We start from the raw sequence: 72,089 nt of genomic DNA, 5'->3' as shown, positions 1-72,089 counted from the left end.
GAAGAGGGAGAGGAGGAAGGAGGAGAAGAGCTTAAGGCCCTGGGGAGCCAGGGGTTAAAGGATGCCCAGGAGCCCTGCCCTTCTTCCCTGCCCATCGGTGCCCTGCTCCTACCTGAACCTCTCCTGTCCGGCGGTGTCCCAGAGCTGGAGGCGGATGGTGGTCCCGGGCTGGAGCTGGAGGCTGCGGACGAAGGAGTCCGGGCTGAGGGTGGAGGGGGGCTGGGGCTGGCTCTCCTCCGGGAGGAAGCGTCCCTGGGCGAAGCGGCGCAGAAGGCAGGACTTGCCCACCGCCGGGTCCCCCAGCACCAGCAGCCCGAACTGGTAGCGCCAGCCCTCCTCCTCCTCCTCCTCCTTCCCCCGGAGGAGCCTCCTCGGACGGTGGTGGTGGCAGCGGGCCCCGATGGCCCCGACCCCGGGCATCAGGAGGGAGGGATGGGGGGCCCAAGGCAGCAGGGCAAGGAAGGAGGGAAGGGTATGTGGATATAGGGATGGAAGCAGGGAAGGAAAAAAGGAAGGAAGAAGGGAAGGAGGATGGATGGATGGAAAGAAGGAGGGAGGGAGGGACAGATGGAGAACGGAAGGGAGGAAGGAAATAAGGGAGAAGGGAGGGAGAGGGAAGACAGGAAGAAAGGGGGGAAGGAGGGATGCAGGCAGGGAAGGATGGAGGGAGGGAAGGAAAGGAAGGGAGGGGGCAAAGAAGAAGAAAAGGAAGAGCGGGAGGAAGGCAGGCAGGGAAGGAGGAGGAAGGAGGAAGAGAGGGAGGAAGAGAGAATGAAGGGAAGGGAAGAGGGAAGGAAGAAAGAAGGAAAGGGAGGGAAGGAAGGAAGCAAAAAGAAGAAAAGGGATGGAGGAAAGAAAGGGAAAGAAAGAAAGAAAGAAAGAAAGTGAGGAAGGAAGAGAGGCAGGAAGGAAGAAGAGAGGGGGGGACTTGGGCTTGGAGGGCGGGATCCCCGGTTGAGCGATGCGGAGCTCTGCCCTTCTTCCCGCGGCGAAGGAGGCAAGGGAGGCCCAGCCAGGGCCAGGCTCTGCCCTCCTCCTTCAGCCCAGCGGAGGGGAGCGAACACTCACTCTCAACCTACTACTCTCTAATAGGTTGCAGTGGTCTGAGTGTTGGACTGTGACTCTAGAGAGCAGGGTTCGAATGATGGCTTGGCTGTAGAAACACTGGGTGACCTTAGGCAAGCCATGCTCTCTCAGCCTCAGAGGATGGCAATGGCAAGACACCTCTGAAGAAACATGCCAAGAAATCCCTGTGACAGGTTCACCTTAGGGTTGCCATACGTCAGAAATGACTTGAAGGCACACAGCAACAAGAACAGCAGCCAAAAACCATGAAGGCACCAGATCCTATCTTATCTTGACAGCTAAGCAGTGCCAGGCAAGGCTAGTACCTGGAAGGGGAACCACCAAGGAATACCAGGTGCGGCAGGGAAGGCTCTGAAACACCCCTTCCCTAAGAAAGCCCTATGAAATGCATGGGGCTGCCATAGGTCGAGAGGCAATTTGAAGACACATACACACTCAGACTCAAAACGTATGCAAAGAGGCACACACATGATCAAAGGGGTGGTTGCCATACTATTCTTGTTACCTCGGGGATTAGGTACAGTTTAGACAGAGACGAACAAAAGCTGCAAACCACAAATTGCTAGTTTGGGCATTTGTGTGTAGCTAAGTTGCTATGGCAAAAGATTTCAGAACACATGGGAAATTTGGCAATGAATGGGTCCATCAGGGCAGAGCTCTTCTGTAAGGACTCAGGCATTGTTTCTGCCTCTCTCCCATCTGTTTTGCATTAGAGTTTCCTTAGAAGAAGAAAACCATGAAGGACACAAAGAGCTAACACCCCCCCCCCATTATTATTATTTATTATTATGGTGGAGTTCGATAATCTGCCTCTTTACCTATGTTTCCTTAAGTATTTACATTTTTATCTTTTTATATTAGTACATTAACAGTGCCATCTTTATCTGAGACTAGAAAAAGTCTCAGCTGGAACTGGAACTGGAATTAGATCCCTCTGGAACTGGCTTAAGAGAGATTGCCAGTAATAACAGAGAGATGGAAAGTAATGGAGCTGTCCATTTCAGCACTGGCTGGAAACAGACTTGAGAAAGTGCAACAACAGAGCATGACATCTGTCCATAAAAACTACAACAGGATGGTCAAAATGTATGTATTAATAGAGCGTCCCATGTGCGTGCGCAAAATCGCAGCATTCCTAGAAAAATGAAATAATATAAATTTAGCCTGCATATTCGATGAACACAGTATAATGAAATCTTAGGCTAGCATCTTGATGTCCATTTTCGCATTCATATGAACTGTACTGAGTGTCTTTAAGTCAAGAAAACAAGCCAACATTTAAGCACTGCTTGCCACTAAAATGAAACAAAACCAGGCGGATGGTTTCCTTTGTCTAAAGGAAGAGAGAGAGAATGGAGCCATAGACGGTCAGAATGATACTAGGGAATCTGTTACTGTTTGACAACCTAAGAGTAGGATGAGTCTTTGACTTTTAAAATGAGACACAAACTAGATTTAGACAAGTTGTGTGTTTAGAGTGTTGAGTGAGTTATAGAAGATCCAGGCACTGCCTCAGCAAAGACTTGAACCTGGATCTTCTATAACCCAATGACCTCATTTGCTTTCTCCCTCATTGGCCTGCCTCAGAGGGTTGTTATGAGAATAAAGTGGGGAGGAACAAAAAGGTAGGAATAGTGCATTGAATTCATCAAATGATAGATGGAATATAAATGTAATCAGTACACTGTCATTGGTTTTGCAGCCTACCATATGTTACCAAACTGGACTTTGAGATCATTCAGATTCTATCAAAGAATTTAAAAATCAGTGAGGTACCATAGATAACATTGCTCTTTCCAAGCAGCGTCACTTGCTGTGACTGTGCTATGGTAATCCGGTCTATGCCAGTTGTCCTTTCATTCAAATTGCTCCCAGAACACCTATCTAGACTGGAACCACAGTTGTACTCTTTTATCAGAGACGCTGAATCTCAGGTTGTACGGTTTTCGTATTTCATAATCTTTCTCTTCTCCTTGTCTTCAATGCTGCTGTCCCACCGAGTTGCAACATCTGTACTGCAAGCTTTCTTTTTCCCAACCACAGTTATGTCTGGCATATTATGCTCTAGTTGTTGTTGTTACATACCTGAACCCTTACATTCAAAATGTGCTCTAATGCTCCTTGGCTCAAATCAAGACTGGAGGAGGTGCAGCCTCATGTAAGGAACACACTGTGCAGCTTGGCACACATCAGGGTGGATCTGCAGCAGAACCTATGTGACAGATTGGATGCATGGAGGGAATCAACACTGCTATGCACTCACGAGCAACACATGCCATGTGGGAAATGTCAGTACAGCATTTCAGGTGGCCCTTCCTGTAATAGCTCAACTTTCAACCCAATCTGCTTGGCAAGGAAGGCAAGGGATCCAGTTGACAACATATGTGTGGTGCAGAAATAATTTGAGCTGAATGAAAGCAACTGGGGTACCCTTAATAAAGCATTTTCAATGAGTCAGTCTATCCTTTAACTGATTAACTTAGGGCGGAAAAATGAAATGAACAGATATAGGATGGGCAACACCTGGCTGAATGAAACTATGTGTGAAAGGGATCTAGGAGTCCAAGTAGACCATAATTTGAACATGAGTCAACAGTGTGATGCGGCAGCCAAAAAAGCCAATGCAATTTTAGGCTGCATCAATAAAAGTATAGTGTCTAGATCAAGGGAAGTAATAGTGCCACTGTATTCTGTTTTGGTCAAGCCCCACCAGGAATACTGTGTCCATTTCTGGGCACCACAATTTAAAAAGGATGTGGAGAAACTGGAGCGTGTCCAAAGGAGAGCGACTAAAATGATGAAGTGTCTGGAAGCCATGCCCTATGAGGAAAGACTTAGGGAGCTGGGTATGTTTAGCCTGGAGAAGAGAAGGTTAAGAGGTGATACAACAGCCCTGTTTAAATACTTGAAGGGATGTCATATAGAGGAGGGAGCAAGCTTGTTTTCTGCTCCTCCAGAGACTAGGACCCGAAACAATGGATGCAAGCTACAGCAAAAGAGATTCCATCTCAACGTTAGGAAGAACTTCCTGACAGTAATGGCTGTCCGACAGTGGAACAAACTCCCTTGGAGTATTGTGGAATCTCCCTCCTTGGAGGTCTTTAATCAGAAGCTGGATGGTCATCTGTCGGGGATGCTTTGATTTGGATTTCCTGCATGGCAGGGGGTTGGACTAGATGGCCCTCGTGGTCTCTTCCAGTTCTGTTATTCTATTCTACTCTATTCTAATAATCTAAACTCACATTTGCTTATAAATGTCTCTCAGGACAGAGGGTTTTTCAGGATAGTGAAGGAAGTGTGAAATAACTTTGCTGTTGTTGTGTACCTTAAGTAGTTTCCAACTTATGGTGACCCTAAAGAGAATTTACCATGGGAATTTCTTGGCAAGATTTATTTTCCACTGCCTTCCTCTCAGCCTCAGAGAATGTGACTTACCAAAGGGCACCCAGTAGGTTTCCATGGCTGAGTGTGGATTCATGCTCTGCTCTCCAGAAACATAGTCCAGCACTCAGACCACTACACCACACTGCCTCCTGTGAAATGACTTACAATTTCTTAATAAAGACTGCTACTGAATTTTAGAAAGGAAGATCATTTTTCATGTTTATTTTGATCTCTGCTCACAGGAACACACCAGAAACAAAGCAGTATTTATAAAACACCAAATCTTGATCTCTTACTGTTAAATATGTGTTCTTCCAATAATTGTCCTCACCTTATAAAATGGCTTTCAAAAGCAAAGGCTTTTGCTTTCTCCCTCATTCCAGAACCAGATTGTCTCACCTGAGAACCAGTCCAAAGTCTGGATGATGTCAAGGGCTCCTCCTCCCAAGATCCTTTAGCCCATTTTCTTTTTTCCTGGGCAAAGAGAGGCACAGACCTTTACATTTCTCTTTGCAATGAGAAAAGCATCCAGCCAGTGCCTGATGGACCAGCTCCTCCAGTCATCAGCTGAGTTGTGGCCTCACTTTGCTTGCTTCTCATCTTCCCAACTTCGAAAGTAAACAGAAGGTGAACAAACTTCATTGGCACTCTGAAAAGAGGTTCCTTATAGATGCCAGATGAGTCCAGATTCACTCTTTGATTTCACTCTTAAATTACATTGTGTTATATATAAACAGTGGTCTCTCCACAATCACTGGGGTTAGGTGTGAAGAACTGCAAATAAAAAAGACACTATTCTTTTTACCTGTGAGAACTACTTTTTTAGGAATCTCCAGGTCCTCCAGTGCAACTCTGTGGTCAATATCTGCCAAAAGTTCACCACAGAACCTACAAATGCCTAGATAAATGGTTTTTTTCTAGGAACATCTAGCTTCTCCAGCACAATCCTATGGTCAACTTCTGGCAGATTTGTGCTGGAGGACCAAGAAGTTTCTAGAGAGAACATATTAAAACAGTAAATAATCAAGTCCACAAAAGTCAAAGCCTCAGATGTGGAGGACCAACTGTATATATCCCACAATGTCATTTAGGAGTGAAAATCACACACACACACACATACACACCACAATGTCACTTAAGAGCAAAATTTTTCAGTGTTGAATATGTTTAGGTGGGTTATAAAAGACAGATAAAAATTAAAGCATGCAAGAAAAAAAATACAGCTGTATTTGAAGTGGATGTTGTTAACAAGTGTCCTCTAGTGGTGGTAGTTAATACCTGCAGCATACAGTATAATCATTTGGCCATTATTTTTTGTGTTATGGTGGAGTTATATAACCTGTCTCTTTGCCTGTTTCCTTAAGTATTTAATTTTTTATCTTCTTATATTAGTAGGTCCATCTTTATTACAGACCAGAGAAAGTATCTCACTTTGCTTGATCTCGAAGGAACATCCTTTAGTTTGATATGTTTAAAGGGCTCAACAGACTGCCCCTTTTAGTGCTGGATCAGAGCTGAAGAAACCGCATGCCACAGCTCCATGCTCTCATTTCTGTGGTACAAAAGGAAGCCACCTTTTCGCACCCTGGAAAGGTTGCCAGAGCCACTGGCATGCGGCTTTTCTGTGCTCCTTTGGTGCTGTGTCACGTGATTGCAGAGAAGTGCCGTGATGCTGCGTGCCATGTGGAGCAGTGCACGGTGTCATGCCAGCCTGGAGGCGGAGTCAGGGTGTGCATCATGTGGGCTCCATACCCCAACACCGTCCCCAGGTTGGCCTTAATGGCCAGTATGTTGTGCCCCTAAGTCTTCAAGAAGTCCTGTGGTTGTCAGAACCAATTGCCTGGCGAGCTGGTGAGGTCACCTTCTCTGGACTTCAGAAAGAGGCTGGGCAGCTACCTGTTGGAGATGCTTTAGCTGGAGATTCTGCACTGAACAGGGGGTTGGACTCAATGGCCTATGAGTCAACTTCGAACTTCATGATTCCATGATTCTATGAACCCCTGTAACTAGCTCCAGACTGGATGCAGAATCTTAAACTGAGTACTTTCCAGAAGTAGCCCTACACAGAGTTTCCAAGCAATCTCTACAGGCAGTTCTGTACAGAGCGCATTACACTAATCTGAACTGGTTGTAACCAAGGTGTTTGCTCCTATGACTAGATTAAACAAAAAAGGTTTGAATCCCTCTTCAGCCATAGAAACCCACTGAGTGACCTTGAGCTAGTCATACTCTCTTACCCTCAGAGGAAGGCAACAGCAAACCTCCACCTGCCAATAAAACCTGTGATAGTTTCACCTTAAAGTTGTCATAGGTTAGAAATGACTTGAGGACTCATATCAACAACAATAAGAACAACATGCTTTTAACACACACACACACACACACACACACACACACATTAAAACAACATACAAATATTTTTGAAGCACTATATTTATTTCCAGTGAATTTCTAGTAGAACCTGGGGAGAATGATTTTAGACTACAAAAGGCTAAATATTTCTTTGTTCACATCCCACTAGCATTGGTTTCACTGCTCTGTTTATTAAATTCGTATCTAGCCTCTCCGCCCAAAAGAACCACAGAAACTAGCAATAATAAAATTCACAAAATATAATACCAATAAAAACAACTGCAACTGATCAGTTTCTTTGTCTACCATATATTTCTTGTAAGACAACTTATACAGCAAACTAACAGTTTTCAATATGAGCTACAGCAAAATAGTGGCATAGCAACATTATAGAATTTAAAGATTTTTATTTCTTTTAATTAATTAGCTATTTTGGGGTGCTAATTTATGTTCCTGCTTTATTTTCATATTAAGCTACTGTCAACATTGTTTTTAATTAAAATGCTGTCTAGAAATGCTTTAAACAAATAGCTTGTAACAATTACAGTTGACCGGTTGAACCAGCTGGTGAATGGCAGATCAATGCTTATGCAGATCTCATTGATTCAAAGGATTTACTCCAGTTTGGACTAGCTGTTGGATTTAGGCCAAACTGACCAACCAATAAAGCTGTTTGTCTATGCACATGCAAAGTAGCCAAGGGTTGTATTAACAGGTAGCTATCATATAATTTCCTCTAGTAAGAACAGGCAGTTGAAATGATGGAGGAAACTGCTCAGTACAACTCAAATGAGGTTTTGCTGAAAACATACTGTGCACATTAGGAATTTCAAGGTTATTGCTAATTCCAGTAATAGTTGGCTGGGTGGAGTAGAGTGTATGGGGGTGGGGATTAGAAATACATTTTGGCTTCATGCCCAGGCTAAATGTAACCTCTCCCAAGCTGCTATTCCTCCTAGCAATATTTAACACAGGGTGACAAACATTAATTCCCCACCCCCATATATTTCTATACCAATCAAACATTATGTTGGATAAAAATTCATGGCCACATCTCTTGGAACTAGACAAAACAAAGTTAGAAAGTACATGCCGTGCACTGCATTTTAATGTTCAAGGAACAGGAGGCAAGGAGGGTGAGGCCTTCATAGATTCACTCCACGTAGTAGTATCTCTTCATGGACAAACTAGAAAGCAACATGGTCTTTTGTCAAAGAAATACAGAAAGTCTTTTCCGTAAAGCAGCACTGCCGAATTAAAATCAGAGACACATACTTACACCTGAAGATGGTTGCTATTAAAGCATGTCAAATGAGGTCTGCAAGAAAATGTTGCAACATGGAATGCTTCTGTTCAGTGAACAGGCAATTTCCTCTTTAATGCTGTCTTTTTGGGGAGTGTTGGAGTATGGGAGGGCTGCACCATCTGAAGCTCATACAAATCTTGGATTTCATAGGGTGCATCTACATTTGTAGAAATAATCTTTAACTGATGTGTTTTTAACTGACATTACTCTCACTTCAGATCTCAGGGAAGTTTTAAAAATAGCTTCACATTATGAGCTAAGGATCCAGTGACTCCACACCATTCCCCTGCTCAAACCACTGTTAGTTTCCCTTTCTTAACATCCCATGACAGCAGGCTACAATGAAACTGTCCTCCCACTGCAATATTTTTTTCTTTAAAAACATTGCAGGTCTGCTAAATTCAGCATCCCCCTGAAAACGATGGAGACCAGTACCTCTCTCTTCTATATGGGTACTATTGGCTTGACTGTACTCTCCCTGGAAAAAGAATGCAAGATCATAACTGGGGCACATGAGAATACTTTGTGCTCAGTCAGACCATTATACCATCTATCCCAGTATTTTCTGCTTGGACTGGTAGCAGCTCTCCAGGCCCAAAGTGGGCAACATGGCCCTCTAAATGTTGCTGGACCTCAGTTCCCAGCTTTCCCTTTATGGCCAGGGCTGATGGGCATTGCAGTACAGCATCATCTGGAGGGCCACACATTGCCCACTTCTGCTCTCAGCCAGGGGTGTGATTCAAGTCAGCCCATGGAACATCCAGCCCTTTGGAAGATCTAGATTGGGCCATGCGGCACCAAAGGCCCCAGCACCCCATTTTTTTCTGCAAAAACTACATATTAGGAAGAAAATGCAAAAAGCAAAAAACCACACTCAGATTTGGCCAAATAATCCTGTTTGAGGCATCCCAAAACACATACCAAAAAGACCTTTTAAAATGCCCTGGAAAGTGACTGGAAGTTACTCCAACTTTGGAGTTCCAGAACATGCTCATCCCTGCTCTTACGACTCAGGAGAGAATTACTCTCATTACTTACTCCTTGACCGCTTTCACCTACAAATGCCAGGGATTGAATTTGTGATGTTTTGTGCATAAAACAAGTGTTCTGCCACAGAGCTATGGCCCTGATACCTGAGAGTGCCCAGTTTACTTGTTGTTGCCAAGGAGGAAAAATTCAGTGAATCATTCAAAAAGCAAACAATTGCTGGTGAATCATTCTGAGAGACAGACTCCTCTGTAGCATCTTTATTTAGGACCACAGAAGCCATTAGTTGTTGCCTATATTTTATTTTTTTGGCAATTTTGTCACACCAGCATGCAGTTTGGGAATAAATGCCAATAGTGTCTTATTCCATTGGAAAGGATCTCAAAAAACAAACAAACAAATCTGCAATTCTGTGTGCTCAGCATAGCAGTAAAAGCTATGTACACTTGGCCTTCTGTTTCTACAGATTCTTCATCCATGGATTCAGCCATCCATGGTTTGAAATATATCTTTTAAAAACATAAATTCCAAAAAGCAAACCTTGATTTTGCCTACTTATATAAGAGACACCATTTTACTACAGCATTGTATTTAATGGGACTTGAGCATCCATGGATTTTGGTATCCACAGAGGATCCTGGAACCAAACCTAATACCAAGGGCTCACTGTAGCCCAAGCAAATCAGTGTGATTTAATTCATGTGCTTACTCTGCCCCAGTCCTTAGATGACTATGGTCAGGAAGGGACAGCTCAGGGAAAGGCACATGCTTTGCATGCAAAGTGTCCCACGCTGAATCCCTGACATCTCCAGTTCAAACAGGGCTACACAAACTTGGCTGCTTCCTGTCTGCTCCTGGAAGCTGATGGGGCTTCACCCACATTGCCCCATCAGCTAGGCCACTGTGGGGGTGGGGGTACTGTTTTGTGGCTTCTGAAGCTGTTTTCCCATTGCTTCGTATTGATCGCAGTGGAGATTGCTGGAAGACAGGAGCTTACGAAGATGTTTCTGCAGGTGGAAGAGAAATTATGCACAGAAATGTGGCACGTTACTTCTGTGAAGAATGCTGTTAAGAACAGGATGTAGCTACAGTGGGAGTAACATGAAGGCACTGCTTCTCCAAATATGAATTCAGCTGTTGGGCTACATTTCCAAGAATCCCTCAGAGATGTCAGCTGGGAGGCTGTGGAAGTTGTAATATTTAAAAAGTAATTTTTTGAGCTTGGTTAAAGCCAGTGTGGTGTAGTGGTTTGAGCGTTGGACTATGGCTCTGGAAATCAGGGTTCGATTCCTCGCTTGAGCACAAAAACCCACTGGGTAACAAATCACATCTCTCAGCCTCAGAGGATGGCAAAGGCAAACCCCTTCTGAAGAAACTTGCCAAGAAAACCCAAGATAGGGTTGCCATAAATCAAAAATGGCTGGGAGGCACACAACAACAACAACAACAACAAATGGAGGAACTCCCTCTGCTGGAGGTTTGCATGCTTTCTAAGCTACAATTTCTTTGTTAGCTGGTAAAGACTATTCATGTGCACCTTAAATACCTTAAAGGCACCAGACTACTTGAAGGTGTATGCACTTGCATGCGTGCACACACAGGCTATTCTTTTAGTCAAAATGGTTACAAACGCGCACACACATACACACACATCCCCCAACATAATTCTTAAAATTCAGTGTAATGTAGTAAAATATAAGCACTGGAAAAAGTAACAGCAAAAGCAAAGATTAAAAGTTAAAAGGCCTGGAAAGGATATCAAAATCTGTGGATGCTCAAGTCCCATTAATACAATAGCATAGTAAAATGGTATCCCTTATATAAAATGGCAAAATCAAGGTTTGCTTTTTGGAATGTATTTATTTTTTGAATATTTTCAAACTGTGGATGCTTGAATCTATAGATGAAGAAACCATTTGATATGGAGGACCAACTGGTTGTGTATACTGTATTTAAATTGTGCTTGTGTTTTATAGAACCCAGAAAGAGATACACAGACAACACAAGTTTTAGAGTGCAGATGATGTACAGTCGGCCCTTCTTATACACGGATTTCTTATACATGGATTCAAGCATCCATGGTTTGAAAATGTTCAAAGAAAGTATAAATTTAAATATCAAACCTTCATTTTCAATTTTTTATAAGGGACGCCATTTTGCTATTGTCATTATATTTAATGGGACTTGAGCATCCACGGATTTTGTTATCCATGGGGGATTTTGGAACCAAACCCCAGTGTATAACAAGGGTCCACTGTAGTTTCTACTGTAAAAGCCTGTGTGTTATAGTGGTTAGATTGTGGATTAGGTCTGAGGACACCCTGCTTGAAATCTCCAGTCAGCAATGAAGCTTATTTGTTGACTTTGGGCACTGATGGCTCCTTCAGTCTCATAGGTGTTTTCTAAAGATAAAAGGAGGAGGGAAAGCAGGGCTGGCTCATCTATAAAGGCGAACTAGGCAGCCATGTAGGGTGGCAAAATGTAGGGGCAACGCAGCAGCTTTTTTTGTATACAGTATTTTTATTTTTTGTGTAATTAAACAATATTAAAGTGAAAACTCATTACAGCACGCAACATAAAAGCAAGTAACCATATGATGTTTTCTTTTGTACAATGTTCATGTTTCAGCACATCCTGAATTTCTTTTATCCTTGCAGGAAGCCAAGCTCTGTTAGTATTAGTGAAGGAATGCAGGCAACAAACACAAGCAGTTAAGTGATCGGGCATACAGCTTAGAAAAGTTACAGCAGTCCCAGAACCCACCATAGCTGAGCAGTTGGCTGGGGGATTCTGGGACTCTTAATCCAACCAGTACAGTATCATTTCTAAACTTTTCTATGAAGTGGGGGGGGGGGGGGAGATCAACCATGCGGCCAGCCCACCAGATGTTGCTGGATGCAATTCCTCAGCGCTCTTCCCATGGAGACTTCTGCTGGCGACAGGTGCTCGGACTTGCAGTTTCAACACGCCGCTTGCGATGAGGGTTATTCACTGGCATCTATCTGATCTTGAAAGAAGGGAAAAGAAAATCTTCTTGGGGCTTAACAGGAGGGGAACTGAAGAATTCAATGAACGAAATTGTTTTCCAGTGGTATCACTAGGATCACCTGGTGTGGGACCCATGGTGTCAACCCTTCCACTGACCTCCCTCTTCCTATACCATGCAAACAGAATGCTTAGTAATGCTTTTGTTATTAACGTTTCCACAAATTGAAACTCCCGTAATCACTGAAGTGTAGTGGTAATAGTTTTGACAAAACAACTAGCAAATAAAAAATTTATCCTTTAAATTACAATATTGTATGCAACAGCCTAAATGTGCGAGAAATGTATCTACTTGGATGTGAATGTTTGAATCCATGGGTATGGAGGGCCAGATGTATTTTCTAATGTCTAACATTTTGTGGTTCCTTGTCCTCTCCTTTGGGTATGAAATCTAGCCTAGTCTCTGCCTTTGTGCTCAGGTGCAGGATCTGATAGTGTATGCACACTATCAGATATGCAGATTGTTGCAGTTCTTAAAAAAAAAGAACCCTAGGAACTGGTGCAAATGGCACCAGTTAAAATGGGCTTTTTCAGTGCCCGCCAACCCTGCAAACTGTACTGAGGCAACGTGGTGCCAGTATAAACGACCCTGGTTTTCCACACTGGGTTATTTCATAGGTGTGAATGACCCCTTTGTTTACTTTAAGGGTTTTCTCTCTTTTTGTTGAAGTGTCCCAGGGTATTTGTGTGGATTTCATTGGCTTTCCTGGTGCATTCTGACCTGAGAGTGTGTGTGGCATGGTCCAGAACTTCAGTGTGTGTTTCAATGGCATTTTAATACACACAAATCCTCCTCGATTAGCTCGCCACACTGGACTAGTAGCCTGTTAGGTCTGGTAGAATAAGTGGTGTAGTAGAGATCTCTTGTAGGCACCCTAGAGACTCACTGAAGAAAGAAGTTGGCAGCAGTGAGCTTTTGTAGCTTCAGTTCTACTCTCTCAGATGCGTTTTGGTGGAGTTTGGAAGCTAGGGGACAGAGCTATATATGCCATAGGTATTGTGGATTCAGTTGGCCGTTCCTTGATCCCTTGGATTTTTTTATCCACAGATGCAAGCATCCACAGTTAGTAAATTGTCCAAAGGTAGATTCCAACTAACAGCGCCTTGAGTTTTCTGATTTTATATAAGGGACCTATTTTGGGCTATGCCATTGTGGATTGTAATGGGACGTTGGCAGCTTAGGATTTTGGTATCCACGTGGGGGATCCCCTGGAACCAAACCCGCAGCAGATAACGAGGTGGTGCCGAGCTTATGTATAGCAGTCACCCTTCCTTTATTCTCAGATTTTTTTATCCACGGAGTCAAGCGTCCCGGCTTTGAAAATGCTTTAAAATATAGCAAATTTCAGAAAGGCAACCTTGATTTCCTTCCATTGTCGATAGTTGTTCTATGCATTGGTACTGAATGGGCTTGCGCATCCATGGATTTTTGTTATCCACGGGTCCGTGGATGGGAAACCCCAGCGGGAACAAGGGCCCCTGTTATATATGCCTGTCCCTGCCTTCCGACTCCCCAAAGCATCTGAAGAGGCAGACTGGAATTCTAGGAAAGCTCATGCCTGCAACGTCTTTCTTTTCAGGTGGTCCCATGGGGGAGCAAGACTCTCGGCATCTTGAATACAGCTTGCCTCCCTCGTTGGTCCTGCGCTGCTGAACATAAAGAAACAAACTAGGACCCCTAGACTGAAAAGGGAGGACCTACAATTTCTCTTCCTTGTCCAATGTGAATTTCTGTAGTGAGGGGCAGTGTGACCGGCACCAGGGGGACACCCAAAGCGGGGTGACACCACTTCTAACTCAAACACCGGTGTTGGGGGCCAAAACATATGGCTTTGCCTGTAGCTCTCTAAATGCTTTAAAAGAATGTGAGAGTAAGGTGAACCTCAACAAGAGAGAAAGGAGGGCCCCCCAGAATTATTAGTTTTTAAATAAATGACACCAATTTCACAACATGATACACACACACAAACACACACACACAAAACCTTTTTTCCAGGCAAGCATTCTCGAAGAATGCCAGCAAGCCACAGATGCGGGAGAAACGTCAGGAAGAAACTCTCTAAAAAAGGAAACGGGCCACATAAGGCCCGAAAAAGCCACAAAAAACTATAGGATGCCATCCATGACAGAGCCTTCGACTTCACAAAGTTTAATAATAAACAATAATAAAAATTAAAATTAAAAATATATTAAAAAATTCTTTAAAAAACATTATAGTTTAACAAATAGTCATTCACGATATCTATGTAAATACATTGGGTTTTGTGCAGAGGAGAGTGTATGGTTGTTAACGTTTGGATGTTTTGATACTTTTTTCACTTTTAACAGCATTTTTGGGAAGGTTAGACACCCTTGTACGTTAATGCATTTTTTTTGCAGTGTGGTTGTTGCAGCAACGTTTATACTCTACTTATTCGGATGTCGGGAGAGTTCTTTGTTGTGGCATCATCAAATATTTATAGGACTTAAAACTATTTTTATTTTTACTGGTTTTACTCTGTGAAGAATTCCTCCCCATCTTTCTGTTCGTGATACGGTACAAACTCTCAGCCTGGCATCCATGGAGTTGGAGTAAGTTAGTGCAAAAAGCATGGCTGAGGAGGATCCTGTGGTGGTGAATGGGGAGGAAGAGAAAGGAGGAGGTCAGGCCCTCCTTTCCTCCTCCCTCCGCCTCCGTTGCTCGTTCTCTCCTCCTTTCCTCTCTCGCTCCTCTCTCCTTTTCGCTCGCCCTCCTGCTGCATGGAAGAAGAAAAGGAGCATCCCCGCCGGGCTTCCAAGCCCAAGGCGGGCCCCAGCAGACAGCCCAGCCACCCGCCGAGGAAAGCAGAGGCGGAAGGGGCGCCTGCGCCTGCTCGCTTCCCAGCCAGCCCCCCCGACGCGGGCCCCCAGGCCAAATGGCGCCCCAGCAGCAGCAGCATCAGGAGAAGCCGCGTGGCCCGGCGCAGGCCGAAGCTCGGCACCTGGTGAGCGCCAGGGGAAGGAAGGGGGCAAAGGTCCAGAGGGAGGGAAGGAAGGAGGGAAAGAAGTGGACGAGATGAAATGAGGAAGGAAGGAGAGGGGAGAGGAGAAGGAACGAGGAAGGAAGCAGGCAAGGAAAGAAGTAAGATAAGTATTATGAAGAGAATGATGTAAATATGTAAGAAGTAACGAAGGAAGGATTGATGAAGATATGAGGAAATAGAAGTGAGATAAAGAGAGGATTATGATTCATGAAAGCCTGAGTGTCAGGCCTTCCTAAGTCCCGCAAGGCCGGATTTAGGTAAAGAGCTGCTTCACGCTCATTACGGCAGCTAATTTTCTTTATCATTCCTCTCCGTCCTTTTACTTCACGTCCGCACTTCCCTCCGTTCCTTCCTTCGTTCTTCCTCTCCTTTTTGTTCGTTCTTTCTTCATCCAGCCCTCCTTTCCCCGCTACCCTCCCGCCTCCTTCCTTTTTCTTCGTCATTTCCTACTCCTTCACCCCCTCCTCCCTTCACTGCCCCTCCATCCTCTCCTCCCCTCCTCTTCTTGTTTCCTTCATCCCCTTTTCCCCTCCAGTCCACCCCCCTTCCATTCCTTCCTCTCTCCCTCCGCGCCTCCCCCCCCGCTTTTCCCTCCCCCGGTCTTCTTACCTCCCTCCCTCCTTCTCCTCCCCTCCCACCTCCCCTTTCGAGGGGGTTTTTTCCTTCTGTGCCCTCCTTCTTCTGTCCTTCCTCCTAATGTTAGGTGTGAAATCTCTTTTCCTGGCTTATCAATTGTTCTGTGTTCTCTATTCTCCTGGAGGCAGCGAAACAAGCTTGCTCCCCCTCAACATGACATCCCTTCAAGTATTTTAAACAGGGCTATCATATCACCTCATAATCTTCTTTCTTTTTCCCAGGCTAAACATCCCCAGCTCCCTAGGCGTTCCTCATAGGGCATGGTTTCCAGACCCTTCACCATTTAGGCGCCCCTTTGGACCGCTCTCCAGTTTCTCAACATCCTTTTTAAATTGTGGTGCCCAGAACTGGACACAGTTTCCAGGTGGGGCCTGACCAGTGCAGAATATAGTGGCACTATTGCTTCCCTTGATCTAGACACTATACTTTTATTGATGCAGCCTAAAATGCATTGGCCTTTTTAGCTGCCACATCACACTGTTCACTTATGTTCAACTTGTGGTCTACTTGGACTCCTAGATCCCTTTCACACGAGATTTTTAGAGCTTTTGCAGGTCAGTTCTGACCTGACTGCGCTTCACAACGATGCGCATCACGTCAGAATGTGAATGTGTTATCAGATGCCATTCCTTTCTATGGGAGCTCTTTGTGAGGTGCTTCCACAGTGATTCCAAAGTGACCTCCTCATTTGGTAAAACCCCCAAAAAGTGACTTCACAGAATTCACTTCCAGGCTCACTTCAATTGCACTGCAAATTGGTCTGGTGTGGAAAACCACTCCAGTGTCACCCCCCTTGGCCCCCTGCGTCCTGCTCCATCATTCCCTCCCTCCTCCTCCTTCATGCATCCACCCCCTCTGCCACCCTGCAACCCATCCCATCATTCCCTCATCCCCTGCCTTCTCCTGCATCCCGATCCTGGCCCCAGCGACCCTCAGTGAGCTTGTCCCATCATCCCTGCCTTCTCCTGCATCCTGATCCTGGCCCCAGTGACCCCCAGTGAGCTGTCCCATCTCCCCTGCCTTCTTCTGCATCCAATCCTCCCCAGGGACCCCCAGTGAGCTATCCCATCATCCTCTGCCTTCTCCTGCATCCCGATCTGGTCCAACGACCCACAGTGACCTACCCATCATCCCCTGCCTTCTCCTGCATCCGATCCTGGGCCCAGTGACCCCCTGCCATCCATCCCATCATCCCCCGACTTACTCCTGCTCCCCATCTCCCCTCTCGGCCGAAACTGCCCATCTATCTCATCATTCCCTGACTGCTTCTTCACCCCGATGAAGGATGACAGCTAAAGAGGGGGCAGGGAAGGAGGACAGCATCCAGAGCCCCACTGAGCATGCCAAGGGTTCCCATTTGAATCGTTGAAACCTCCAGTGTAGTAATACAATGTGCACTCATTCCCCTTTGATTAAATCCGCATCATGTGACTTGCTTGGAATAGAACTGAGTCCGCTTCCCCGTCAGTTTGGAAGGGCAGTGGAAAGGCAACCAGGTGTGGTAAAACATCACGTTTTAACCTTAATTCACATTGCTAGACAGGAGTGACTCTGGATCTGGTGTGAAAAAACATCACACTTTGCATTGCTAGAACAGGAGTGATCTGAGCCCCAACCCCCCACGTGTGATAAGGTCCGTAGTCTCATTCAGCCAGGTGTCCCCCATCCTATATCTGGAAGGAAGGAGGCAGGAAGCAAGGAAGGAGGGAGGAAAGGAAGGAAGGAGGGAAGAAACCAAAGATGGAAGGGAAGGAAGGAAGGCTAGGAAGGCTAGGAAGGAAGGAAAGAAGCAAAGAAAGAAGGGAGAAAGGAAGCAAAGAAGGAAGCAAAGAAGGACATAAGCAAACAAGGAAGGAAGGGAAGGAGGGAGGGAGGGAGAAAGGAAGCAAGCAAAGAAGGCAAGAGGGAAGCAAGCAAAGAAGGGAGAAAGGAAGGACACAAGCAAGCAAACAAGGAATAAGGAAAGGAAGGAAGAAAGAGACACCAGAGGCTGCCAGGTGTGTGTGCCTGGGAATGAGAGAGAGCAAGGGAGATCCCTTCATCCTCCTTTCACTGCCAGATCCCTGATGGACAGAGTACAGAATCAGCCCAAGTTTAAGCTGCACACGCGGATGATGGGTGATAAGGACCAAAGCCATGAGAACAGCATCTTCTGCTGCACACGTTTTTCTTTTTTGAAACAACTTGGAGCCATGTTTCTTCAGTGCCAAGAAAAGTTTCAAGGGAAATCAGGTCATTGGAAGCGCACTAAATTCCTTCCTCTGAATGAGAGGCAGCCTGGTGTAGTGGTTTGAGTGTTGTATTACGACTCTGGAGACCAGGGTTAGAATGCCCTTTCAGCATTGGGTGAGTCACACTCCTTCAGCTTCAGAGGAAAGCAATGGCACAACTCCCCTCTGAACAAATCTGGGCAAGAAAACCCATTGATGGGCCACCCTTGTTGTTGTTGTGTGCCTTCACGTTGTTTCCAACTTATGGGGACCCTAAGGCAAACCTGTCATGGTGTTTTCTTGGCAGGTTTCTTCAGAGAGGGTTTGCCATGGCTGTCCTCTGAGGCTGAGAGTGTGATTTGTCCAGTAAGTTTACATGGCCCACACAGGATTCGAACTCTGGCCTCCAGAGTCATAATCCAATGCTCAAACCACAACACCAAGCTGGCTCTCACACTTGTTCCCTTTAAGGTTTCCATAAGTAGGAAACCACTTGAAAGCAAACAACAACAGCAACGACCAAGAAGGGGAAAGTGGGCTAGATGTGATTTAGCTGGGCCTATGGATAAATACTGCACATGCTTGGGGCATTGTGTATCATTTCATAAAGGATGCTGGGGAGTGATTGTGATTTAGCAGAGTCCTATGGAAAAGCACTCTACATACACTACTGGCATTCTTTATTTCATATAGTGTGCAGCAGGCTGTTTGTGTTTAAGCAGGGACTCAGGGAAAAGCATCTGCACATGCTCCAAGCATTCTTTATTATTTCATATGCGGTCCAGGGGTATGATTATGATTTAGCAGGAGCCCACGAAAAAACACTCTGCATATGCTCCAGCATTCTTTATTACTTCATATAGGGTGCAGCAAGCCAGTTGTGATTAAGCAGGGGGAAGAGGAAAGTGCTCTGTGCATGCTCAAAGCATTCATGTAGGGTGCAGTAGGCTAGTTGTGGTTTAGCAGCGGTCCATGGAAAAACACTCTGCCCATGCTCAGGGTATTCTTCATTATTTTATATATAAATTGCAGGGGGCTGATTGTGATTTAGCAGGTGGCCCTGGAAAACATTGCCCATGCTTGAGACATTCTTTATTATTTCATACAGGGTGCGGTGGGCTAGTTGTGATCTTGTAATGGCCCATGGAAAAACACTCTGTACATCCTCAAGGCATTCTTTATGGTTCCGCACCTGGAGAAAGGCACTTATAGATGGAATAAATAAATACATAAATAAATAAATTCATCTAGGGTGCAGCAAGCAGGTTGAGATTATCTGGGAACCTAAGCAAATATCCTCTGCACATGCTCAAATAATTTATTTTGTTTGTTTTACTATAGTATTTAATATTTACCAGCATCACCCACATTGACTTCTATAAAGGAAAAACACTTTTCTGGTGGAATGGGACAGCAGAGGACAACCACTTGACTGTCTGCTGATGGGACCCTGGTTGGCTCTTCCAAATTCATTGTTTTCATTCATTCATTCATTCATTCATTTGTATGCCGCCTTTCTCCCTGAAGGGACCCAGAAGGAAGAAAAGGGGTTGGGTTGCTATTTTCCTGGAGATTATTCCATAGGAGAGTTCAAGATAAAACCCACTATTTTCTCCCCTTTGGAAGTACAGTGGAGGGAAGATAGTGTTGTGGGTGAAGTTTAATTGCATGGGAATTGTTTTGGCAGTATTTGGAAGGGAGGTTCATCTGACAGAGAAATGGAAAGTTTAAGGGAAATCGATGGAGGATATGGAGAACATTGATAGATGGGGAAGATCAGCAGGAGAAACAGAGGGTTAAGTGAAAGAATCTTATGAAAAATGATTTTGGAAAAATCAGTTGATGAATTGATTGAAGGGATCTGGATGCAGAGGGATGGGATTGTTTGAGTTTTAGCCCCTGTCCTTGCCTTTTTGCTCAGTTTGTTGTCCCAGGTGAGTTGCTTGTTTCTCAGCCTTTCATTCTGTGAAGTGGATTTTGCAACAGGGCGCATGGATTCAGACTCCACTTAGATTTTACAATCAGTTTGTGCAAGTTTTTAGTTCATCTAGTCTAGCATTCCCTTTCCAGTATCACTCTCTAGGTAGGCAGTAGCATGAGCACAGTGGCATTCCTTTGTTGTTGCTGCAAATATGCAGTGCCTATGAACATTAAGTGTTCCAATGTCAAAACTGGGATTAAGCAAGTGAGAAGAAGGCTATAGCCAAAGGAATCCATTGTGGGAAAAACTTGGTGGATTGGACTGGACTTTTGTTCCATTTTACTTGCATTTCTGTAGACCATTAAAAAAATAGCAAATAATTGCACATTTCTGTAACGTCAAATAATTTTGCTCTGCAGGTCCATGATTATGAGTGTTTACATCTTTCACAGAAATGGTCTAGCTGTGTATGTGTGATGCAATAAACGATGCAAAGAGAGAAAACATTGGGCATAAAATAATTATTGTTAACCTCTTTGCAGGTATCTTTGTTCTTCCACTGGGAATATTTCTAAACATTTTAATCAGTAATAGAACAGTTAAAGGAGACACTCCATATAACTGAGGATTTAGACAATAAACTGCAGTGGGCCATTGGTATCCACTGGGGTTTGGTTCCAGGACTTCTTATGGACACCAAGATCCCATTAAATACAATGAGTAGTAGAATGGCGTCCCTTATATAAAATGGCAAAACCAATGTTTGCTTTTTGGAATTTTAAAAATATTTTTAAGCCATGGATAGTTGAATCCATGGATACAGAAGGCAGACTGTATTTATAAAGATGCTGCTTTTTCCAGGGCCTGTTCACAATACAGAAATATAGCAGTATGATTCCACTTTTAAGCGTTCATACATCTGCTCTGCTCACATCTAAGGAGGGGGTGGGAAAATTATGTCACTGAGAAAAGTGAGCCGAACTCTCTTCCTTTTCCCATGATACCTTTTCAAGGTCTGTTGCCCCGGCACTTTTTCCTCAGCCCATTTCACTTTAGAAGCCCATAGAAAAGTGGCTGAAGTGATAGAGATGTAAGATACTATACAAATCGGAATGTGGAAATCTACCACCGCAGCAAAAGTGAGAGGGAATGAAGAGATGACAGTGATATGGCTGCTATCATTTCTCCACTTCTTTGAAGCAGAAAATCACAAGATTTTATGCATCAAACTTCAGTGGTATGCTATATTTAAATGTTAATCAGGGCAGACACATAAAGAAACAAGTTTCTGATCCCTTTGAGTGTAAAATTTGGTCCTATCGTGGTGTTCTGATGTTGAACAAAGTTATCTTTCTGATAAAAGCTTTATTCTCTAGGTCAGGGCTGGGAAACACATGGTCCTCCAGATACTATTAGACTACAGTTCCCATCAGTCATAGCCAATTTGGCCATAGGTGATGTGTGTTGTGATCCAGTCACATTTAAAGGATATCCTTTCCCTGGCCTTATTCTAGGGAAAATTCTGTTTCTAGCTCAAATATTGAAATAATTTGACGAAGCCTGATAACCAGTAAATTATTCTGTACCTTTTGTCTTGTCTGTATTTTTCCACTTTATGATCCTCCCTTTGTTTTTAGTGCAGTTATGTGATCCCAAGCAAATTTATTCTGGCATAAACTTTTGCAAGCTACAGTCCAATTTGTGTGGTGCATTTGATGAAGTGAACTCTAGTCCACAAACATTTATACAAGGTTAAGGTTCTAAGGGTGCATTTACACTGTAGAAATAATGCAGTTTGACACCACTTAAATGTGCTGTATTGCCATCCTATTGAACTCTGTAATGTATAGTTTTACAAATTCTTTAGCCTTCTCTGCTAAAGAGTGCTGGTGCCTCACAAAACTACAATTCCTAGGATACTGTAGGATGGAGCTGTGGCAGTTAAAGTGGTGTCAAACTGCATTATTTCAACAGTGTAGATGCACCCTCAGAATGGACTTGAGGCCTTTCTCTCTCTCCTGGAGTGAGAGTGAGATTTAAGTGAATCTAGGGTCATACCTTCTGTCAAATGCAGAAGTGTCCCAAACTGCAGGGCTGTAGAGAAAGGGATGATAATGTATCCCACACTTTCAGAAACTCAGTGACAAGAATTCAAAGATATAGCCATGCTAGTCTGTGGAATCAGTGTGTAGAGAGATCTTGTAGCACCTTTGAGAGTAACTGAAAGAAAGAAATTTCTTTTAGTCACTCTCAAAGGTGCTACAAGATCTCTTTATGTACTCAGTGACAAGAAGTCTCTAAAACTGCTTACAGAGATCTTGGATGGAAATTACTAACAGTATCATTTGTCTGCCTGTATTTTGCCTAAGTTGCAAAACTGATGTCAAAAGATATTCTTCCTCAAAACTGGCAGCCAAGTTCCTTCATGGTATCATTCTCCATGAAAAAACTTGCATTGCCAATCTGATAAAGTGGTCTTTATTCTGACAGAAGGACAGTTCCTTGGTTCAAAATGCTATGCTTGAAATGGTTGCAATGTGACCCCAGTGTGATTCCTGTAAAGGACGAGGATGTTACAGAGGTGTTCACACTAGTCATGAAGGTTAACATGCCCAAAGTGGTGCTTATGGGTTGTAGAACAGCTACCACAAGTGGATGCCTGTTCTTTGGATTCTGTCATTCCATTGCAAATTCCAAATTAATGGGGCCTCTGCATACCAGTCCAAAAGCTAGTAGTAGCTTGGAAGCTTGTGAACATTACTTTGGGGAGCTGCAAATTTGCTTCTGATCTGAATTCAAGGTGTTGGCAATTATATTCAAGCCCTGAATTCAAGATGTTGTTGATATAATTGAAGCTCTGGGACTTCAATACTTGAACAAGCATCTCTCCCTATATCTCCCTGCCTGAGGATTGAGAGCTGATGAAGAGACCCTCCCCTATGTCCTACCAGTGGAGAAAGGTATGGGAGAAGGCCTTTTCAGCTGTGGTGCCTAGGGTTGTCAGGTGAAATAATGGATGCGACTTCTGTACCTTTCGTGACTGTGTTCCTTGCATGAATTTCATCAGGTTCTATATGACAAGTGACACTTGCTGAAATGCCCTCTTCTTTATTCTTCTTGTTGTTGTGCCTTCAAGTCATCTCAAATGCATGGTAACCCTAAGGCAGTCATGGGATTTTCTTAGGAAGATTTGATCGGAGGAGGTTTGCCATTGCCTTCCCCTGAGGCTGAGAGCATGTGATGTGCCCAAGGTCACATTGTGGGTTTTGTAGTTGAGCGGGAAATTGAATCCTGGTCTCCAGAGTCACAGTCCAGTAGTCAAACCACTATGCCACATTGGCTCTCACAACTGTTAAAGGTACAGGTCCTTTATTTCACCTGGCAGTCCTAGTGGTGTTTCACTCGTGAAATGGCCTACTGGTGCCAGAGGTGGTTTCTTTTCAATACCAGGTCAAGAGATGGCTTTTTATGAAAGTCTTTGGGATTTAATTTACTTTTAAGTTTGCACATGATTTTTGAAAAGGTCTTTTAAACCCTTTAAAAAATATTGAGAGCCAGCGTTGCATAGTGGTTTGAGTGTTGCGACTATGACTCTGGAAACCACTGGGTGACCTTGGGTGAGTCACACACTCTCAGCCCCAGAAAACCTCATGATAGGCTCACCTTAGGGTCACCATAAGTTGGAAATGCCTTGAAAGTATACACCACCACCACCAACAACAACAACATATTGGTTTATAGGTTTGTCATTCATTGATTTTAATTTGGAATTGTTTAAATTCTTTATACTTTATCAATTTGCCACCCTGAGATCTCACAATAATAGGATGGGGTAAAATACATAAATAAATTAATAAATTACTATTTTGGGAACTCTAGTGGCCTCTGTTGAACTTTACTCTATTTGCATCCATGGCTCATTGTGCCTATTGTCTTTTTAAGACCATTCCCCCATCCAGGAAAACAATGTGATTCTCATAAGTTCTGAAGATTAGCAAGAACAGGAGAACAGGACAGATTGTTTTCACCATTTCCAAACTACAAAATACGAATTGTCTTGCTAAAACAGACCAAAGGCCCAACATAGGGAACAGATACATTTGGGAGCAGCTGTAGCTTAGTGGTAAAGCACAGGCTTCGCACACAATACGCTACAGGTTTGATCCTTGGCATCTCAAAGCAGGAACTGTTATTGCTTGAAAATCTGGCGAGTTGCTGCCAGTCCGTGTCAGCAAAACTGGTCTAGATGGACCAGTAATCTGACTCAGTATAACATAGCTTCCTCTGCAAACAGGTGTAACAGGAGGAAGAGTTACTTTAGAAAAAGAGGAGAAGAAAGTCACTTTGGCAGAGGGGAATGCAAAGTAGGGAGGTATGTTAATGTAAGCCTTTTGCTGTTTCTCATTTCTAAATCCCATCTCTGCCAGCAGTTTTTCCTCACTGGAGATTGAAAAGCATATTGGCTAGGGTTCAAGGGACATAACTTTTAGTCAGGCCTGGCTTGATCCTAAGAACTACAGTCAGCCCTCTGTATCCACAGATTCATTATCCACAGATTCAAGTATCCATGGCTTGAAAATATGCAGAAAATATATATAAATTCCAATAAGCAAACCTTGATTGTGCCATTTTGTATAACGAATATCATTTTATTATCCCATTGTATTTAATGGGACTTGAACATCCATAGATTTTGGTATCAATAGATGGTCCTGGAACCAAACCCCAGCAGATACCAAGGATCCACTGCATTTAGACTTTTCCCCCTTTTTGGATATTTTCTGATCACGATTCCAGTTTTGAAGGGGATTTCTTCCCACTGATGGCCACCTTCTCCATTTTAATTTCCCACAAGGCAATACAATATAATATTGGAGGGGGTGTGTGTTGCGGTAAAACTAATGCCACCATCAGTTCAACTCTAACCTCAGTCCCAAAATGATTTTAGACAAATCAGAACTATTATATTCCCAACAAGGGATGATGAAACTGGTCTAAGGGTTATTGCATTTTTTATTGTCTAGCATGTGAGTGCAGAATAAATAATGAGAAACAGATAAAACCAAAACCAAAAATGGATCTGTTAAAATCAAAGTAAAGATTACTGCAATGCTTGTAATGTAAAGTTTCAGCACTAGCAAACCCACTGAATGAATGGGACTCACTTAAGTCAATGCTTTCATTAATCCTATTGATTTAATAGGTCTATTCTAGTTGGGACTAATAATTCATATGGGAAACCCCCAGAATACATGAAACATGCTATACAAGGGCTAAATATAAGTGCTTCCATATGACCGATCACGAATCTGAATATGTGAGAGAGCAAATTGAATACCACTATTAGCCAAAGGTGTCATAGTATGAACTGTGGCATAAATGGTTGTCTTCATAATGGAAAAATATAATTCAATGCATGCATTTTATTTATTTTCTTTGTTTATATGCCACTTTTCTCCCAGGGCATTTCCATAGCAGCAGTGTAGTTTGCATAACAATGTAGTTTGCATTATTCCTGTAGTCAGTATTGTATATATGTAATGGAGATAAAAATAGTGACTATAGTGAAATGTAGCCAGCGTAGTGTAGTGGTTTGAGCATTCAACTAGAACTCTGGAATCCAGGGTTTGATTCCCAGCTTGGCCATGAAACCCACTGGGTGACCTTGGGTGAGTCACACTCTTTCAGCCTCAGAGGAAGACCATGGCAAACGTCTGGACAAATTTTGCCAAGAAAACCCCATGATAGGTTCATTTTAGGGTCACCTTAAGTTGGAAATGACTTGAAGGCACACAGCAGCTACAGCAAATGTCCCTAGGACAGAGGCACTCATCTGGAGACCTCATTTTAGACTGAAACACAGCCATTGAGCCACAACAACAACAGCCAGTCTAAGTATGCAAAAGGCACCAAATCTTGTCTGATATTGAAAGCTAAGCCGTGTACAGATCGCCCCTTTGGGGCGGCCTGCACCTGCTCCTTTCCCCGATGGATTGGGGCCTCAGTTGCCACAGCGGCAGCCCTAAGGCCCCGATCCGCCGCTTTTCCAGGCTGTGGGGAAGTGGCAAAAGGCCACTTCCCTGCGGCCTGGAAAGGGGTGTCCTTGGGGCTTCATGCCCCAAGGACACCCCGACAGCGGCGGGGAACAAGAGCAGCCCCTTTCTCCTTTGTGTTGCTGGCGCAGCTGTGTAAAGGTGCCATTGTCAGCCCTGGTTAGACATCATTTGGAGGCAGTGCGATCGTGACGTCGTAATGGCGGCGCCCATCTAGAAAGGGCACTGCCATTACAACGTACTAGGGTTGCGAGGCTTCTGGAAAGGATGCCCCAAGGCAACCCTAGTATGTGTGCAGGCCATGTCGGTCTGTACAGTGCCAATGTCAGCCCTGGTTAGTACTTGGTTGGGGAACCACCAATGAATACCAGATTATATTTCAGAGAAGGAACTGGCAAACCACCTCTTGAGTATTCGTTGTCTAAGAAAACCCTATGAAATTCATGGAGTTGCCATAACTCAACGAGTGACTTGAAGACATACAGGCGCGTGCACACACACACACACACACACACGGTAATATAAAATATAAAATATATAAAAAAGATAATTTTTAAAAAATTATTAAAATGTGAAGCAAAAAGAAATTGGTCTATGTGAGACCGAGCGGGAGGAGAGAGAAAATGTAAGTTAATATTTTATTTATTTCATTTATATCCCGTTTTTCTCTATGAATCCATAGCAAGAATGCATAATATGTCTGAATGTATGCAATGCTCAAATTTCCCATTTCAGTAATTAACAAACATTCTACACAGACATAGAAAACATAAATGTGTTTTTCTCTATTATTTCTGAATCTGACAATGTTTGTTGCTTTCCTTAGAAGCCAAGTCTTCCAAATCCTCCTCAGCAAAGTCTATGTTGGATGTTCATGTAGCTGCCATGTCATATTTGTTTGTGACAAACAAGTTTACAGTGCAATTCCACATATGCTTACTCAGATATATGGCTTACTGAGTTCAGTGGGACTCACTCCCAGGTTGGAGAATATAGAGCTACAACCTTATCCATTACTCAGTAACACTAAGGAGACTTATATGGGAGTGCACTGTAGTTACCACTACGATTTGATCATATACAATCTCTTTAGCATAACCCAATTAAAGAATTAGCAGATTCAGTGAAAGGCTACCTGCTTTTAATTGTTTGTTACTCCATAAGGTAATTTCTGCATAATTTTGCCTTTTGATGCAGCCATTGCCCATCATAATTTGCAGACACCTGTCTGAATTTACAATAACCTGACTGTTAAACATTTACCTGCAATCGGACATTCATGTCTCATTTTGCAAGTTAAGAAACATTGAACATTGATGTACCTTGTGAGTTAGTGGTGGGAACTGACTACACTGGAATGCTTTTTAGATAACGTGAAGGGTTACTCATTCTATCTCAGTTTGCACTTAAACCCAAACTGACACTTTCTCTGCCATAGGTCCTTAAACATATGAGCTGCCTAAAATCCTATCTTTGAAAGATTCCAGTTGGCATTGCTTTGTGTTTATCTCCTCAAAGTGGTGCTAAAGTGATAATAAGCAGGGTCACTGGTGGCTTCCATGTCAGTGGGGCATTGAATCAATTTCAAGATTTGGGTAGGTTTAAATAAACTATCCAAGTTATTGAATCTATTTGGAGATCTTGAAAAGCCTGGAGTGGATTCACCCTGCCTTCCCAGCTGCTGCTCGGCAGGGTAGTGGGAAGCAGAGAAGTGTGTACGGTAAATATCTGAACAAATCTATAGAATTCACATCTTGTGAAAACCTTCCACTTATTCCTACTTTCTATTTTTTAGCCAATTACCAATCCACAATCAAACCTATTTTCTTTCTCCCATGACTATTATTTTTTATTCAGGAACTTTTGATGGGCAATTGGGTCCAATTTTTTAAAAAATTAATTTTTAAATTACGGTTTAATTTTTACAAGAACAAGAAGGGGGAAAAAACTCACTGCAACAACAACAACCCCCCCAACATAAACACATAGCAACCCTACCCAACAAAAATAATCAACATAAGTAATTCCCACTTCCTCCTTCCCCCCACTTTGTCAACTTCCCACACTTCTCTGACTTGTTGTTTGTTTGTTGTTGTTGTTGTTGTGTGCCTACAAGTCATTTCTGACTTCATGACACTCCAAGATGACTCTATCATGGAGTTTTCTTGGCAAGTTTCTTCAGAGGGGGCTTGCCATTGCCATCCTCTGAAGATGAGAGAGTATGACTTGCCCAAAATCACCCAGTGGGTTTACATGGCTGAGCCGGGATTCGAACCCTGATCTGTCAGTGTCCTAGTCCAACGCTCAAACCAGTACATCACACTGGCTTCTCTGATTGCAGACTTACATAACACTATTCCTCTCTAACTTTGCACACGCACGCACGCGCGCACACACACACACACACACACACACACACAGAGAGAGAGACAGAAATTCTTTTCTACAATCCAAAGTCCAAAGACTTTGTCTAATGTTTTATGATGGTACAAATGCCAGCTGTAGGGGTGGAGAGTCTCAATTTCTAGGGCTGAATTCAACTCTCTGGGATTCCTCAGATGGCCCTAGGTTCCCTTTTCCATGACAACATGGTTTGATGGTTTTCCAGCTTCCATACTTTATTTGATAAGGCTAAAGTGCCTTTCCTAAGGCATAGTTGGTGTTGTGTGCCTTCAAGTCATCTCGGACTTATAGAAAAACCTAAGGTTTCTTCGGGCCTGAAAGAGTGACTCACCCAGGGTTTCCCACTGGGTTTCCATGTCCAAGCCGGGAACTGAACCCTGGCTACATCACTACACCATGCTGGCCCAAGGTTTAGGTACTAGTGATAAAAACTTTAAGCTAACATGCGTACTGATTTTTGGCCCTGTGCTTTTGCTTTTGGCCCAGTGAACAGTGGAATGATGCAGCCTTTAAGAAGGTCTCTGAATTTGGCTCTCTGGTTAAAAGAGGTTCCCAACCTTTGGTCTATTATTGACATGTTTTGTGCCACTCAGAGAATTTTAAAGGGTGCATGAGATAGACCTCAGCTTTCTGAAAGCCATTTCAGTGGATGTGTAGATCCCCATGGGTGACGGTGTGCAGATATTGGAGAAAGGTGTCAATGGGTGCTGCCCTTCTCCTCCTTGCATTTGGTTTATACATGGAAACCTAACAAGCAAACAAGTCTTGTTGTGGTGTACTGGTCAGCAAAATAAATCAAAACCATGCGCCGCCTCAGTAAAACACTTTCTGACATCACTTCCATTACCTCATCCAAGAAAGAGGCAAAAGCAATGAATCTTTAGTGCCCTTGCAAAGTGGGCCAGAGAGATACAGCCAGGCTTGGGAAGGAAAAGATAATTGTGCCTTTATTTATAGGCTGATAAATAATTGATAAGAACAGTGGTAATCAATAGCCATCCCGGTAGTACAATTAGGGAAATTAGTGAAGAGGGAGATGCCTCTTATGTGAGTACATTCTCTGTTCCTTTCATATGGAAAACAAAAACAGATTTTTGAAGTCAGTATTTGAATATTCTGTGCCATTATTCTAAAACCCTGGAAAAGGACAGAATGTCTCCTTGCCCCCATTTTTTTTAAACTGGCTGCTGTCTTTGCCACACTTGTCTTTAAAAATATATTATGCTGTTGCATTTTAATTAATATTTACTACCATATAGCAAAATATGCTTTAGAACCTATTAATCTAGATATTGATCATTTCCTGCAAACCAGATATATTCATTATGACACATATATTCATTATGACAAGTTCGTGCAGTAAAATCTCTATTCAGTTTCATAATAAATTCATATTTTGTGGTCATGTTAAATTGAAATATTGTATGCAGAGGTTGGAAATGTTCCTTTATTGACTGGACATCCCAGAATCCCCCAGTGAGCTTCTTGTTGCTGTTGTCTTCAACTTGCTTCTGACCTGCAGCAACTCTAAGGCAAGATTTGTTCAGAGTGGGTTGAGTTTGTCTTCCTCTGTATATTAGACAGTGTGACTTGCCCAAGATCATTCAGTGGGTTTCCGTGGCTGAGTAGGGATTTGAGTCCTGGTATCCAGAGTAATAATGTGACTTGAACCCATTTTTTGAAGTAAAAGATCCTCACTGTGCTGCCTGCCAAACCCCAGAATTCCCTAAATTATTTTTTTCCATGTTCTAGATTATCTCAAAGTGCCAGAACCTTTCATCTGGAGTAGCAGAAACACTTTTTAAAAACCCACTCACATGTCCTCCCCATCCAACAAACCACCCCAATTGGCCAAAAATCACAGAAAGCAGACATCTAGTCATCTCAAGGAGTATTTTTTGGCTGAAAATGGCAGTGTGTGACCTGCCAGAGGGATAGGATCGGCAATTGACTCCTGTCACAATTGCTTATGTTTGCTAGAATTTTTCAAAGGAGTAGCAATGTTCGTCTCTTGCAGCATAAATAGGAGGAAGGGAGGGGGAAAGGAACGTGACAGCATCTTTAAGACTAACTGGATTTTATTTTAGCATGAGCTTTCATTTTTATTTATTTATTTTTATTTATTTATTTATTTGATTTATAGCCCACCTTTCTCCCAAAATAGGATTCATGGATATAAAGCATATTTATTCCATTGTGGGAATGGGATAGATTGTATTAAGATCCACTGTAAAGATCTGAAAGACCTGTATCACCTTATCTCTTTGAAAATATAAGACATTGGACATAATTTGCGTCTTTCTGGATCCCATTACATTCCATCTTAACTTCCACACCTGTGTAAATATGTGTTATAATGAATTTAATATCACTCTGTACTGCATCTGAAAAAGTGAGTTTATGTCCATGAAAGCTCAAGCTGAAATAAAACCAGTTAGTCTTAAATGTGTGCTACATTTCTTCTCTCTCCTCCTTTTTATACCAGTGCTAGAATGTGGCAAGAGTAAGAACTCAGGAAATGCCTTTTATAAGTTTTCTTGATAACATCATTTAATCTTGAAAAACTAAATACTGAAATATTAATACATTTTAATACTCAAATATTAGATATTTCAGAATACCCTTATATTTCACATGTCATCTTTTATAATTTAACCATTAAGGTGTTGTGGAATCATAGGGCTGGAACAAAAGCTATTGGTGATCACATAAAAGTCCTTTGGTTTTTGATTTATAGTAAGGGGCATTTAACAACTTAAGTACAGATAATATTTATTGATTACTCTACATTAATGCTTTTATGTAACTATTCTCACTGGAGTATTAGTGAAGCTAATATATACACAATGTAGATTTGTTGATGAGTGCTGAAACCAAAGAAAATAAGACTTAGCCAAGCAAAAATGATTTGCAGACAGAAGAACAAGGTAGATGATAAATGTTTATTATTATAAATGAATACATAGTGCATGTTAAATATTTTTTAAATTCCTGGTGTTTTGACTTTGGGTCACAACTGGAAGTTTCCTAGTGAAAAACCCTGCAAGATATCTACACATTTTTCTGTAGCAGATGTAACATACCAACCATATGTTATGACTGTCAAAGTCAAGTGCTTCTCAGGCAGTCTGATTTGGGGGACCAGCATTTTTTCCCAGTGTGTTAGGGACCAATACCATATTTTTACCTATTGGCTAGAGCTATTTCCTTTACGGAAAGCTGCTATGTACCCATAGTAGTTTGTTCATAGATTGGCATGATCCACATTCAGTTGCACCTACCTCTCTATCTCTTTCCTTCACACGCACACGCACACGCAAGACCAGTAGATGGGGATACCATACTGATAATCTGATAGATCACATTGCCCAGGTTTGTCCTTGTCTGTCTTAAATTGGCAATCACTTGTTATTTTGTGTATAACTGTTTTGTCTTTTGTTTCTTTTTGAAGCCTTTGCATACCATAGTTGTGCTACAGTCCATCCAGTTTATCAGTTACTCCACTGTGAGAATGCAGCCTGCTCATTTATGTTTAAATTCAGGCAAAGGTTCATTGGGATGAAACCCAAACAAAAGTTGATATCTAAGGCTTTCCCCAGATGTGGGAGGAATCTGGACTAAGGTTTGTTTCTTTGTTATTTTTGCTGTGCCCCCTCCTCTATTTGAGGACATTGGCAGGGTTACCTGGTTGTAATGGTGGTTCTTTGAGATGCCCTAGGCAAGTGGATCTGATTTCAATTTCCAAGAATGTTCTAGAATGACACTAGGTTGAAGGTATTGAGGAAATTATAATGATGGTTCGATGGTGCTACTTGTAGTGCTGGGCCAGGAAGGAAAACACCTGAACAAGGGATTCTGGGAAATGTAGTCCAAAAATATAACTTTCCTAAGTTCTGTCCATGGGTCTTGACATAATGTTGAGGCCTTTTCAACTGCTGATGGATGCAGAGTGCTGATGCTAGCCCTGCTATTATTGCAAATTAGCAAAACTGATAACTGCTCCTAGATTTTCTGTCCTTCCACTAAAATGCAAAGTGCCTTCCAAATAACTGGGCTTCAAAAGTCCCGACGCGTGTAAATTTACAGCGCTTTATAAATAAAGGTTAATAATAATAATAATAGTTGCTAAACATGGTTAATAGTATGAGCCAGGAGAACAGGTTTCAAAACCAGCAAGGCAAGTTCCAACATTTGGCTTAGTACCCCTTTGCTATTCAGGTTCCTTTTACCAGAGAAGGAAAACAGTAGGAGTCCCGCCTGAATTCATCCTTGGCACATGCTGTGAATTGTCATATTACTTGGTTGAAAGAAGATATAAAACCATACTCTCCATTTTGCATTCACAGGCATATGGTGAAAACACTTGTCTTGGGTCAGATCCTCTCTTTGTTCATCTGTGGGACAGCGGTGACAAGCCAATTCCTTGCTGACAAGTACAGAGTGAACACTCCGATGCTACAAAGTTTCATCAACTATTGCTTGCTTTTTCTAGTATATACGACAACTCTGGTCTTCAGGAAAGGTACACGTGGGATTTGAAATAAAGTGATGTAATGGAAAGTGTTCCTCTGTTGTGTTCCAGTCGGTCAGCCAGTCAGTGTCAGGAGTTGTAAATGCATCTGTCCAGCCATAAAATGTGAGAAACTGGTTTGATGGGTTATACAGTAGAAACAGATATAGTAGCTACTTGGTGATTTCAGACACAGATGGAGAGAAAAGGCAGAGAGGAGGCAGGCATGAGTCAAGCCTGTTTAAGGTCATATCATGTAGAAATGTGTGTGGTTGCAAAAACAACAATGGGCAGTCTTGGAAAGAAAGAAGCAAATGTGTTCATTAATTATAACAAATGAGATTTCAGCCCCCCATGAATTTGAAATAATATATAGTTTAACTAGTCAGTGTTAATGGCTGCTGTTTAGTTCCAACAGTGAATGTCTCTGGAATGGTTCTATAGTTGCAGAATAAAGGTTTACTGAGTTTTAACTATCAAAGCCTGTTTTTCTGAACTGCGGTCTTGCCAGTCAGCCAGCTAGCTGAACATCTCCTCTTCCATATCCAGGAGAAGACCATCTTGTGCCTTTTGGGTAGTTTGGACTGCAACTGCCATAGATCTCAGCCATCCTGGGCAATGGTCAGAGATTATGAGACTTGTCATCCAAAATATCTGGAGGCCCCAGGTTGCCTATGCTGGGTCTCTCTTGGCTTTGCATTTCCACCTCAATAGTCAGCATTCCATGACCATTAAGCATGCTCTGTCTTCATTGTCAAATGCATCTGACTCATGTCTACGAAAGCTCATGCTACCAACATCTGTCTTTCAGTTAGTCTTAAAGATGCTGCAAGATCAGTTTGTATACTGATTTTCCAGACTAACATGGCAATGTCTTTGATTTCGTTGTCATTTGATTTCATTGTCAGCCCCTGAGCAAGCTGTGTCTTCACTGATACTATTATCATATGGCCACTCATCATGTTTAATCTTTATTGGGTTGTTTTTGAGTCCTCTGCTTTTGTCTGCTGAGACCTTCTTTTTCTTTCTCAATGATGCATATTCAGGGATCCACTAAACATGGAAACAGAGCGAGAATAGCAAGGAGGGTTGTGGATTAAATTACTGTGTGCCATTATCCACAGTTCCTATTTGAATCTTTACAGTTCTAAAACAGATTAATTCAGTGGTGATTGTGGCTCCCATGTTAGTGTGGGACATTCAGTCCACTACAAGTTTTAGTTCAAACTGGGAGGAACTGGTCTGTTTGGAGGAAAGGATTCAGCATCTTAGATAGTTCCTTCCATGTTGAAACTAAAGCCTGGAACAAATTTGCTGTCCCACCAAAGTGGGAGCCACCGTCCACTACTATATATTAAGTTTCTGGACTACATTCTGGAAAATCTCGGTATTTTAGATACTCTGCAGTGCTTCCCCCACCCCTTTCTTTTGATGCCTAGTGTACCTACACATGCAGTAGACTGAGATGGTGCTTCTGGAGGCCTCAAGGAAAGGTGCTAGATTTTTTAAAACATGTTTTTCTACGTAAAAAGATTGGAAGAGTTGAAAAATTTGAAGGATTTAGGGCCTGAATGCAAGCCACACATTGGAGTTTTACAACCCCTGATCTTAAGGTTTTGAGATCTCATTCTGTGTATGCCAGCCATACCTGAGAAAACAAAAATTGGGCTAAAGACACTTAGTACAGCATTACTGAGAGCCAGCATGCCGTAGTGGTTTGAGTGTTGGATTATGACTCTGAAGACCAGGGTTCAATTCCCGGCTCAGCCATGAAACCCACTGGGTTACTTTGGGCAAGTCACATGCTCTCAGCTTCAGGGGAAGAAAATGGCAAACCTCCTCTGAACAATCTCGCCAAGAAAACCCCATGAGTTGCCATATGTCAGAAATAACTTGGAAGCACACAACAGTAACAAACAGCATTATTGGTCTTCTCTTGTGTTGTTCATCTCCAGGAAAGAGTCATGGATATTCTGTGCACACATTTCCTTCATATGGTGCGTCCAGTGGTATACTGTAACTAGGAATTACAGGTCAAAGTCCTGGAGTTTTATGTTTAACAGGGATAATGACATCATTTGCCACTTTCCTTGGACTCCCCTGTGAGTTTACTTGCAATTCCCACAGTAGTTAGAGGGGAAATGAATTTTCCTAGCTACAGTTTATATCTTTTTTTAATTAGTACTGTATTTTTAAATTTTACTATTCAAATTGTTACACTTTCTTCATACAAATATATGCTTTAACACTTTACTTATTTTATACTAAATATCACCTCAGTGCATCCCTTCCCCGGAGCTATTCCCATCTATATATTCCAACCAAAATTTTAATTCATCTCATGAAGGTAATTTTCCAGCTACAGTTTATATCTTATATCTTACCGAGATTGGCTTAGTCTTGAGTGGGCAAGACCTGTTAGCTTTAAAAAAACAAAACTGCTCCTGATGGAGATGAAAACTACTCACTCTCTTTTTAAATATAGAATACTATATATACACCTTAGGGATACCACTAATAGGACTGTCATAGTTGCAGCCTTCACTCCAAATTGGGTGGGTCAAGTGAGGCTCAGCAGGGTTGACCGCTGAATGAATGTGCAACATTAAGAAAAGACAGCAACACAGGTTATAGGGTGGTCAACAGACAAGTAAACATGATAAAATACAAGCTTATGACAACAAATGAAAGAGATAAGTGATTGTTGAGATAAATAATTCAAGTTAATGTATCAGGGAGATTAAATATCTCATTAATTATTATTTTAATCAGTTACAACAATTTAAGTTAATGAGCTGGAGAAATTAAAATTGATAATATTGAATTAGAAAAATACTTGCTGAAAAAGGAAAGTTTTCACATCAAGGCAAAAGACTATCAAAAGGCAAGCAGGACGTATCTGCTTTAGTAATAAGGCTGGCTAAAGACATTTTGCTACATGAGGCAATTGTTCCCCTTGTAAAGTCATATTTACACTGTAGAAATAATGCAGTTTGATGTCACTTTAAGTGCTATAGCTCCACCCTAGGATATTTTACAAGATCTTTGACCTTCTCTGCCAAAGAATGCTGGTGCCTCACAAAATGCAGATCCTAGGATTCTACAGGATGGTGACATTGCAGTTAAAGTGGTGTCAAACGACATTATTTCTACAGTGTAGATGCACCCTATAAGCCAGTATTGCATAAGTATTGTTATTTTAAGAATAAAACCTAGTGTGTTTTAATATGTTGAGATGTTCTCTCTTCTTTACATGAAGTTATTTTAGTATCTGAGGCAGCAAATATTACAAGCACCCCTTCTCTCCATGGTAGTAAACATACCATAGCAATAATTTGTTGCTAATGCTGTCTGAAGAGGCTTCTTTCCTCTCCCTAGGGCCTCTAGTTTTAATAGCAGATATTATTTTTTTATTCCTTTACTAAGTATTAATGTTAGAATTCGAAGATATAGCCATGTTAGTCTGTAGAATCAGTATGTAGAGAGATCTTGTAGCACCTTTGAGACTAACTGAAAGAAAGAAGTTGGCAGCTTCTTCTTATGTATTAATGTGTTTTTAACTGTTGTGATTTAATGTTTTTTTAATGGAAATGTTTAACATTTTAAAAACCTTTGTATTAAATAGGGGTTTACTGTACTTTGTTCTTAACTTAATGTGATCCACCTTGGGCTTTGTGCCAGGAGACAGGCAGGATATTAATTAATAAGTAAATAAATAGTGCTGTCTCTCTAGGAATTCCAGACCTTGAATGTCACCACAGAGAAGACCTTCTCTCATGTCCCAGTTAAAAACATCTTAGATGTTGATGGAATATAAAAGTAGAGCTTCTGTGGGAGACCTTCATGGGAGAACAGGCTTATGCGTCAACATTTACCCATGTGTTTGCTTTCTCTCCAGACAGTGACAATGCCTTGCAGATCTTGAAGAGGAAATGGTGGAAGTATATTTTGCTTGGACTGGCAGATGTTGAAGCTAACTACACCATTGTAAAAGCTTACCAATACACGACTATAACCAGTGTACAGGTAAAAAAGAACACAGAGTCTTGTGGGGAAATGAATAAATATATTGTGGCATGAATGTCAAGAAAAAAGAGGTCTCTGCAGAATTGTTTCAATGTGAGACACAAAAAATGTATTTACATAGAACAGAATTAAACACTTTGTCATAAAATGTAGTGATGGCTGCCAAATTGGATGTCTTTAAAAGGGAACACAATGCATTCATGGACGGTGGAGCCGTCAACGGCTATTGGGCTAGCTATATCTTAGCTCCTACTGCCTCTGAATATCAGTTGCTGGGGATTTTAAGAAAGAGGATGCAGTTGTATTCATGTCCTGCTGGGAGGGCTTCCCATAGTAAGATTGTAATTTTGTTCTTGAAGGAAGCAGTAAATAATTTAAGCAATTTTCTTTTTACTGTGAGAACATCATAGAATACTTTGCGATTTTTGAAGACTATTTGCAGCTTGGTACTTATTCTGCACAAGATTTGCATGTGGTATTTTTGTGCAGGAGATAGCATTTTCTGTGCAGAAAATGACATTGCTTTGCCAACTTATCTGTGAGCCGCCTTGGGTCCCTCCGGGGAGAAAGGGGGCGTATAAATAAATAAATAAGAAATAAATAAGAAATACTATTTTCTGTGCATAAGATGCTGTTTCTTGCAACAAAAGGATTTAGTTGGGAACTCCACAAAAATCACACACAAGAGTTTTTTGTGTACAGGAAAGAGCATTTTCTGCACAGAAAATAATATATCAGCACAAAAGAAAGGATATTAGTACAAAAAAGTGTGAATTTTGTTCAAAATAAGTCCCACACTTTAGAGATGCTCATCATTCCAGGATTCTCTATCTCAGGGTTTTCTGAGACTTGAGAAATATTGGGTTTTAAAAACCAATGTGGGAGGAACATTTTGGAATATTCTTTTCATTCCTGTCCAACTGGCAACTGGTTGACCATTGAATGAACAGAATGTTGGACTAGATAGCCCTGCCATTGGATCTTGCATGCCTCTTATGTTCTTACCATCATTGTGTAAAAATGCCCCTTACTCTAAATAAGTAATAGGGAAGCAATGCACCTCCATTACTGAGTTTGCTGGGACAAGGCTCTTTAGTTTGCCATGCTACATAACAGCAGTGAAGAGCCTAAGTATTGCAAAACAAGGAGTGACAACCTGGGCTGCATGGGCCGAAAGGTCCACCCCCTCATTCTGACGTAGTCCAGTTTAAATGACACACTCCCTAACCCTGGCTCGGGTGCAAGAAGTCAGGACAACATTCATTACGTTCCACACCAGAACTGGGGTATAACACCTTTAAAATGGTTTTAAATAACCTGTTACTCCAGATCTTCTGTTCCCACAGCAGCTGGCTACATAGGAATCCTGCTGAGCTGCCCAGCCTTGATCATGTAGTTGTTGTGGGTCACTCACTCTGAGATCAGAACAGGACACCCAGCCATATGATCAAGGTTGGGTTCCTTGTTTTGACCTCAGAAGTGAGTGACTTGCAGCAGTGCCAGATAATGCCGGGTGGCTCAGTGGGATACCCATGCAGACACCAGCTGTGGTATGGGAACAGATGGCCAGGTGATGGGAGCAGGTCAGGGCAGCTGTGGGGTAAGGATACTTTGGGCTACCCTAGAATATCCTCACCCTTGCACCAGAGCTTTGGTCACCTGCGCCAAACTGGTCACTTGATGAAGGGTCTCCCTCAACTCATTCAGAGGAAATGCAGGGAATTCTGTGACATCATTATCTCAGCAATTTAGATTACTGTATGGTACTGTGATATCATATGTATGAGGTAAGACCTAATTATTGTAGCAAAGTACAGACAGATTGAGGCTGTGTAAAAATTTGTGAGAAGATAGCAATCATCCCAAATATAGGAGTTTTTTTTGTATTTTCACATAGCAGAGGACTATTCGATTGTCTCCAGTTCCCAAATTATAATTGTTCTTATTCAACACAACTCTGCCAAAATTTCAGACAGTAATGATCACCAATACATCTTTTAGTGTAATGAATTAAAAACCTTTTGATAATTTAAGGGAGCATCCCTGCTTAATTAGATGCTGCATTTTTTTTAAGTTAGACATTTCTTACAAGCACTCAACAGAAATTATTCCCAGCTGGAAACTTCCACATCATGGGAAACTTCCTCTGCTTTCCTTGGAGTAGAAAGAACAACCATTTTGTTTGCTTTTCCCCCCTCATCCTGTTTGCAATTTGTGGAATTGTTCTGTTGCATTTACTCAGTTGATAATGGAGAGAAAATCACTGCTGTTTTCCAGAAATGAAGGCTACAGTCATCCTACTTGGAAATGGGCCATATTTAATTCAGTGGGCTCTGCTTCCAAGTGAACACATATCAGCCCAGTTTGTAAAAGAATCAAGCAGAGGCCAGACTCCACCAGCCATTTTTAGACTATAGTTCACAGACTCCACCAGCCATTACTTTTGGATGACTTCCTTGGTGGTCCAAAGAAGTAACTTTTCTAAGCTCTAACAAAGATTGCAAATTCTGGGAACTGTAGTTTTGTGAGACATTTAGCCTTCTCTGTCAGAGAGCTCTGGTGCCACAATAAACTACAATCCCCAGGATTCCCTAGCACTAAGCCAGGACAGTTAAAGCAGTCTCAAACTGGATTATTTCTGCAGTGTGTTTTGGACCTATATAGCTCAGTAATGCTAAAGGAGGTAACACTGTGAGAAAAGAGTAGAAAAAGTTTAATTGTTGGATTAACCATTGACACACATCCAAAATTACTGTTAGCTTAAGTAAAAACATATGGCCGGCTTTAGGAATGTAAGGTACATAAGCAGAAAGTTGGGTTCTGTCCTTTTTTTTCCTTTGCCATTTTTCCTCATGTGTCTTACAATATGAATTGTATATAAGTCAGAGCTTTGGGCTTAGGCTTTTCAGGGCCTCCCTGTGACAGCAGAGCAAGGTAAGCTAGTAACAGCTAAAAGACCTGTGCTGTCTTCAGACTTGGAAAATGTATTTTTGGGTTATAAATTTCTGGAATCTCTCCTGTTGGGGATTTTGGGAGTGGTTGTCCAGAAAGTAATTTTTCTGGCTGACTCACATTGAGGCATTAATGGAATGAAGTGGATGTCTATGGATCATACATTATCATTATTATTATTAACATTTATTTACAGAGCGTTGTAAAGTTTGCAAAGCGCTTTACATAGTAGGGGTCAAATAAAATAAGCAGCAGCATAAAAACCTGCCAAGCGGTGTACAGTTTAAAACGACAACATTACATCTGCTAGAGAACAAGAAAAATAAATCCCAGTATCCCCTATTTGTCTGTTACCCAATTTTGATGCAAAATTGTCCAACATGTAATGACATGTAAATCAGTCATGCAGAAATGGGGCCGGCTCAGGGTTCAAAATCTGTTTGGGCACAATCTGACAAATCTTAAATAAGAACAAAAATAAAGCTCATGCTACTGACAGACATTTGGTTTGCTGGTTATATGTACTTCTCTGTGTGTGGTTAATTCTTTTCTATATAGATCACCTAAGGAAGGAGCCTATATGCATACTGGTTCTATAACTACACAGGTTCTGACCAACAAGAAAGAAGGGTTATAAAGGACAATTTGATGTTGCAAATTTCTTTCCTTTCATTTTGGAAATATTTTATTTGGCAAGTGTGGGTCTTTTTAAGCATGGAAGGTGTAGCAACACAAGTTTTATCTAACTTTTTATGGGTTTTGACTGTGTTTCACAAGTAAGTGGAAGCAGATTTTTAAAATCTCAAAAGTTGTGTTTTCCATGGCAAAACGTAATGCAGGAGGACTTCAGGAGGCAATTCACCAAAGAGTAAGTCACATCAAAGTCTCAGTGAAGAATTTGGAAAAGGATTTAAAATCCCCTTTAGTCTCAGCTGAGTTTAGTTCAATTGTGCCCTTTGGCCATTTAACAGGATTTACAGTGGTTAGGTCATGTATCCTGAATATTTACCATCTGATTATCAATGTGATAATAAGAAATTGTGTGACCCTCTGTGTGATCATGATTTATTTCTTTCTGTGCCTGGCAGCTCCTAGACTGTTTTGGGATACCTGTGCTGATGGCTTTATCATGGTTCATCCTCCGTGCAAGATACAAACTGATCCATTTTATTGCTGTTGCTGTCTGCCTGTTGGGTGTAGGGACCATGGTCGGTGCAGATATTTTAGCTGGGAGACCAGATGGTGAAGGTGAGATCTGAGCAACATGTAACAGTGAAATGTGCAAATATTATAATCATGGTAGCATCCAAGGAACCTAAGGAACTTAATATTGGAGTGTGTCCAACCAATATGCCTGTTTGGAAGAAATCATAATTTTCTTGCCTCGGCAGAAAATGCAGGCTGCTGAATGTTGAATTAAAAAGTCTTTTTGGAACATGGCTGAAAAGTGAAAAGATACAGAGGTTATCTATATACTCAAGTATATATTCTCAAATAAGACACTGATGTGGAAATGTAGAGTGTCACTTGGTTCCCAATGATCTTTAACAAAGTTCATGAAAAGAAAGTTTTCTGTTCTTGCATCTCCTTCCCTGTAATCAAAGTGTTTTTGGAGTGTTGGGGAGATGAGCTAATGAAGGGTTAGGGCAGGGTTGCAATGGGGGAGCTGAAGGATCCAGGTAACTTTGCATTTGTAAGCTTTAATGAGTTACAGTTGAAGTCCCGTTCCGTGCAATTTCCCTCCTTCTCTAGCAATCAGCTTCCTCTTTCACACTGGATGGTTGGAAGGGATATACAGGCTTTTGGTGGGTAGGAGGTAGTTTCTTCTTGTCTCTTGTGAATTTCCTTGAGAGAGCCTTTTCAGTGTAAAGGGGATAGATAGTCTGAATGTAATGTTATGTGTATGTGTGTGTGTGTGTGTGTGTGTGTGTGTATGTATGTGTATATATATATATATATATATATATATATATATAAAATTTCTATTCCGCCTTTTCCCCACGGAATCAAAGTGGATACATTAGATACAAAAAATAATCATACAGTAAACAGAAACCAGAATACAAAACATAAACCTAATGTCTAAAGCAAGGAAAATATATATAAATATAGAGAGAAAAATACAAAGAACAAAATCCAAAGTATCAACATAAATTAAAATATACCCTAACATAGTTAATCTAACTAACAAATATCAACTTTCCCCTAGCAGCAAAAAATACAGTTCAATACAAATACTAGGACAATAATAATACAATAGCAGCAGGAGACTATAGTCCTATATCAGGGGTAGGCAACTTTTTTGAGCCGGGGGCCGGGTTGCTGTCCTATATATTCCCAAAACATTACACAATAATAACTCTTTCCCCTAGCAGCAAAAAAATACTGTTCAGTACAAATATTAGGACAGTAATAATACAGTAATAACAGGAGACCATAGTCCCTTATACTCCCCTGAGATCTGAGGTAGGGTTATGAATATTAATAAAAGTATTAATACTTGCATCTTCAATAAAAAATGATGTTTTGACTCACAAGCTGCCCTGTTGAGGAAAAGGAGAGCAGCCACAAGAATCTTTGTACTTCAGGACTTCATTGGGGAAAATCTGTGCAGAACTGTGTGTGGTTTTTCTGTGCAGAAAACATATTTTTGGGCAGAAAACATGTATTTTATGTTAAGTACACTGGTTCCATTGTGCTTTTTCCCAAGAAAAGTCATCCACAGGCCTCCGGGATGTACATGAACAGTAGTCCTCACCTGTAGTTGCCCCCCTCCAATTGGCACACAGTCACACAGGATCTCTGAACATGAAGATGCTGACCCACTTAAAAGTAGTGTGACACAGACAGTTTTTTTTATTGATATGCATCTGATTTATGATTGTGGTGTGTCACGCAGCAATGTATTTCCTGATCTTGATCAGGGTGAGAGATCTCTTCCAACCATACTGGAAACAACTATATTATCATTTCTGCCAGACCTTTCTCACTTCCTTTTCAACATTATTTGTTTTTTTCTGAAGTCAGAGATTTTGTCTTTCATCAAAGATGTGGAGCCTTTCCTACCTTACTTTCAAGCAGTTGCAATTCACAACTATTCTCCCATCCAGCCCTGCAAGTTTCTTTTCCAGTCAATGATTGGAGATAAGAGACTGTTTAAAGCCCAGAAAACTGCTGTATAGAACCAAGCTCTGGTTTGTAGCCTGGGGAAGCTATTTCCCTGGTGCTCCCTTCTAAGTACACACAGAAATAGCATTTACATTTCTATACTGCTTAATAGTGAACTCACCACTAAACCTTTTACAGTCTGTAAGCCAATTGCCCCCAACAAGCTGGGTACTCATTTTACCAACCTAAGAAAGGATGTAAGTCTTAGTCAGCCTTGGAACGCCTGAGATCGAACTCACAACATTGTGTCTGCAGTACTGGCATTTAACCACTGCATCACCTTATAGGTAAGAAGATGTTGTTTCTCTTATGCCTTTAGCTCCATCTGCTTCTGGAATGCAGCCTCCTCCTCAGTCTTTCTCACCTCTTAGTTCAGCCCTAAACAAAACAAAATGGTTATCTGTGCCCTGGATCTTGGATAGGGAACATGGGGTCCTTCAGATATTATTGGCCTGCAGTTCCCATATTTTTTGTGGGTTTTTTGGGCTATGTGGCCATGTTCTAGAAGGGTTTCTTCCTGACGTTTCGCCAGCATCTGTGGCTGGCATCTTCAACAGCCACCTTGTCCAACCCCCTGCCACGCAAGAATAAACAATTAAAGCACCCTCGACAGATAGCCATCCAGCCTCTGTTTGAAAACCTCCAAAGGAGATTCCACCATTGTCCAAGGGACTGTGTTCCACTGCTGAACAGTTCTTACTGTCAGGAAGTTTTTCCTAAGGTTTAGTTAGAATCTTCAGGTTCTATTCTCTGGAGCAGCAGAAAACAAGCTTGCTCCATCCTCAGTATGACATCCCTTCACATATTTAAGCAGGCCTATGATATCACCCCTTAGCCTCCTTTTCTCCAGACCAAACATACTCACTTTTCTCAGTCACTGCTCATAGGGCATGGTTTCCATGGTTTAATATCAATTTAAAGGTATAATTTTAATCTTGTTGTTTATGTCACAGCTGTTGCCATTACATTTAGATATATGTGGGATTTAGGATTTATGGGGAACAGTAGCACAAAAAACATGACTAAGGATTCTGTATGGTGTGGTATGGGAAGAGATCATAATAAAGTTAGTGACACCACTGTTCCAGGAACATCTGAATGGCTACAAGTTGCCCTCCCTAAATGAAGTTCAGTATGGTCCAGAATGGCCAGAGCATGATGGGTAGAAATCCAACCTTTTCTTGGGAACACACATTTCCTGGCAATGTGATATAAAATGTTTCCCGTGATGAATTTCTACTTGTTGAAAGGAACAGGAGCTCTGCCAGTGGAGATGCTTGCAGCTTTCTCAACAGCAGCAATTTTACATATTGAATTCTTATTGAACAAGATTACTTAACTGAATCATGTTGCAGCAAGCCCTAGTAAAACAAGTACTAAAGCTTTTGCTTTCAAAAAATTAAACAAAATGCTAATATACTCATAGCATTCATTTAGGAAATTTCTGAGATGCAGAACTTGATTCAGCTCTTATAATGATCAATATATTGACTTTCTTGGAGAGCTAAATTAGGACATTGATGTAAGAGAAAAAGAGAAAGAACCTGAAGTTCTAGTACATCTTTTGCATTTCTCAGATTTCTCTTAGGGTGGTGTCCAAACCAAGTAACAGATAACATCTCACAAATTCACTTTAAAAGATTGCTGTATTTCAAAGCAGTTTCTTAAGCTATGTTTGACTGTGGCATAATCATACTTTCTCTCTGGGCTTTCTCTGAGGCAGTCCTCACATATGGCTACTTCCAGGGAGGTTCCATCGTTTTTTGGCCCTTAGCCTGACTTTGCTCTGAACTAAGCAAAGCTGGGGGGGGAGCCTGCTGTTTCCCAGAAATCTTGAGTAACGTCAGGTTCTCTTGATGTATGGATAGCTGGATCAGGTCTGATTTGGCTCAGTATAGTGGGTCCTGTCTGGAACATTTGAGATTGCTGCCAGTCAGGGTCAGCAGCACAGGGCTAGATGGATCAATAGTCTGACAGCTATTGGCAGGCTCCAATGAGACAGCAAGGTGAACTAAATGATGCTACTTTTCTAGTTTTTCTGTTGAGGGCTTTCTGTGATATAGGCACCACAGCTAAGAAGGCCCTGCCTCTTTTATCACCTTCTATACATCAGTTAGTAAGGCATCCCAGAGCAGGATCTTTGATGCTGGTTTGACTGCATAGGGAGAATATATAAGAGAAGATCCTTAAGTTATCCCATGAGCTGCCATTTGATTCACCATTCTTGTTCTGTGGATAAAGACAGACAACAAATGAGTATAGACTGGCAGCATTTGGCCTTAATAATATTATGATGAGATTGCCCTAACTCTCCACCCCTACCATGCCATGTGCTATACCTCTCTCCCCTTATTTTCAGGTGCAGTTGTGAGGAAGAGTTCGGAAATTCGTGCTTTCACTTTTGGTTAACCACAACTTGTTGTGTCACTTGGACTTGACAAACTGGTTAATGAGAGGGAGAGCCAGTGTGGTGCAGTGGTTTGAGTGTTGGACTGGGACTTGGAAATCCAGGTTCAAGTCTCCACTGAGTCGTGAAACTCACTGTGTGGCCTTAGGCCAGTTATTCTTCCTCTCTAACTTACAGGGTTCTTCTGAGGTTACTACAGTGGACCCTTGTTATACGCTGGGGTTTAGTTCCAAGATCCCCTGTGGATAACAAAATTCGTGGATGCTCAAGTTCCATAGCAAAATGGTGTCCCTTATAAAAAATGGAAAATCAAGGTTTGATATTTGAAATTTATACTTTTTTTGAACATTTTCAAATGTGTATGCTTGAATCCGTGTATTAAAAATCCGTGTATAAGAAAGGCCAACTGTATAGTGAAAAGAGATGTGTATGCTGTCTTGGAATTTACTGGAGGAAAGAAGGGATATGTATGTAAACAATAAGTAAAATTTAAAATGTGGTTTGTTTCAAACTGTGGTTTACAAAAGTGGCTTGTTTCCATAAACCATAGTTAAGATTAACCACAGTTTGGGATTCAAATATAATGCTAAATTGTGGATAATCTTTAATAGAAGAGAACTAAATAACAAACTTATCTGAGGAAGAAAGCTTGTATTTTGATGGACGACACCAGACTCATTTCGTTCACATGCATATGATAAACAAAACAGAAAAAAGCAATTCATTAGTAAGTACCAATTACTTTTTTTATTTGTCATAAAAAGTGCCATATACCCATAAAATATGTATAATACTATTATGTAATTTATTATTATTATTATTATTATTATTATTATTATTATTATTATTATATTATAATGGGTATAATAGGTATAATTACATAAAGTGCTGCTTTTTTAAGATTTAAGATTCCCATATATTGTATTTTACATCAGTTTCTTTTTTTAAAATCAATTCATGTTTTCTGTACAGGGAGCGACGTGGTGATTGGCGATGTCCTAGTCCTTCTTGGCGCTTCGTTGTATGCTATTTCGAATGTGAGTGAGGAATACATTGTGAAAAATCTGAGCAGAGTGGAGTTTCTAGGAATGGTGGGCTTGTTTGGGACTATTATCAGCGGTCTGCAGCTGTAAGGATCTATTATATGTACTTTAATTGTAATTAAGCAAACCATCCACATCACAGAATGATTTCTTCCTTTCCATGAATTGGTGGATGTGTCACTAATCCATTCACACTGCATTTAGTCTCTTCCAAAACATAGGTGTCTATAGTGTTTCCAGGTTGTAACTTGGAGATTCTCCTTTTACATTTAAATTCATGACCAAATTAGGAGATCAGGCAGCTCGCTGGTTCAGCCCCTGGTCCTTTCGTCCATCCCTCTCCCGCACCTTACATAGCAGGCTGCCACAGGACATAAAATCCTGGGAGATCTCTGGATTGTTTGCTGGCAGACCTAAACATTTAGAGTTTTATTTGATTGCCTGTGCTTCTTAGTTCTCATACTTAGCTTCTCTTTAGTTTTCTTTTCATACTGATTTCTTCTTATTTATGTGCTGGTCATGCTATCTGTGGGAATTTCAGCTCCTGTAAATGGCTATTCATGCAATTAATCTCCTTGATCTTTGTGGAACTTATCACAGGATTAAGGACTCTTGGTTGGGTTAATTATTGGCTGTATTAGGATCTTGCTTTTTTGGACTCATGTTGCCACTGTTTTACAAAGTCTTTGCAGCTGCATAACAAATAAAAACTGAGCTAGTCTTTTTTTTTTTTTTTTTGCTATGTCTTTATGGCTGCATCTGTACAGCAAAAATAATCCAGTTTGACTTCCATGGCTCAATGTTATGGAATCCTGGGATTTGTAGTTTGTTGTGGCACCAGAAATCTCTGACAGAGAAAGCTAAATGTCTCACAAAACTATTGTACAGTTCCCAGATTTCCATAGCATTGACCCAGGGTAGTTAAAATGGTATTTCTGCAGTGTTGATGCAGCCTATGTTGCAACCAGTTTGCTACTACTTACCTCTGGAAGCATTAAAGGCACTGATGCCGTGTATGTATGTGTATAATAGTTACCATATTGCAGAAAGAAATGTAAAACTCTGGAATTAATCATTGGCAAAACTTTTTAAATACTGCCTTGTAAGGTAATGCAATATACACCAGCATGGTGTAGTGGTTTGATCATTGGACTAGGACTCTGGAGATTTTGGAGTCCAGGATTTGAATCCTTGCCTAGCTATAAAACCTACAGGGTGACCTTGGACAAGTCACACTCTCGCAGCCTCAGAGAGAGACAAAGGCAAATCCCCTCTGAACAAGTCTTGACAACAAAACCCCATGATAGGGTCGCCAAAAGTTGAAAATGACTTGAAAGGCACACAGCCACAACAACATATTAATAGCAAATTGATTATCCATATGTATAGCTGAAATGGCACAACAACCCCCCCCCCCCCAATTGAGAATGCTTGGTAGGCATGAAAAGCTGATTGACTGCTAGGAAGGGGAATGGAGAGGACTGGTTGACTAGACAGTATGCTGTTAAGTATTTGCCAGATGAAAACTAGGACATGTATGGTCCAGCAACATCAGTGTGTGGTAGGGTCACAAAAGTTATAATGAGGAGGAAAGCACAAGCTAGGAGAGGCTGCAGCAGGTTGCTTTTGCCTGAGCCTGCTGCTCTCTCCTCCACTGTCTCCAGATCTGAGTTCATTGGTTGCAAAATATTTTTGGATCTTGAACTCAGTTTGTAGTAACTGAAGTAAACTAAGGACAAAGGGGGAAGGTGGTAGAAGGAAAGAGAAATTGGGACATTTTAAACACAGCTGAATAAGTGGTGACAGAGGATTGATCAGGACTGTCCTTGCCAAAGTGGGAGAGTTGGAAGATACGGAATGCAACAGTGAGCAGGAGTCTTCTATGCTGTGCTATGTTGTTGCAAGGTCCACTGACATTACCAGCTAGACAAACCTTTAAAAATGTTTACTTGCTGTGGCTTGTCAGTTGATTGCAACTAAAGCTGCATCTGCACTGCAAAAATAATGCACTTTGAAAACACTTTGACTGCCATGGCAAAATGCTATAGAATTCTGGGATTTGTAGTTTGGTAGGACATCAGAGTTCTCTGACAGCAAAGGCGAAATATCTCACAAAACTACAAATCCCAGAACTTCATAGCACTGAGTCATGGCAGTAAGTGTTGTCAAACTTCTTTATTACTGCAGTGCAGATTAGATCTGAGAAAAATATTAAATACGTCTGGGTTCAAGTGAAGCTTTGCTGACTTTCCTAAAGGAATTATACTATTATTGTATATGTTTTAATAAAGTCCATCAAAGTCCTCATAAAGGAGCCAGAGCCAGTATAATGTAGTGGTATTAAGTGTTGGGACTGGAACTCCAGACCAGGATTCACATCTCTGTTCAGTCATGGAAACCCATTGAGTGACTTTGGGCAAGTCACATTCTTTCAGACTATGAGGAAACCCATGACAAACCTCCTCTAAATACAGCTTGTCAAGAAAACCTTTTGATAGGGTTGCCTCAAGTTGGAATATACTTAGGTACATAACAGGAGAATAAAGTCCTGGTCATCATAAACTGAACACATTTCAGGTAATGAACTTTTATTTCAGTAAAATGTTCTGCAGATGCGTACTTCTCAATGAGCCAGACAATGTGATGGTTAAAATCAGAGGCTAGAACATTTTCATTGGAAATTATCTTGGAGGCATGTTGGCTAGGAATTCTAGGAGGGTTTTATTTGGAATGGAGGGTTATTTTTTCCAAGCTTTGATTCAAACAGGCTGGAGGTAGTTTTCAAGGTTTTTTATAAGTTAGTGTTAGAAGGAGAACATGAAAGAAACACATTGTGAGTAATGATGGGTACAAATAGGAATGTGCTACTTTTGGAGGTAACTAGGGTGCTATGTGCAATGATAGTATTTTGTGAAATAACATAAGGACATTCAAAAATGTAAAAAGTCACATTGACCTTGCTTCTAAAAAGTTGATTTTTGCAGACCATGAGGGCTGTTTTGCCATTTTGGGCCAATTTCCATTTTTAAGAGGGTTTTTGTTTTTTGGCTAAAAAAGCCACCCAAATAAGCAAAAAGCAACATTTTAGGAACATGCTACTAAGACATTATATTTGCCTCACTACTAAAAAAAGAAGAAAAAAAAAGAAGAAGAAGAAAATCGTTTCAGAAAAGTAATTGCTCAAGATGTGTTACATTCTTTTAAAAAGTTCCAAGCTTTGCTGTTTGATTTTCTGAGGCTCTTTGTGGAAATAACACAGTAAGCAGGACTCGATTTTTCATTTCAGCAGGGGAACACATGCTGCCCCTTTTCTTTGATTGTGAATGTCTATTTTTAGGAGTATTATTTTATTGTTTGATTGTTTTTATTGAAAGCGTTTTTATTGATTGCATTGACTGCCTGAGTGGCTCCATTAAGGAGCCAAAAGGAGTTAAAAATATTTAAATGAAATTAAATAAACCCAGTGGGTTTAATTAATCTCTGTTTTATGACAGTTTGTGCCACCCTTCTTCAAACTGATGTCCTCCAAATGTGTTGAACTACAACTCCCATAGTACCCAGCTAGCATGGCCATTGTCCATGTCAAATTACAACTCCCATCAGAACTCTAGTTTAACATACTTTGAGATCACCAGGTTAGGCTGGTTTATGCCATTATAAATCTTTGGGGTGCCAAAATACTCTTGTGTGTGTGTCATCACCACCCAGGATTTAATCCCATGCACAGCGATTTGAGAGTAAGTTCCACTGAACTCAGTAGGACTTGTGTTTAAATAAACGTGTGAAGGAGTAGGTTGGAAGATAAAACTCTGTTTTAACATTAATTGTTAATCATGAATTGGATTCTGGATTTTAATTTCAATGCTCTCCTTTTGTTTTTCTTCTTCCTGCCTGCCTTTCTCTACATTTCCTTTAGAGCCATTGTGGAACATAAAGACATAGCCAGTATTCAGTGGAACTGGAAAATTGGTATGTGTATGCTGAAATATCAGCACTGACAACCTTTGGAAAGCTATCTGTATCACTCTAGGGTGGTATTTTCATAATGTGTGTCTTTGTCTCGTGATTTAAGAAGTACAGTGGACTTTGGGAGGGAATGGATTTCTCAGTTGATAGCCAAAAGTTCAGGGAGAAAAATATACTGAATCCAACTGCCCTCCACCCCTTCTGGCAAAAATAGTGATCAGTGCTATCAAACTTTATATTTCATATCTTTTTTTCCTTGCTAAATTTAAACTCTTGGGATGTAAACACATCTATTTTCCCCCTGGGTTTTGTCCCATTTATTAAGGTGTTTTATATAGCAGGGGTGGGTAAAATGTGGCTGAGCATCTTCTGGGGGGGGATTGTAGAAACCTCTCCCCTTGGACTTGCTTTTATGTGTTGAAAAGTTTATCTATTAGACCACGGTGAGTGGCTGTGGCTCTCTAAACCTTGCTGGATTCCACTTGTGAATCTCTAAAAAGGGCTTCCTATAGTAAAAAGGAGCACTTCAGATTTCCTGAAGCAGTGTGGGTATTATATAAAGTAAAGTAAAAAGGGCATAGGGCTTTTCAGTTTAGCAACCTTTGCATCCCTAGATATTTCTGGACTATAATCCTCATGAGCATCATTCACTTTGGCCAAATGAGGGGGATAATGAGGGATATAGTCCTAACACCATCCATGGACTCTTGGTTGGGAAAAACAGCTTTAGAGAATAGATGACTGTCAGGCTTGAAGTATGGTGGCATGATAGAGCATGGAGGGCAATCATGCAGCCTTCCTGATACAATTGGACTATAGTGCACAGCATTCCTTACCATAAGCTATATGATGAGCCAGCATGGTGCACTGGTGTGAGCAATGGACCAGGACGCCAGAAAACCAGAGTCCAAATACTCCATGGGCCATGAAAACTTGCTGGGTGACCTTGGGCAAGTCACACTTTCTCTCAGCCTCACAGGAAGGCAGTGGCACACTCCTCTGAACAAATCTTGCCAATAAACCCTGTGATGGCTTTGCCTTAGGGTTGCCAATATTTGGAAACAACTTGAAGCCATACAACAAGAAGGCTATATTGGCTAGAACTGCGAGTTGTGGTCCAGTGCCATTTGCAAAGTTTAGAAAATGCAAAGTTTAGAGAAAATGGATAGAACCCCCCCCCCCCCAATCATCACCCAGTGATTTTGATTTGGCAGTAGATTCAGAGCAGAGAAAACGAAAGGGCTTTTCAAACATTGCATGATTTGTGGAATTCACTGCCATGGTATGCAGGTGACTGCTTTTCTAAAGGTGAACTAAACATCAGGGAGGATCCGTGTATTGTTGGCTGTTCTTCATTTTGGTCTGTATAGAGTCTCTGGGATCAAAGGTTTTGCAGTGACATAATCATGGTAGTACTTTTAGGCAGACATCCAGGGCATCACTTTTGCTAGAAGGCTGATATATCAGATATTGAAGTAAGCAAATCAATAAACATTACCTTCTAAAGAGCTGACATCCCCCTGCTTCCAGGCCCTGAGTAAGATTGTTACTTTCAGAATATAAAATTACCTAACCACCATACTGAGGCTATGTACTGTGCTGTATGCCAGCTTCTGGGAGAGAACAGTGCAGGAAAGCCATAATCCTAATGCCTCACTTGTTGGCTCTTCCCAAGGGTGGCAGGTTGGGCACTGGGGAGAAGCAGGGTGCAGGACTAAGTAGATCCTTGGTTTGATCCAACAGGGATTTTCATTACTTCTGTATATCCCTGTGTGTATTTCAGCTTAAGGGTTCCTGAGAGTATTGTCCTTCTCTTTCCTACTTTTATAATGTTCGTGTTCACTGTCTTTAGATATTAAGGCACTGTCTTGCCTTTCAGTTTTGCTGTTCCTGGCTTTTGCCCTTTGCATGTTTGGGCTCTACAGCTTCATGCCAGTGGTGATCAAGGTTACCAGTGCCACCTCTGTCAACTTGGGCATTTTGACAGCTGATCTCTACAGTCTGTTCTTTGGGCTGTTCCTGTTTGGCTACAAGGTAAGGCAGAGTCAAAAGGAACTTTTCTAGGATCTGATTATCTGTCAACCAGCTGTCTCTCTGCTGGGATGCTTCTCTCAGGCATTAGGATCCTCAGTACTAAACTGAGTTCTTAAATTGATCGTGAGAGACTCTGAGTGAATGAACAGTTGGAGTTGTAAACATTCCTTGGCTTCACTACAATATTCAACCTCTTTTAAGTTTTAGAGATTTTCTTTTCTTCAGAAACAGAGCTCCATTTCCCCCTGATAATATTAAGTGCTTCATTACCATGAAGCCAAATTTCTTCCTTTCGTGTCTGCTTTGAAAGATATTTACCCCAATGTGGCCTGAAAGACCTTTTAACCCTTTTAAGCAGTTTATTAACGTGGTCATAATTTCTTCAAGAGCCATGTATTAAGGCAGCCTTCTCTGACCTGGTGCCCTCCATTAGCTATGCAAGTTAATCACACAACATTATATGGAAAGTGGTTAAAATCCTCTATTTTTCTCCCAACTTTATGGTCTGAGCTGCTTGATGGGATTGAGCTTCCTAAAAAAGACAAATCCACAGGAGACATATTAAGCTAATTAGTGGCAGAGCATTCAAACTCGGCTTTTTTGGGCTAGTAGCATGCCTTACTGTGAAGATAATTTTTTTGAGGATTAGGCCATATTTCTTCTGTCAGTCACCTGATGAGAGAATTTTATCAGTCAAAAAGGGCTTTTATTGCTTTTGAAACATCAAACAGAATGTAACAATACATACTGATCTGCCAGAGCTTTGATGATAGTCCAAGTTTTGGTTTGAGTTGGCCGTAGTGAAAAAAATGTGTTTGAGCTCCCAAAGTTCCTGCAAAGTCCCTTGAGTTTTCGTGTGGAGGGGAAAAACACAATCATTGCCACCTGCAACCATAACCCTCTCTGCCAGCCACCTTCCTGACTTGCCTCTGAGTCAAATCTGGGGCTACCCCCCTCTTGCATCACATGTGACTTGGTAACTGTGTAGGCCCAGCCAGAAGATAGATGTTTGGAAGTGGGCTCAAAGGGGTGTTTTCTGGGCCATGAAGGTGGAGGTGTTTTTCTCCTCTTCCAGGCAGCTGAAGCCATAGTGGGCTGATTACCTTTGGATCTGTTTCCAGCCACCATCACTATTGTCAGAAGCCTTGTGCTTTACTTGTGGCTCTTTCTGTCTGTGCCCATCTACCCCTATCAAGCCTTTCCTCCCACTTGCTGATGCTACTGCATCCCTTTGCTCACCTGTAGCCTCCTTTCCCTCACTTGAGCTTCAGTCCTGCTTTCTCTTGCAGCAAGGACAGATCAGCTAAAAATCTGTAATATTTTATAGTGTAGCATGTTGTATCATTATTTCCTTTGAAATTCATGGATTTTACAGTGCATGTCAAAAAATAATACTACTCAGAAATACAAAAATACATATGAAATTCAGGGCCTGTCTGCATGGGTCAGTTTTCTGTAATTTGTACTTCTCCCCCTCGACCCTGATCCCAGCCCAAGGCCAGGCATTGTGAAGTCCCAGGGGACATGCAATGGGGGGAGGTAAGGAAGGCTTGTGGCTTTCTCAGTACCCCCTTCAGACGAACATTTGATGGAATAAAATGACTAAAATCTGCTTGTTTTGGCTGAAAAAATGTTGATGGGGAAAATTTTAGTAAAAAAAATAACAGATAACAAATAATTAGGCTGGGACTTTTAGAATCATAGAATCATAGAATTATAGAATCGTAGAGTTGGAAGAGACCACTAGGGCCATCCAGTCCAACCCCCTGCCATGCAGGAAATCCAAATCAAAGCATCCCTGACAGATGGCCATCCAGCCTCTGTTTAAAGACCTCCAAGGAAGGAGACTCTATCACCCTCCGAGGGAGTGCATTCCATGTCGAACAGCCCTTACTGTCAGGAAGTTCCTCCTAATGTTCAGGTGGAATCTCTTTTCCTGTAGCTTGCATCCATTGTTCCGGGTCCTGTTCTCTGGAGCAGCAGAAAACAAGCTTGCTCCCTCCTCAACATGACATCCTTTCAAATATTTAAACAGAGCTATCATATCACCTCTTAACCTTCTTTTCTCCAGGCTAAACATCCCCAGCTCCCTAAGTTGTTCCTCATAGGGCATGGTTTCCAGACCCTTCACCATTTTTGTCGCCCTCCTTTGGACACGCTCCAGTTTCTCAATGTCCTTTTTGAATTGTGGCGCCCAGAACTGGACACAATATTCCAGGTGGGGCCTGACCAGAGCAGAATATAGTGGCACTATTACTTCTCTTGATCTAGACACTATACTTTTATTGATGCAGCCTAAAATAGCATTGGCCTTTTTAGCAGCCGCATCACACTGTTCACTCATGTTCAACTTGTGGTCTACTTGGACTCCTAGATCCCTTTCACACGTAGTTTCATTCAGCCAGGTGTCCCCCTTGGGGGCCTGCAGACCATATTTTTCTCCATCCTGATTTAAATAAACACATTGCCTGTATTTATGGACTCTGGCCTTACATATGATTGTATGTACATATGTATTTAGATATCCAGCATGATGTACTGGTTTGAATATTAGACTATGATTCTGGGGACCAGGGTGCGATTCTTTTCCAGTTTCTTTTAGCATCTACAGAAAGAAACATCAATTGTCCAGTTATGTTGAGGAGAAAAAGTTTTATCAGTTATCTCCTAACTTGAGTGTATTTCCTTTTAATATCTCGTGATGTTATGGAACATGAAAAGATGATAATATGGTATCCCCTCTGCGTATTGTGAGTTTAAAATCTTGAGATTAGAACAATTTCCTCCTGTCATGGACACAGTATCCAGTTTGGATTTGGATTTCCTGCATGGCAGGGGGTTGGACTGGATGGCCCTAGTGGTCTCTTCCAACTCTATGATTCTATGATTCTATGATTCTATCTCAATAACAGAAGACAGCTGGGCGCTGTTTTTGCTGTGATAATTTATCTCTCAGAGAAAATGATAGAAAATTTTCCTTTGTTTTTGAGGGTATTAGAGAAGAATTTAAGCGTTTTCTCTCTGTAGTTTTTTTTACCTGCAGAATCCAAATTATTGCTTATATCTGAATGATGCACCTCCACTTTCCCCCTAAAACAAAGGACAGCAGCCAAGTTGGCTGATACCAACTCCTTAGCAACAACTCTCTTGTTTTTCCAACCACATTGCTAAACTAATTTTGACAAAAATTTTGAAATGGTATTCGGCCTAACACTTATCCCAAAGTGTCTTAGAACCCTAGTATGAGTTGAAAGCATATCCAAGTTATTAATTACAGTCATATTTATATCCAGAAAGTTAAAAACAAAAACAAACCTTAAACAAATACATTTCTCTCCAGTGTTCTTACAGCTTTTTCCTTTTCACCATAATGGTTGAGGGCTGGTATCAGCTGGCTGACAATGAATTTATCTCTGGATAGCCCCACAAAAGTTGGGATTAAAAGAATGTTAGGGACTCCTGTTGTCAGGAGGAAGAAGAATTCCCCATTTCCTTCTTATGGGCTGGAAGAAAAATGGTCAGTTTGTAAAGGTTGGTAGGCAATGCTGGCTTCCACTAAATCCATTGGAGACTACATGCCACTGTTGCTGAATTTCATTCCACCTTAGTGGTGAAAAAAAGCACAACCCTTTTTTTTAAAAATATGAGTGCTCCTTCCAGCAAATCTGACAGTGGCAGTGTTCAGAGGGGCACAAAAATGCTTGGAGGGATGACATGAAAAGGCCTATGAACCATGTGTTGTCCATCCATGGCCTGGAGATTATGACTGGCATCCTGTTAAAGATAGAAACACGTAAATTTCCTGTACATGTGCATATGTCCTTTTTTGGTTGGTTTTCCCTTCCTTCCTCTGCAGTGCCCATGACTTACAGAGCAGCCTCTGAAAGCCCCCCACCCCCAGTTATTCCTTGCTTTATGGGATTGCAGAAGTGTCTCCCCATAGCCAGACATGAAATAATACCATCTTTGAGATTTGCTGGGGAGCACTGCTGCAATCATTTTGCATCTGGTTATGGGGACATAGCCAGATGATTTTCATAGTGTCTCCCTATGCAATCCTGCCTGTTCCCCATGAATCAGGGAATGGCTGTGTGATATGTGGGTGGGGGAAGTTATAGAGGCTGTATGGTAAGTTGAGGGCTGGTGGTACAGTCTTCCCTTTGTATCTGTGGAGGAGGTATTCTGGACCCCTCCCCCCCCAGATAAGAAAAAGCACGGGACCTCAAGTCCCATTGTTCCCTATGGCAGTGCAATGTGCATGCAGCTATTGACATGGCGGTGTGTACACACCTCCATTAAAACAATGAGGTTTGCTGTCTGTGGAAGCTCAAATCCACACATGACAAGCCCATGGATAACAAGAGCCCACTGTATATGTCTCAGTCTAGCATAGGTCCACATATGTACCTACTATGCTACAGTGAGCCATACAGTGAGGTTTGAAGGTGAGAGGAAAGAGGACAAAGCAAGTTTAGAAATACAGGCCTGGTCCTCTGCCTACCTCCCCCACCTTTTCCATAGCTATGAACATGAAATATACACTGAACAATAAAATGTGGCATAAGATTGGCCATGTCAAGGACCAGGGTGTTTAGTGTGCTTGAGGAAAGGGCCAGAACATTCTCTCTCAAATCCCAGATGAATTTATTTAATTCCTTAATTGAAATGTAATTCATTAATAATTGAAATATTAATAATTGAAATATAAAGTGTGACATGGGGCTTGTCTACATGGGCCAAATAAAACAATGTCACCTTGTCTTCACAGAAGCAGTCTAAATGACACATGAGACGATCTAGGACACACCTGAGCCTTTCCAGTGCTTTAGGGGTTTAATCTGGAGGAAAAAGTGGGGATTTCCAGATATTTGCACATGTGTGTGGACTGTGCTCCATAGTGATATTGCTGTGGATCTGGGCCAGGAAAAGTTTTTGGTGGGCAGTACTGATTGGGTCTGGCAAGCCTGGTGTGTGTTGCTATTTTGTTTTTGTTTTTTTTGTTTTTTTACTCCAGTGTATGTTCAGCCATTGAGATCAGCGGTGCGGGGTTAGATCCAGCTATCCTCTCCTTCTTCCTTCTCCATAAACAGATGTTATGTTTTGTCTGCACTTGTACAGGAGAAACTGCTTCCAACCACTTATTTCCTCCTCTCCTTTGTGTTTATCAGTTTTCAGTGCTCTATCTCCTGTCCTTTGTGGTCATCATGGTGGGCTTCATCATGTATTGTTCCACGCCAACCCGCACTGCAGAGGCCATCGCCACCAGCCTGCCACTGGCAGCCAGTACTGGGTTTGACAATCTCGCTTTAAAAATTGAGGAGAACCACTTGGATACACCTATTATCTTGTCTCCACAACACAGCAGAGGAGAAGGTCAGGCAAAGGAAACATCAGCTACAAAACTAACAGCCTTATGAAATATAAAGCCCCTCAGCTGCTGGAATTACCTTGGAAATGTCAGTAAACAAGAGATAATGAACATTATACTATTTTTAGGGTGGATAAACTGGAGAGATACCTGTGGTGGAATCTGTGTTCATGCCAAAGTCTGGAATTTCACCGCAAGATAATGAGGGCTAGATCCTTAGTTTGAATCATCTGTATTGAGTCAACATTCACTGAAGATCTCTCTGTAGAGCTAACAGAGAATAGAACGTTAGAAACTGCTAGGAGAATGACTAATGATGTGTTCTCTAGAAAGAAAAGTCTATACTTAAAGAAAACCAAATTCGGCTCAAAATAAATTAATGGCTTATTTTGAGTAATTTCTTCTATTTCCAAAGTTTACAGCCAACTCCTGTGGATATATTTTTGGGCAAGAAATAAGTTAGTTAAAGGATGTAATGGGGGTGGGGGGTGGGGAAGGTAGGGAAGGAAAAAACAAAATGTTAGATCAAATTGTTGGTAGGGTAAGAAACGCTGAGAACTATAAAAAGAGATAATTATGAAGAGTAATGAATCCTTGCTTCCAAACCAGAAGGACTAGAAGCTTCATTTTTTTTTTTAAAAAAAAAGTAAATTGAGTGTTTCCTGCTGTTTTGTCATTAACTTGCATGGAGTATGCAGAATCTTTGCAATAATTACTACAGAACACTTGTAGCCTGGTTTAATTGCAACCAGTTCCACTGGCAAGTGATGCTGATGAAGCAGCGTGTGAGTCATTTTGGGGCCCCAGCTAAATTAGAGGATCTGCTGAACTTTTTGTACACTTCTCACTGAATTCCAGGTCTTCCTTAAATTGTTTCATCCTTTTTGATCTCAGATAATACTTTGAACTGTGCCTATACTATCTTACTTTTTAAGTGCCATAGTATGCAAAACCTGGGTGTGACCAGCTCTTTAGAAATATGAGGCGAATCTTTGAGTTCTTGACATCACAGTAAATAGCTAAATGTATAATACATTCTGGAAACAAAAAAGCCAAATGTAAGATTTAAACCCATGAATTGAAGAGCTGTACCACTGGAACAACAAGATGATGCTTTAAACTGCATGTCCTCCACAGGCTGGTGTAACTAGATGTATCATTGAAGCATAAATAAACATTTGCACTCCAGAGAAGCTTGGTATTGAGATCAGAGGCTGAAGAAATTATTTTGGGCTTCCATAACTTCCATAACCAACCATCCAGCATGAATTCTGGGACTCATTTGGTGGCATCCTGTTAGTGACACGCATGCACATAAATGTGGCTTATGCACATGTGTGTCTTTATTTTTAGAGAGGGTGTAGGGAGGTATTCTGTAGCCCTTTGCATTCCATCCAATCCTCCTCCCAGATGTGGTCAAACCCTGGTATGGGCTGCTGCTGCATACTTGTGAGAAACAGATACAGAGGGCTCTTGCCAACCGCAGGGTTGCCATCCATGGATCTGAGCATCCATGTGTGGCAAACCCAAGTGTTCTCAATGGCTGTGCATGCACTTGGCCACACTAGTGGCCACACATATGTTGTGCCACCATTGGGGACAACGGAACTTGAGGTCCCATGTTTTTTCATATCGGAACGGATCTGCTGCAGATAAGGGGGGGAGGCAATTCAGACAGTGAAGATGTGGCTGGTCTAGTCTTGGAAGGGAAGGAAAAGGAAAACAGGCACACTGAGCTCACCCTTGTTTCTTCCCTCTTCAAGTTGAGACCATCTATTTCTTTGTTATCAGAATTGTCTCCATTCCTCTCCCTTCCAGGGATTGACAGGTACTGGGCTACCAGGAGGATATGGAACCGTATGTATGGAGCTTTAGACTAAGTCCTGTTTATGTGAAATTTCAGCCAATGTCCCAAGATTCCTCCAACTTTTTCAGTGTCTGATTGGCACATGGTAGGCTTCATATGTATATTTCTACTTAGATGAATTAAAGGTATAAAAAGATATTCCATGTGCCCAGTTGCTAGATAAATCCGATGGCCATCTCCAGTGAGCTGTTTTGAATGCTGACAGTCCCCAGTATATAATGGGAAATGACTGTGGGATTCAGTTCCTTTTGCTTTCCCTCCCATGCTGAACACTTGATCATTGATATTTAGAGTGGTTTGTGGCCAGCCTCTGAAGCATTGTATTCATTGTTTTTGATCAAGACATTGATAGTGACTGTTCTTTCATACAATCTGGCAGTGTTAGATTACAGAGATATTTTAAATGTAGCAGAAGGCTGTGTGCTTTCTTCAGATAATCATGTTGGACAACATGGGTCACCTGATATGAAGGTAGACGGGATAAGAGGAAGGTGACACCTAGATTGACTTGAGGGACCATATCCCTCCCCCCGCCATAATTGAGTACTACCATGGACCCCATTGCACCCCTTTCCCCATGCAACAGCACCCATCTGAATTATTAGAGAGGCACACAAATGTGATCCTTTCCATTCATAGATATATCTTTCCAGAGGAGAGCAGTTCCCATTATCTTGCTTTGGATTTTGCTTGCAATGCCATAATATTGTTAATTATACTTAACAAGCTTATAAAGTTGTTATTAGACTACATTCTCAGACACTAGAACTGAAGCAGTGCCACTAGCTAAAGATACGAGATGCCTTCTGTCAATCAGTGTTTCACTGCAATGTCTCTTAACTTGGAAAGGCTTGCATCCAGTTCCTCCTCTCTTGTTGACCTACATCCCTAAGCATTTTTTACTCAGGATTAAGGCTAGTAGCTAGTCCAGTGGGAGTGAGGCCTGTTGAACTCAGTGGGATTCACATCTGAGAAGACACATACAAGATTGCAGTATAAGTGCTACTTGAACTTCATGAGACAGGCAGAGCAATGTAGTGGTGGAGGGGGGCCTTAGGGCCTTGTTGAGGGGACAAGGGGTCCTAGGATTTTGTGGGTTCACTGTGTCCTCTAACTTGTTCCATAATGCCTTTTTCCTGATTCCCCACAACAGGGAGCTCAATTAATGTTACCAGCCTGCAAAGTATAGAATTGGTCTTTTCACTTTCACGTAAATCAAGTTTAGGATCACATGCTAAAGATTCCCTTGGATTGTCTACTAGTGAAAGGTGTATTTTACTGACCAGACTTTAAAACAAAGATGGACAAAACCAAGACAATCCTCCTCTGTTGTATTTAAAAGCCCAGACAGACTCATCTGTCTCCACTGTTAAAATCAGCAGTGATGGTATGGGTGGTGCAGTTTCCCTTCCCCTTCTCTTTCCTTCCCTTCCCCTTGCCCTTCCCCTGCCAAGTTCCGGAGTTGCAAGAGTTACCACAGAATTTGAACAGGAGAAGCAATGATATTTTCAGCCACTGAATTTTGGTGACAATCCATTTAAAGCAGATCCTGCCATTGTAGTCACATCTGATGATACTACTCCACCTCCAAGCCTCCCATTGCAGCCTGGTAGTGCCCTTGCTGAAGTGTTTCAGAGGTGCTGAGAAATGGCATCTGCAGTGCTTTCCTGGTCATGGGGCACATGGAGAAAACAGGCTGCTGGAGAAAACTTTTCATGGTCCTGCTGTAGCTATTTGGCTCAAGGTACCCCATGACTGGGAGATGGGTGCAGATGTCATTTGCCAGTGACTTGATCTCCAGCATCTCAGAAACATTTCAAATGGGACACTGTCAGGCTGCAAAGGTAGATTTGGAGTCACAGCTAATCATTCATGACCATAAATGTGAATCCCTAGCAATGATGAGATGGTAAGTCCCACTTATGGTCTTATAGTTGCTGAACAGGACACCAGACAGAGGCTACACCCACAGTACGGAAATGAACTGGTTTGACTGCAGTTTCACTGCCATGGCTCAATGCTGGGGAATTTTGGGAATAGTAGTTTGCTGTGACACCAAAACTCTGCTTTGTGGGCATTGTGGAGCAAAAAAACCCTAAACATTTTTGGGTCAAAGGTCACTCAACAGCTTTGGGGGCTTCACTCAACCCATGGGCCACACCTTGCCCATCCCTGCTTCAAAGCATGTGGGTGCTTGTGCAAAATGAAGGACTTGCCACACATAGCAATATATTATCCAATTATGCTGGGTAATAGTGGAATGTTTAAAATAGCTGTACTGTAGTACAGTACATTAAAAATGGAAGAAGAATTCATCACATTGTTTTGTCTGAAGGTGACCAAATAAATTGATTGTCAGTATACCTTTGTGGACTTCTTATTTATCTGTTGTATTTTTTTTATTCCGCTCTGCTTTAAAAAATATTCTTGATGTACATGATAATTCCTGTTTTATTCTCATAACTTTGTGAGGTAGATCTGGATGAGAAGCAATGACTTTGGGCTTTCTGCTATCAAATTTTCTTACAGTCTAAGGCAATATAGTTGAATTATACATTTTTATTTTTAAAAAAATGCTTGCCAATAAATGATGGGAGGTCATTTTTTAAATAAGCTTGTAATAATTTGTGATTTTACTTTAATCACTAGGAAACAGTCCCACTATGCGTAATACATTGTCAAAAAGCAGCCAAAGGTGTGGGTGGGTGTCTTTTATATGTGTGTTACTCAATGTGTTGTAGTACCATCTGATCGTCACTAGATGACACTCAAAGAATCATTTTCTTTTCAGAGGCACCATTTACTAGAATTAAGTCATCTCATTAAATGGGAAAGACTGCAACATTTTAAAGGGTGAAAAACATTATTTTGAATAAAAAATTACCTTAGTGTGCCAGAACTGAAGCTTATTGTAGGGACAGTCCACTTAAAATCAGAGTGAACACAGTACTAGTTTGTGTGACCATCTTTTCTGCTTTTTAAACTAGAATCCTGAAGTCTAATGACAAGAACCAGATATAAAATGGTGGTCCGGATGATGGAATAAATTAGCCATGTGTCCAAATATGTATCTATTGCTAGAATACAGTACTTACATGGCTATTTAAACCATTTAAAGAGACATAACTACCGGTAAGTAATGTCCTGGAGGAATTTCAAAATGTCCTCAATTAGAGCATGACTATGTAAGACATTCAGGAAAAAGATGGGACATGACAAAATAAAAGCTGAAAACACTAATATAAATGTAAATTCCTGCTGCTTAGGCTGCATCCACACTGTAGAAATAATAATAATAATAATAATAATAATAATAATAATAATAATAATAATTATTATTTACAGTATTTATACCCCGCCCTCCAGCCCTAAAGTCTCTCAAAACGCCTTACAATTATCCAGTTTGAGACCCCTTCAACTGCCATGGCTCAGTGCTGTAGAATCTTGGGATTTGTAGTATGTTGTGGCACCACAGATCTCTGACACAGAAGGCAAAATGTCTTACAAAACTACAGTTCTCAGAATTCTGTAGCACTGAGCTATGGCAGTTAAAGTGGTGTCACACTGGATTATTTCTGCAGTGCAGGTGCACCCCAAGAAACGGGAATTTACATTTATATTGGTGTTTTTAAGTTTTTATTTTGTAATGACCTACATTTTTCTTGAATGCCCTACATTTTGCAGGGCCTTGATGTCCTTTGCAGTTATGAGATCTGGTGACTGATGGGGAACAAGGGGGAGGATGACCTTTCCACCCCCTTCTAAAAGTGAATATGCCTGTGACATGGACTTGCAACAGGAGCCCTGCATCTCATATCTGCAGGCTCCCTTGTTGGTGGGAAGATGGTGGAAACATCTTTCCTCCCTGATTGCCAAATGAATGGGCCTTTACCCAATCCAACAGCTAGCTCTTATGGGAGACTGAGGGTGGCATTTATGTAGGTTAACAGTAGAACTACATTGTCTTACCCAATACAAATATGTTACAGATCCGTACTTCTAGGTTACACATATCCATAACTACAATATTGAATACCAACCTAGATCTATCTGTACAAATTTTAAAACTGAAGTACTAGAGCTTGAGGATTCTCATACTGTCTCTAAATCTGACCAAGTGATCCACACTAAGACCTGGCCTGCAACTGCACTATAGAAATAATACAGTTTGACAGTGCTTTAACCACCATGGCTCAATGCTATGGAATTCTGGGATTTATAATTTTGTCAGACATTTAGCCTTCTCTGTCAGAGAGCTCTGGTGCCACAACAAACTACAAATCCCAGGATTCCATAACATTGAGCCACAGCAGTTTTAAAGCAGTGTCAAACTACATTATTTCTACAGTGCAGATTAGAGAATTATTTTAATTCTCCCATTTTGTAGATGAGAAGCAGTGCAGCCAAGAAATAAGCAGTCCTCATGAGGTTAAGTGGGGATGAAACTTTTTTTAAAAAAAGTTTTGTTTTATTTTCTGTTGTTAAAGTATTGGGAATCAGAAACCCTCAGATATCTGCAACTGATTGATTGTTTTGACTTGATTTGAGTAATATCCCACTTTCCTGACTGGGGGATTCTGGAAGTTACAGCCCAAAAAATGAGTTTGCCAAATTCTAATTTCCCTGGCCTTGAAGTCTTGTTTAAAAATCATGACTAGTGACCATTGATAGACTCACTCTCCTTAACTTGTTTTGCCTCTTTTCAAAGCTATTTTGACAGCAAATTCTATTAGTCAGATAAACAAGTGAAACATACTGTGCCATCTGTCTTTCAAAAAAAAAAAAATTGACTCATAAAAACAGATCAGTTGTGAAAACAAACCAGGGTCAAAAACGATTGTAGACTTGTGGCACGTGTCTGTTTGAGAAATCCTAAATATACACACATGTTGCTTACAGAGATATGTACATTAAATGAAATCATTTGCCACATCTTTGCTAGAGAAAGTAGTGAAATTCATACTTTATGTTAAAGAAAACATGTAGTCCTACATCTGAAGATCACAATCAAGGAAATAATTTTAAAACAATCTAAAACAGTTTAAAGAGTGCAAGTATTGTGCATGGTTTCAGTGTTGGACTAGGACTCTGAAGACCAGTGTTTGAATCTCTGCTCAGCCATGGAAACTCACGCGGTGACCTTAGTCAGGTCACAATGTCTCAACCTCAGAGAAACCTCCTCTGAACAATGTTTGCCAAGAAAACACATGATAGGCTTGCCTTAGGTTCGCCATAAGTTAGAAACAGCTTTGAAGGTTCATAACAACAACAACAACAACAAAACAATTTAACCATCTGAAAGCAATTTAAACCGATACAGCTATCAAAATAAAATAAAACTGAAAGATTCAGTCTGACTGATTGAAAATCAAGCTATGGCTTCATTAGGCCCCAAATGTTTGGTGAACAGGTAGGTTTCAACTTGAACCCAAAATGAGACCATCAGCAGTAGTACCAACTGAACCTCCAAAGAGAAGGCATTTGACAACCAGAGAGAGAGTCATAAATTCCAAACAGCTTTTTTGCAGCTTGTGTTCTCACTACCACACCTGCTCTCCTTAAGCAGGTCCTTACAATGTCCGTAGACTTCAACTCAAAGCTGCATACCCTCCAACTGTCCTGATTTGGCAGCAACAGTCTTGATTAATCCATTGGTATTCCACTTTCTCATCAACGTTTAAAATGGCTCAGTTTCTCTCTCCTCCCACCTTCCCCCTTTGTACTCAAGCTTACAATCAGCTATCTGAATCCACGGATTCCTTAGCCACAGATTCAACCATCCATGGTTGAAAAATATGTTAAAAACATATACATTCCAAAAAGCAAACCTTGATTTTGCCATTTTTTAAAAAATAAAGGACATCATTTTACTACCCTCTTGTATTTAATGGAACTTGAACATGCATGGATTTTAGTATCCACAGGGGGTTCCTGGACCCAAACCCCAGCAGACACCAAATGTCCTCTGTACTTCCATTGCTGCAAACTGAGTTCAAAGTGCAAAAGTAGTTTGCAATTAACTCAGGAGAGGGGGCATGCAGGTTCAGGCAAAAGCAACTGCTACAGCCTCTCCTATCTTGAATGTTCTTCCTCAATAACCTTTACCATCTTCACCACATTCTGATGTTGACCATACATATCTTGGTTTTTTAATGTTGAAAGGTATGAAGCTGCTGTACTAAAACAATGGGATTCTGCAGCAACAATAAGATATTGCATATTTTACGGATGCTCTAGTAATCTATAGATCAAATTATAAATAGAGTCTTATTGGGCAATGGAATTTACAACAGTTCACAGCTCAGTTAATATGACACTATGCACTTTCAAAAACAATAGGATGCTTACAGCTTTCTGAGGGACCAATGCAACCACAATATTTCTAACTGAATATCTGACCAGCTCCAGTGAAGTAGCCTTTCTGTCTTATACCATGGTAAAACCATTCAGATAAAATATGAATAAGGACAGCAACAAATAGCAACAAGAGCAATATCAGTAATTATGGAGAGGATATTAGTGCATCCATCAATAATTTTGTTTTATTATAAATTTCAATTAACCATGAATCCCACAATAGCCTAACCAACTCAAGAGTTACAACATTGCTAAAGTATCCAGTATTGCATTTCATCTATATATTTGCTTCTAAAATATACTAATGAAGCTACAGCTAACAGCGCTCAGTGCTGGCATATAATAAAAGCAAAAACGAAGAGACAAATACTGAAGAACATGCAACAGAATCCACAAGAAAAAAATGGGACAATATGTCTCAAAGAAGATTATCTTTATTTTTTATTTTGAAACAAGCCCAATATGTTTTAGTCTATGGAAGTATTTCAATGGCCTTCATCAGGGGCTATATTAAAACTAATGCAAATAAAAATGACAGACATCAAAAGCACATGGGTTTTATCCATCTCTGCAAAAGAGTGCTGGTGCCTCACCAGACTATGAAGCCCAGGATTCTATAGTATGGGCCCATGACAGTTGATAGTGTCAAACTACATTATTTCTACTGTGTAGATGGATCAGATACCAAGCATCTTTCCTGTGACCATTTTTGACTGTGACCAAGATTGCTATCCTATACGCATAGTGAATTGGGAGTAAGTCCAGTTCAAGACACGTGGGACTATTCTGGGTAAGTGTGCACTGAGTTGTAGTACGGAGCATTTAAAACCCACAGTAATCGTGGTTTTTGCGAAGGTTTTTAAATTAATCTAGTATGGCAGTCTGTCTTCCCAGACAAAATCAGGGAAGCAAAATATTGCAGATGCACTGTGTCACCATAAACATGCCACAGAGGTCTAACAGTAATGGCTGACAATTCTGCTTCACATAACAATGATAGCTCGAGAGAGAGAGAAAGGTGATAGCTTTATTGTATCAGCTGATGTTTGGCTTGATGTTCTCTTCTTCAGAGAAAAATGCATAAAGCAAAATTCTCAAAACACATGTCTATAAGATCTTGAGGCTTCCTGAGGTCCAATGCCATTTCTCTTGAATAAAGCAGCTTTCACATGGCCCTATAAAAATGTGGAAACCATTTCTTCAAGGTGTTAACTGACATTGCTACAAAGTGCTTGATGCAACTGAAGTCAGCTTCCAGGTGGGGCGAAATGCACAGCTCTTTTCCATTTGATTGTTTTTTCTCACACTGGGATTGGCTGGAAAGATCTATGTGAGTGACCACATATTTTCATACACAATGAGAACAACTCCCATTTGCGAATGGGAAGGCTACCTCACACATATCTCTAGGGTTCCCAGATCTCAGGGCCTGGACTTTCTTCTTCAGTCCTCAGGTCAAGGGAGATCTCAGGGCAAGAGTGCTACTTTGAAAGGTATATGGATATATTTTCCTCATTTGTTAGACTTGGACTTCTTTATTTGAATGACATACTCTATTCATTTGTGATTGATGCTTAAGTTAACATATATCAAGACACTATTAAAGTCCAATTCCTGTGACCTCACCAGGTGTCTTTTCCCCTTACATCTCAGCTTTTGGCACTGAAATCTCAGCGCTGGGGATAATCCAGACTGGCAATCCTACAACAACAACAACAAAAATACAATTTAAACAATGGCAGAAGGCTAGTTCAAAATTTCTTTGGTAAGATACGAGTCAGATTTAAAATTTTACAAGATGAGAAACAAAAGGGAGGTTTGGCACTGCCAAATATGAAAGTGTATCTGCTTGCTGTTTAGTTTGGTTAAAAGACTGAATAATGTTACAAAACAAACATAAAAAAACCTGTTGCAGATGTGGTTGGCAAAAGTTTCTTTGGTATGATAAAATTAAAGTAGATACTGTGGTAGTAGCATATAGTTTTTATAGTTGTAGAAGTAGATATAGTTTTCCCCCTTTATTAGTTGTTTTGTTAGTAATATCCATAGTGTTTGTAGTGTTATAACCTTGTATGTGTGTTGTATATGAATGGACAATTTCTAATTTGAATAAAAATATTTATAATAAAAATGAACAAGTAGGGTATACTTACTTATGCACTGTAAAGTTCATTTCTCTAACTTTGCAGAGTTACTATCTCCACTTTCCCATTTCTCTTGCCTCCAGTAGTATAGTTTTTTTCAGATTCAAACCATAACCTTCAAAATATCTGCCTGCCTTTTCTAACTTTGTATCATGTGCAAATAAACTGCTATCAAAAGAATTGAATGCTGATCAATCTTACAGCCTTAAAAGCGCATGACGGTTTCTTGGCAAGTCTTTCAGGTGAATCTGTTGTATTCTTTCAGTCTCAAATGCTGCTATCTTGTCCTGAATTAAGGGAAAAGGCACATGAATTAAAATAACAAAATTGGTCTTGTACTGGGAGAAAAGTAGGGGGATATAAATGAAATAAAATAAAAGTGAATTTCTCATATGTGGTCAAAAGGGAGGAAAATTTGTGCAGACTAGATTATGGGTGAGGAAACCGTAGCCCTCCAAATGTTATACTACAACTTGCATCACTCCTGACTATTGGTCAGACTGTCAGGGGCTGATGGGCATTGGAGTCCAACAGCATCTGAAGAAGTATGGCTCCCTGATATGAGCAGACATGGCTGTCATGGCATACATAGTCCTTTAAATTAATAGGTCTATTCTGTTTGAGACTAGCAACATGATTTAGGGCACTGCATAAATATTTTAATGCTTAGCTGGAGAAGAGTTTTCATGCTAATTAAAAAACCAATTTAAAGAGTAAACAAGCTATATAAAATGGTGGCCACTGAAAAGATTATAGTGAAGGTGTGCCAAGTGATTTTTTTAGGGTCACTTTATTTGCCTGTGACATCACAGCATATTCTAGAGATGGAAAAATATTTGAAAATGTTCAAAAAATGGTCAAAATGTGTTTCTTGAGTATTAGGAAAACTTAACAAGGACAAATATGTACTGACAAAAATCTTCCCAGTTGAAGACCTATAAACTTCTCTTTTCCGCACAAAAACTTCACACAAAAATTTTGTACAGAATAAGTCCCAAACGTTTTGCAGTAGGAAGAAACATTGCTAAAATTACTCATTGCTTCAATTGAGAACAAAATTATTGAAGAATTACATCTCTGCAGTATATGTTGAAAAAACATCACTTGGAAAGACAGATGAATAGTGCTAAGAAGGATTTAACCCTACTGTTTATGCAAAACTGTTCTGTTTCTTCCAAAATAGTTTGGTTTTCTCCAGTTTGAGGAAAACCTCAGCTGAACTTGCCACGATTTAAATTTTGCTGGAATAGGCTTAAAAAATGGGGTCATCTACATCTACATAGGAGTCTATGGCAAGAAAAGCAGCATACTCTGTATGTGAAATGTTGGAAACCATGTTATTGTTGTTGTTGGCTTCGGGAAGCAAAATGTCTTAGATTTACTAAAAAGTGATCGCTTTGGATATAATACAGCCTACTTTCAGGTAAAATTGCAGAAGGTGACTATGAATACGTCAGTTAATAATTAGATGTGTTTCTGGGCATTATTACCTTTACAGTTTTGAAATTAAGGGGAGAAATAACATGGAACAAGCCTAGCTCTTATACAATTTCACACAAATGGACTGCTGCTCAAATAGTCAGCAAGAGAGTGCTGATCAGTCCAACATGGAGGAGGTCAGTTCTTTACCTCCCTCTCAAATGACTCAGTAATCTGTTTTTTACCCTATGTAAGTAGCGGTGGCATCACTAGGGTTAACTTCACTCATGGTGTCGCTTTCCACATCAACCTCCTCCCATACCACACAAAACAGAATCCTTAGTAATGTTCTTGTACTACTGCTACTCATAAATCGTATTTCCCATATGTCACTGAATGTAATGGTAATATTGTGACATACACAACTAGCAAAATTAAAATTATACCTTTAAATTACAATATCATATGCACAGCTCAAATGTATTTACATGGACATGGTTTCATGTGGTTAAAATTTGAGGTTTTTAAAGAAAATTTTAAAATTATATATATATTTAAAATTTAAACCTAGGGCCTCCCCTTTCTGTTCCCATTGAGCCTCCCCCGCCACTCACATCCTTTCTTTAACATTTTAAAGAGACATGGGCAAATGCCACTGGCTTTTTCTGCCAAAAGGCAAATGTTTGGGGAGCAGCAGTGTCACCCCCTCTCCTTAGGATGTCACCTGGTGTGGGCTGCATCTCTGTATCACTTTAGTGGTACAGTAAGTAGCATGTAGTAAGTAGTATGGTTCCAGCAATGGAATCAACTTAGGAGTTTACATGCAAGTTCTTGCACTCTCACTAGAGCCTAATTTCAGGAACAAAACAACAATGCATTTCTTTTTGTCCCCTTCCTTGCAAACTGAAGGATGAGGCAAGTTTTACACGACAGGGTCCAAAAGGTTTGTAGTCTATGCTTTTATAGGAGCCACCCTCCCTTTCTCCAAAACCATGACACTATTTTCAAAGAGGATCACATTGGAACTGAGAGCAGCGCTTGCCCTGTCAAGTGCTTTAGAAGACTGTAAACAAGCCAGAGACTATAAACAAACAGCATGAATATTTAATTATTCTGGGTTTCAATTATTTATGAGGCTGCTTGAGGCTATTCTTTTCAACACAACTTTAGGCTTCTGGAAAAATCCCAGGACATCTTTTTTCATACTGATCAGTACCGTAGAGAGCTTTTACTTATCAGAGTTCTTCACAGCATTTCACTTCCCTTGTAACTGTTGTCAATAAATCTTTCTGCATTGTGGGATATACTCTACTTAGGCTTGAAGTTTACTCAAGCTGGGACCAGTTCATTGTAACTAATGGATTGCTACCTTGAAGCCAGTAGACAGTACTGAGAAAATATTCATTTGATGTTACCTAGGAACATTTGGGGAGTTTAATACATTACGCTGATGGATTGGAAACATTTCTTTTCTTGCTGAAGCACTAGAAGAAAGATGGATTTGTATACAGCAGCAATGTAAGGCAATAATCCTGTTGGCAATGCCAGTGCAAGACCTTTTTCAGATTGTGAGGCTCCACCAGCATGGTGTGTTGGTTTGAGTATTGGGCTATGACTGGGAGACCCAGGTTTTATTCCCATCTAGGCCATGGAAACTCACAGGGTGACCTTGGGCAAGTCAAAATCTCTCAACCTCAGAAAATGGCAATGGCAAACTGAAGAAACCTTCTGAAGAAACTGGCCAAGAAAATATAGAAAAACAGGGAAACCGATAAACCTGCCTCACTTGCGGAGGCTAGTGAAAGAAAAATTCATCCCTGGATGCATTTTGGAAGAATTTTCATTTGGTCTCTAGAATGCTTTTGTTTAACTGATCTAGTTTGATTTCATGTGTGCATATTATTAATGTTAACGTTTGCTGAAAAATATTGAACTTCTATTTTTGTGTGTGTGGCATAGGGACCTATCCCAATTCGTTCCATGTTATTTCTCCCCTTAGTATCAAACATGTTAAAGAAATAATGCTCAGAAACACATCTAATTCATTAACCGATGTATACCTCACTTATTCATAGTCACCTTCTACAAATTTACCTGAAAGTAGGCTGTATTATGTCCAATGGGCTCACTTTTTAGTAAGTCTAGGATTGTACCTTTTGGAAGCTGTCACAGAATATGTTTGAGCTGGATTTCAGAATGGATTTAGAAACACTGAAGCAATCGTGGCATCCCTCAGAATCTTGGCAGGTATGAAGAAGTAATCAAGTAAGAAATCTTCAATTTATTTCCCACAGAATTACAATTCCAGAGGTTCCTGGGAAGAGGGAATAACTGCTAATTTTAGCCTGGAGTTGCAGAGACATCTAAGAAATACAACTGATTACCATTTCTACATCAAATGCCTTCTACTTACATAATGTACAAAACAGCATCTCATACATAA

The 72,089-nt window shown here is 41.0% G+C and overlaps 2 protein-coding genes across 2 annotated transcripts in view; one reads left to right on the top strand and one right to left on the bottom strand.

Annotated features, from left to right (window-relative positions):
• RAB39A (RAB39A, member RAS oncogene family) overlaps positions 1 to 524 on the bottom strand; it is a 4,008-nt gene extending 3,484 nt beyond the window's left edge. Inside the window, exon 1 of the mRNA XM_042456291.1 lies at positions 113 to 524. Coding sequence (XP_042312225.1) covers positions 113 to 420 — 308 coding nt within the window. The 5' untranslated portion in view covers positions 421 to 524. The remainder of the gene's footprint in view (positions 1 to 112) is intronic.
• Positions 525 to 32,735: 32,211 nt separating this feature from the next.
• On the top strand, positions 32,736 to 62,746 carry SLC35F2 (solute carrier family 35 member F2). The gene is made up of 8 exons (XM_042460223.1): positions 32,736 to 32,907; positions 36,794 to 36,921; positions 40,962 to 41,121; positions 46,421 to 46,577; positions 50,408 to 50,460; positions 52,337 to 52,491; positions 57,660 to 57,947; positions 62,714 to 62,746. Exons 1-7 carry the CDS (start codon positions 32,736 to 32,738, stop codon positions 57,906 to 57,908), a joined length of 1,074 nt encoding a protein of 357 aa, XP_042316157.1. The 3' UTR covers positions 57,909 to 57,947; positions 62,714 to 62,746.
• The last annotated feature ends 9,343 nt before the right edge of the window (positions 62,747 to 72,089 follow it).

Source organism: Sceloporus undulatus, chromosome 3 (assembly GCF_019175285.1).
Source record: "Sceloporus undulatus isolate JIND9_A2432 ecotype Alabama chromosome 3, SceUnd_v1.1, whole genome shotgun sequence".
Taxonomy (NCBI): Eukaryota; Metazoa; Chordata; class Lepidosauria; order Squamata; family Phrynosomatidae; genus Sceloporus; species Sceloporus undulatus.
Note: the sequence above shows the minus strand (reverse complement) of the source record. Positions and strands in the feature narration are given on the sequence as shown.

Coding starts and splice junctions, on each gene's coding strand:
- SLC35F2 (XM_042460223.1), top strand. CDS start 32,736: ATGGTGAAAACACTTGTCTTGGGTCAGATCCTCTCTTTGTTCATCTGT. Junction 50,461..52,336: donor TCAGTGGAACTGGAAAATTG/GTATGTGTATGC, acceptor CTTGCCTTTCAG/TTTTGCTGTTCCTGGCTTTT. Junction 52,492..57,659: donor TGTTCCTGTTTGGCTACAAG/GTAAGGCAGAGT, acceptor TGTGTTTATCAG/TTTTCAGTGCTCTATCTCCT.